The 67,482-nt window shown below is 50.0% G+C and overlaps 4 protein-coding genes across 6 annotated transcripts in view; 1 reads left to right on the top strand and 3 right to left on the bottom strand.

Moving 5' to 3' along the window:
* Nucleotides 1-6,754: 6,754 nt before the first annotated feature.
* On the top strand, nt 6,755-14,019 carry ZNF132 (zinc finger protein 132). Its single transcript, XM_080829370.1, has 3 exons — nt 6,755-7,277; nt 10,017-10,185; nt 11,534-14,019. The coding sequence occupies exons 1-3, from the start codon at nt 7,263-7,265 to the stop codon at nt 13,483-13,485; spliced, it is 2,136 nt and encodes a 711-aa protein (XP_080685496.1). The 5' UTR covers nt 6,755-7,262; the 3' UTR covers nt 13,486-14,019.
* A 3,656-nt stretch (nt 14,020-17,675) lies between these two features.
* On the bottom strand, nt 17,676-36,212 carry ZNF584 (zinc finger protein 584). Of its 2 annotated transcripts, XM_080827824.1 has the most exons (4): nt 35,768-36,212; nt 34,718-34,844; nt 20,466-20,588; nt 17,676-19,637 (listed from the first exon to the last, which is right to left on the bottom strand). In XM_080827824.1, the coding sequence occupies exons 1-4, from the start codon at nt 35,804-35,806 to the stop codon at nt 18,631-18,633; spliced, it is 1,296 nt and encodes a 431-aa protein (XP_080683950.1). In that variant the 5' UTR covers nt 35,807-36,212; the 3' UTR covers nt 17,676-18,630. The 2 variants fall into 2 exon arrangements, with proteins under 2 accessions (XP_080683950.1, XP_080683951.1); XM_080827825.1 differs by lacking the exon at nt 34,718-34,844.
* Nucleotides 36,213-58,973: 22,761 nt separating this feature from the next.
* RNF225 (ring finger protein 225) lies at nt 58,974-59,963 on the bottom strand (the record flags this gene model as incomplete). The annotated part of the gene is made up of 1 exon (XM_080828657.1): nt 58,974-59,963. One exon carries the CDS (start codon nt 59,961-59,963, stop codon nt 58,974-58,976), a length of 990 nt encoding a protein of 329 aa, XP_080684783.1.
* Nucleotides 59,964-61,677: 1,714 nt separating this feature from the next.
* Nucleotides 61,678-67,482, bottom strand: part of RPS5 (ribosomal protein S5) — an 11,395-nt gene continuing 5,590 nt past the window's right edge. Inside the window, exons 1-6 of one of the 2 annotated variants that reach the window (XM_080827650.1) lie at nt 65,980-66,565; nt 65,120-65,228; nt 62,913-63,122; nt 62,626-62,754; nt 61,880-61,978; nt 61,678-61,799 (exon numbers count right to left, since the gene is read on the bottom strand). In XM_080827650.1, the coding sequence (XP_080683776.1) occupies nt 61,731-61,799; nt 61,880-61,978; nt 62,626-62,754; nt 62,913-63,122; nt 65,120-65,227 (615 nt within the window). In that variant the 5' untranslated portion in view covers nt 65,228; nt 65,980-66,565 and the 3' untranslated portion in view covers nt 61,678-61,730. Of the gene's footprint in view, nt 61,800-61,879; nt 61,979-62,625; nt 62,755-62,912; nt 63,123-65,119; nt 65,229-65,979; nt 66,566-67,482 lie in introns of those variants that run through there. The other variant, XM_080827649.1, reaches the window with a different exon arrangement.

Here is a 67,482-nt window from a genome sequence, read left to right as displayed (position 1 = left end):
TAAGAAGACAACCCAAGTAAAAATGCACAGAAGATCTGAATGGACATTTTATCAAAGAAGATAAACAGATAGTTAAAAAGCACATGAAAAGATGCCTGACATCATTATTCGTTAGGAAAACTTAAATTAAAAACCCTTGAGATTACTGTTTGATGGGTAGAGTTTTAGTTTTGGAACACAAAAAAGCTAGAGAGAGGTATTGGGGTGATAGCTGTACAACTGTGTGAATTTACTTAATGTCATTGAACTGTACACTTAAAAATAGAAGTTTTATGTATATTTTACCACAATTTTAAAAAATCCATTGAGGGCGCCTGGGTGGCTCAGTGTGGTTAAGCCACTGCCTTCGGCTCAGGTCATGATCTCAGTGTCCTGGGATCGAGTCCCACATCGGGCTCTCTGCTCAGCAGGGAGCCTGCTTCCCTCTCTCCCTCTCTCTCTGCCTGCCTCTCTGTCTACTGTGATCTCTCTCTGTCAAATAAATAAATAAAATCTTTAAAATAATAAAAAAATAAAAATAAAAATAAATAAAAAATAAAAAATCCACTGGGATACCATTTCACCCTCACCAGGATGCAACACCAAGTGTTGGCAGGAAGGTGGAGAAAACAAACAGTCCTACAGCGCTGGTGGAAATATGTAATGGTAGAGGCACTTCGGAAAACAGTTTGGCAGTAAAGACATAAACATGAACTTAATATACAACTTAGCAGTTCCACTCCTAGGAACTGTCAGGCAGGAAGACCTTACTCCGCCCTATGGTCCTTCTAACTGGACTTAGAATCAAACTGACATGATACAGATTATCAGGAGAAAATCAAATTTAATGGGCATACATACAGGGAATCAACAGACAGGAAATTCCGGACAGTGAGGCAAATGAAGCTTACGTGAGCTGAGGGCAGAGGTCTAAGGATACGAAGCGGAGAAAGCCCTTCAGCAAGAAGTTGAAAGGAGAGATCTGGAAACACAAGGTTGCTCTATTACGCAGATAGATTCCTCCAGTGAAGGGGCGTCTCTGTTCATAGTTCTTCCTATTACAGGCTCTCCTTCCCCATGTAAATTAGGCAGTTGTGGGAAAAGCAGAGAGCTTTTCCTGCATCTGCTGGTTTTGTTTTTTGTTTTTTAAGACTTTATTTATTGAGAGAGAGTAGGAGCAGGGAGGAGAGGGAGAAAGAGGCTCGCTGCTGAGCAGGGAGCCTGATACGGGGCTTGATCCCAGGGTCGGTTGCCATGACCTGAGCGGAAAGCAGATGCTCAACCCAACTGGGCCACCCAGGGTTCTGATTATTCCTTTTTTTCTTTTAAGTGGGTTCAATACCCAGTGCAGAGGCCAACGGCCTCACAATCAGAGATCAAGACCTGAGCTGAGATCAAGAGCCACACGCTGAGCCCCCCACCTGGGTGGTCCCTTGATTACCTTTAAGTCAAAATGATCTTTATGCCAAATTGGCCCATCCTGGGGAAGCCTGTCCTTGACTCCTAAGAATCCACCCAAGCAAAATGAAAACATATGTCTGCACAAAGATTTGTAAGCAAAATGTGCCTACTAGCATTATTTATAATAGCCAAGAACTTGAAACGATTCAAAATCTGTCAGTTAATGATGGATAAATAAACCGTCGTGTATCCATACAAAGGAATATTATTCAGCAATAAAATGGAAGAAAAATCTGATATTTACGAATAACATGCATAACCTCAAGAACATTATGCTCAGTGACAGAAACGAGACACGAAGAACTACATATTACATGATTCCACTGATACGAAATACCCAGAAAAGGCAAAAGTATAGAAACATACGTAGATTAGTGATTGCTAGGGGCTGGGGATGGGGGTGGGTTTTGGCTATAAAAGTGTCCAAAGGAACCTTCCGAGGCAATGGGAATGGGTAAGATAATAATGGCTGTACAACTCTATACATTTACAAAAAGTCATTAATGACGCACTTATAACGGGTGTGTTTTACACTATGTAAACTAACCCTCGATAAAGCCACTTAGCAAACAGGACTGTTCGTTCTCACAGTCCTGGAGTTCCTGACCGCATGGTGAAAACCAGAGTATCCAGCCCACTAGAAGATGACAGGAAAGCATGAAACACTGGCTAGGCGTACAGCTCTGGGAGCTACACAGATGCTTAAGACGCCCTGCAAACCTTCATCTTGCAAGGACCCAGACATGAAAACGGTGTGCCAGTCTCCCCCACGTCCTATCTGTCGCACTCAGTGTTCTTTACCCATTAATGGTACTCATTTCCCTCTCACACAAACACAAGTGGGTGATATATTGCTAGGATATGGCCTCCAGGGGGCTTCCTTTCAACACTGCTGGGACGGGAAGGACAGTCCCTGAAACACAGACCATCATTTTGCCTTCTCCAGACCAACCAGTGCCTTTTCTAGGCAAACTCCAGGTCCAAAGCTTCAGAACACACAGGCTTCATTCTTTGCCGGGGAACACAGGGTACACAGGCCAACTGAGTCACATGTGGACCGAGATGAGCCATGCCTTGCTGTGCCCTCTGTGAGGTGCTACAGGGGCCCTGACGACCATCCTATGAACACCTCCGTCACATTCTCTATGCGCTCCTGCTAAACAGGAGTCTAACATCAGAGGTGAATTAACTGGTGATATATGCACTATCAAAGGGCCCAGAGCAGTGTGAGGTCCTGGTACCAGAGCTGGGTGAAGACAGCAATGCATAAGCACTGTGAGCAGTACCTGAAGCAGCTCGATGAAGGCATCAGGGATGTCAAAGGCAGACTTCGCAAGGTCCATACACAATGGGAAATTTACCCAAAAGTCCTCCAAAAGCTATCCCATCAGGCCCTTTGCTTAGAGCAGGAGTCCACGCCAAATTCAGTCATGGGTGAGCACCCTGATACCACTCCAGTGGACGCCGGGCCACCGCCGTCTCCCCAGGGGAAGGCAAGCAGGGAACAGGGACTGCTTCTGCCGGGCAACAGGAGGGGACCATCGAACACAGAAGGGCTTTTCCCACAGCACCCAGCGGTGCAACAAGTGGTCTCAGAGTCCGGTGTGGCCCCGACAGGCTTCCCCCCACACAGGGCAGTCGCAGAGTGTCTCTTCAGGTAACGTTCTTCTATACAAGGTCCAGCTTGTGGCTGAAGGCTACTAGGTAGGGTCTTTCTCAGGTATTAATTCTTTTTTTTTTTTTTAAAGATTTTATTTATTTATTTGACAGATCACAAGTAGGCAGAGAGGCAGGCAGAGAGAGAGGAGGAAGCAGGCTCCCCGCTGAGCAGAGAGCCCGATGCGGGGCTCGATCCCAGGACCCTGGAATCATGACCTGAGCCGAAGGCAGAGGCTTTAACCCACTGAGCCACCCAGGTGCCCCTCAGGTATTAATTCTTTTGTATTGAACAAAGTTTGTAAAATAGGTTGATTATTTAAAATAAAATGTTTTTTAAAAAAGAAAAGGGCAGCGGAAGACTGCAGTCACTGCTCCCAAATGGCTTTTCTTTACTGAGGTTGCTGGTGTTGACAGGGCAGGAGCCGCGGCCAACAGCTCTCCCGCGCCGGCCGTGCACACAGGAGCTTTCTCCGGTTAGTATTACTGCGCAGAACACGGCAGGGGCTGCAGCTTTTCGTTCTCCCGCTCCCTATACTCACAATGCAGTAATCTGCTGCAAAACTGGATTCAATCTTGCGAGAGGCGGCTTTCCAACACCAGCTGTACTCATTATGCCTTTCTCCAATGAGGATCATGGGAAACAGGTTTAGTATTTTCTTGAAAGTTACTGCATTTGTACAACCGTTCTCTGACATGAATCTCTTGGTGCTAACAAGAACGGAGCTCTGGACGTAGATGCCCACATTCTCTGCACTTGGGTCCTTTAGTGCAAGGGGGAAATGGAAAATTTCGCTCAAGGCTGGGCCATACTCACTGCCTTTATATTTATAAAGGCTTTCTCAAGGAGAACATTCTGGTGGTCAAAAGGAATAGAGCTCTGGCTGGAGGTTTTCTCACGTTACTACGCTCAACATTTGAAGATATGAATGTACTCCTGCTTTCTCAGGATGGAGGCAAAGGTGATAACCTTCCCACCTTCCCGACATACTTGGGATTTGTTTCCCATTTTGAAACATTTTTGGTGATTGAACACCTCTCCAGACACCATATGCTTATGGGGTGTCTCTTCAGTGTTAGTTCTCTGTGGGTCAGCAAAATGTCGACCTGGTAGGGCCTGGCGATACAGCCCCTGCGGTGAGAGCGGTCCGGCCACTGACACTGCATCTACCTTCCTTTGAGGGAACAAGCAGTCTCATGGAGAAACAAATTTTCAAGAACTACTTAAAGATGTATCAGCTCAGGACATGTTAAGGGGAGGCCACTGGTGGGGGACCTGACCAGAAGAGGGGAGAAGGAGAAAAGCTGTAAGGCAAAGGACACAGAGGGATCAGCCAGGGGACAAGAGTCAAGGGAAAGCAGAATGGAGTGTCAGAAAGGGGTCAGAACGATAGAAAAGAGGCATGGCTACTCACTTTGGGACCAGGGGAACAGAGGGCATAGGTGAAGTACCAGATGAGAGACGAGCCCACTGCTACAGTCCCTCCCACAGCAGTTTCGTGCTGACCAGGACTGGTCCTCCATGGGCCTCTCTGGTCAAGAAATGATTCAAGCTGCCCTGTCCAGGTCTCCTTGCCAAGTTCAACTTGGGTGACCACATTTAGGGTAGCGCAGACAGTCATTCTTAGGTGGGATCAAGTGGTTTGTGAGAGGTCAGCCCCACGTCAGGGGATTTACCCGTGACAGAGCAAGAGGGGTGAGGATCACTATGCATCTGGAGAACGGAACCTCATGAAACGAAGAACCAGAAAATATCTCAGCAGAAAAGCTCATTGTCCCCACAATCAACGACCATGTCAATGCTCATGTGCCATCACAGGGACTGACAAGGGACAGCTGGCAGAAAACCTGCTGGAGGGTTTTTTTTTCCCTGACAGAGGGGACAGAAAAGCAACAGGCCCTGATGGGGTCTCTTGGCCAGATAATAACCAAGCTTGATGTGATCTCCTAGGCGGGTTGTGATATTTTTGACCCTTAACCATGATCAAAAGGTCCCAAGACAAAGAGTTCAGGTTGCTTATGCAGCAGTCTGGGAGAAGAGGTATCAAACACGGGCCAGCAGCAGGACCAGCAGCACATCCCATGGGGAACACACTGGCCTAACCTGGTGAGGACAGGACCATGCCATGGTAGTAGCCCCACTGTGCCTTATGAAGGAGCCCCACTTTTTCTAAAAGAGATATGTAGCCTTCTCCTTAAAGGTCAACGGGCTCTGCAATACCAGGCCAGGGAGCAGATGGCTGTGGTCTAAGCCCTGGGCATGGGACCTGGGGCCCCAGTCTGTCCTGCCAGCAACCTCCCCTTACGTCTCCCAAACCTTGTTCCCTGGCATGCCTGCTCACCCTCTGAGGGTGGGCCCTCCTCCTGGATGCGCACTCTCCCCAGACCCACTGGTCTTTGGACAGCGCTTCTCTTTTTCAGCACCCACGTCCTCCACCTAGCCACTGGTCCTTCGTCTGGACACCCACATTCGCCTCAGGGCCATTCATCTGTAACCACAACTCAAGACTCTCCTTCCAAAATGCCATTCTCAGGCCCTTCCCTGGACCACAGCCTGGCATCGGAGGCCAAACCAGAACTCCCTGTGTGTTCACAGTACATAAGTCGCCCCCGCTCAGAGGTCTCCAGACAATTCGGACTCTATGTCTGCAAAATCTGACTGCTAATCTTCCCCAAAACATCCTCCTCCTGCCAATGTCCCATCTCAACGAGCAGTAGTACCTCATTCCTTCTAAACCCTTGGGATGGTCCTCTATCTGCCACTTACACTCACTCCTCACATCCACCACGAAAACCCATCAACTCCATCTTGAAAACCTAACCGAAATATGATCGCTTCTTTCACCTCTCCGACTTCTGCCCTGGACAGGCCACCACCGTAACTGCCCCGACGAACGCTGCGGCAGCATCCTCATGAATCTTCCTGTTTTCAGCCTGGCCACAACCCCTCTCCCACCAGTGCGCTCACTTAGTATGTTTACTGGGTATTCATTGGGATACTCTCAAAATGCTACATCAGATCATGGACATCCCTCTTCTACTAAAAAATTTCGATGACTCCTCGCACTCCTCTCACGCTCTTGGCTCCTTGCAGTGGAAGACGGAGCTTTCCTGAATGTTCTCTGGTCGGTCTTACCTCTGAGTCGTTGCACATGCAGGTCCCTCTGCCCGCGTCCTCTGTATCTCACGACACTAGGTTCTGGGATGAAGACCCGGCCCCTGCGAACGCTCCGTCGTCCTGAACGTCGAGGCCCGCAGGTCGGTCGGGGACTAGGACACTGGGACCGAGTCCAGCCGGGTGGGGGCCAGGGCACGAGTCTTCAGCCGTGACTGCTCGATACGCTCACTCAACACGCCCGCACGACCGGGGACACAGGCCACAACCCGGCAGCAAGGTCCTTCAAGAGGCCAAAGACACGGCCGGATGCCGGAAGTGGCGACCGGAAGACCTCGGCCGTGCCGGAAACGCCCCTAGCCCATCATTGGCCAGAGTCCAGACGGCGCGCTCGGAAACGCCCCTCTCCCGCGCGCTCGCGGGGATACTCGGAGCGAACGCTCGGTGAGGGGCTTTCTGGGTAATGTAGTTCGCGTCGCGGGAGGGGGACGCGGCGGGCGTGGGTCCCGATCACCTAGGCAACGACGCAGCGGCGCGGCGACTGGCTCCGGGACCTAGAGTCGTAGCGGGGGCGCGCCTCGAGCCCCTGCTTGCTCGGAGTCTGGGCGTTTCTGCGTGACCAGCTGAGGATGGGGCGGGACTTCCGTTGTCGCCCCTGCATTCCTCAGTTCGCGGTGGGTGGGGTGCTTGGCAGGTGGTCCCCGGACCAGAGGTGAGCGTAGGGAAGTGCCGGGACGGTCTCCACACCACTGCACGCACTTCTCCCCGCCGCTAACGGCTCCTCCTTCCTGAGCCTTGGTTTCCCCGGACGCAGAACGGAGGTAACGACCCCCACACTTCGCCTTCGTCCCACGGCCCCGGGATGCAGCTCCCAGGTCCCTGGGTGCCTGCTATGCTGGGGAAGGCTAAGGCCCTTAGTGCGACCGTCAGCCTGCGGTCACCCCGGACAGTGGGGGTTTGAGGCTTTGGATGAGCCCTCATTGCTTGTCCCTGTCGCCGCCTCGCACCGTCCCGCCCGAACCACAGACTGACCAGGACAGCAGCGTCGCAAATGGACCCGGGGCAGGTAAGTGGAGGGTGCCCCAGCCCCTCGCCCGTTGGGATCCCAGTCCTGATCCTGTAGCCCCTGTACGGGGAAGAGTGGTGTCCTGGACTCTTCACCTACACTTGAGTCTGGAGGCCAGAGAGTCACTTCTCCTAGCATCCGAAATCCCGGCCGGAAGTTATAGGGAGGGCTTCACTGTTAGTTGGCAACCTCCTGCAGAGCTTCCCTGCTGTAATCTGACGCCGAGCCTGTAGTCGGAGGGCCGGGAGAGAGTGAAGAAAGAGGCAGTCACTCCAGATGGGTAGGTTGCAGGTTAAATAAGCGAGGGCGGGTACACAGCAAGCTTGCCTGGGACAGCCACAAGAGGAGTAGACCTCCACATCAGCCCACTGAATCTTAAGTTTATACAGAGACCTTAACTTGGTTCAGTCACGGATACCACCCAGATGGTTCCAGCACCACATCACAATCTCAAGGCTGGGTCCCTGAGGGAATTTCTGGGAGGAGGGAAAAATACACATTTCCAAGGACTGGAGGTGATGACAAGCCTCGATTGCCCAGGTCCAGCTCATGCGTGAGTCAACTGGCAGTCACATCCTCTTGATGACCTCCCCTGACATTCACATTTCTGGAATCCTATGGGGTAAGGACTGGAAGGGTGTCCCAGGCACAGGGACCAGGATGTGCAAATTTCTTGGAGGTGAGTATAGGATGAAAATGTTCAGAGAACTGCAGGTCTGTATTTTGTCTGGTGGACATAGAGAGCAGGAGGACAGGTATTGGCCTGGAATGGCAAGCTGAGGAGCTAAGTCTCTATTTATAGAGTGTGGTGGAAGTGTGGAAAGTTCAGAGCAGAGAAGGGAGGTGTTCTGACTCAGGCCTTTTTTTTTTTTCTAGATTTTATTTATTTGACACAGAGAGAGACCGTGAGAGAGGGAACACAAGGAGGGAGAGTGGGAAAGGCAGGCTTGCCGCCAAACAGGGAGCCCGGCAAGGGGCCCAATCCCAAGACCCTGGGATCATGACCTGAGCCGAAGGCAGACACTCAACCACTGAGCCACCCAGATCCCCTGATTCAGGTTTTAATAAGCTACCTCTGGGGACGCCTGGGTGGCTCAGTTGGTTGGGCGGCTGCCTTCGGCTCAGGTCATGATCCCAGCGTCCTGGGATCGAGTCCCACATCGGGCTCCTTGCTCCGCAGGGAGCCTGCTTCTCCCTCTGCCACTCTGTCTGCCTGTGCTCGCTCTCGCTCTCTCTCTCTCTCTCTCTGACAAATAAATAAATAAAAAATCTTTAAAAAAAAAATAAGCTACCTCTGGATACTGAATGGAGAACAGATTTGGTCAGGGGGCGGCGGAGGTGCGGTTGGAGGTAGGACGACCACTGAGTCTTCCATTGAGTGACTGCAGTAGTTCAGGTGTATGTGCTTTTAGGCCAAAGGTAGAAGTAGGAGAAATTGTTGGCTCTTGAACTTTTTAAGTAGATGGTGGACTGGTGTACTAGATTTCCTGATGTGACGCAGTGAGATCTGAGGGTTGGCCCAGATAGATAAATGTGGACGTTAGAGTGAGTAGATATCAGAGGGAAGATAAAGAGTTGGGTTTGGGCCATATTTTATTTGAGGTATCTGACAGACTTCCAAATTAAGGTATCAAGTATGCTTTATATCAAGTCCAGGCTGGAGACATCCAATGCATGAAGACTTGTGTGTGGACATGATGTGTGGCTGTGGGTTGACCAGAATGGTGACCAGGCCTCTGATGAGAGACTAGACATGAAGCATGAAAGTAACAGAGGTAGGATGACAGTGGGGCCTGAGGTAGGACTGGTTTACCGCTCTACAGCTCACCAGGTTTTTGTGGCCACCCTCCTTGGGGTCTGAGAGTGGGGGAGAGGGTGTCTGACTGGAGAATAATCAGGGGCAGAAAAGGTCAGTGTAACCTAAGAGTCCCTAAGCCAGGGGTAGGGGACAGTAGGTCTGGGGTTTGTCTACTAGGAAGACTGAGAACAGCTTTGACAGGTGAAGGGACAGCATGAGGGGACGAGGATAGAGGTGGAAGAGAGCAGGGGTGTTTAAGATCTACTCATGGTTCTGGGGAACTGAAGGCTGAAGTGACAGGGCTAGGAGGGGAGGCATTAACTAAAAGTGATGGCTGTTTCTGGAAGTCGTGTTTTTTGGAGATCCAGGCAGGCCAGGCTCAGTGTTGGATCCTGGCTGCCTTTGTTGGGTGTGCTGTGTGCATAGTGAGATATAGGGATTTAGGGAGATGCCTGTGGTGTGGACGGGGAGAGGGGGGCTAGATATGATGATGGTGTAGTCCAAAGAGTGACATATACAAGGTAAGGGAATGTGAACCAGTGTGCCCAGGGCCCTGGTACTAGAGGCTTAAGGGAGAAAAGAGAGTCTGAATTTTTTTATACTTGGGAAGTGTGATCTGGAGAGACAAGAGACACAACACAAGAGAGCTTGTTTACCGTGGGGAGGGGTTCCTGGCCAGTCCAGCACTCAGACAGCATCCGTCTGCCCACCTGGCTTGTGTTCCTCTGGATTGTGTTGGCCTGGATACAGTGACCAGTGGTGTCAGGGCCTCTCATCTCCTCCGAGGTGGGGGACTGAGGAGGAGGAGGAGCTGCAGGTGAGTGAGGGGAAGATGGACCGAGGGGGTCACAAGAAGAGGGCGTGCCAATAGTAGGTGTGGCAGCACTCTGAGTCATAGGTCAAGGGCCTGCATCCATTTAACTATTTTGTTTGTTTTTCAGCCCATCCGTTGGTGCCTCGGCTTAAGTGTCCCGTCATTGCAGAGCCCAGTGACCTTTGAAGATGTGGCCGTGTACTTCTCCAGGGAGGAGTGGGGGATTCTTAATGTAAGCCAAAGGCACCTGTACCACAGTGTGATGCTGGAGAACTTTGAGCTCATGACCTCACTTGGTAAGGCCTTTCTGCCCTGCCCAGCATGGTGACAAGCTTCTGCCCTTTTGCCTTCTCCTCACAGAAAGATTTCTGTTCGCCCCATAGCTGGACCCAAGGCACTGGTTCTTTGCAGGTTTCCTATTACAGATCTTGTGGGTGCTGGGACTGGGCTGTGTGCATTCTCCATGTCTCTCTCAACAGCCTCACGAATAGTCCCAATAGCTCTTGCCCAGGGGTCCTGTGGGAGCAAAGGTTGGGGATCAGGCTGTCGTCTGCCTGATGGATCCAACTAAGCTTGACCAATCCTGGCTCGGTGATCCATTATGGAGGACACCTAGATTCTTTTCCTACCCTCATGAGACTTTAAAAAAAAAAACTTCATTGAGATATACCATACAGTTCATACTTTGAAGTGTTATAGCTCAGTGATTTTTAGTGTATTTGCACAATTGTGTAAATACCACCATAAACGAATTTTAGAACATTTTTATCACCTGAAGAGAAAATGTGCCCATTAACATTCCTTCCGCATCCTCCTTCAGCCCTTCTCTCTCAGCCTTAGGCAACTGCTAACATACTTTATGACTGTGTACGTTTGCTTATTTAGACATTTCATACAAATGGAGTCACACAGTATGTTTTTCCGTGAATGGCGTTCACTTAGCATAATATGTTTGAGGTCATCCATGCTGTAAAACATGTCAGGACTTCATTCCATCTTACGGCCGAATAACATTCTGCTGTGGAGCTGTACCACGGTTTGTTTATTCGCTCATCAGTTGGTTGGGCATTTGTTTTGTTTCCACTTTTCGGGTGTTATGAAAAATGTTGCTATGAACATTCAAGTACAAGGTGTTGTATAAGTGTGTTTTCTTTTCTTTTGGGTAGATGAATAGAAATGGGATTGCCAAACTGTTTGCCAAATTGGCAGCACCGTTGTATAGCTCCACAGCGGTGTATGAGCATTCCAACTTTTCTACTTCCTTATCAATACTTGTCTGTTTTCCCATAGATAGCCTAGGGGGTGTGAAGTGGTTTTGATTTGCATTTCTTTAATGACCCATGGTGTTGAGCAACTTTTCATGTGCTTACTGGCACACACACACATACACACACACACACACACACACACACACACACACGTCATTTGTCCTTCTCTTTGTCCTTGGCTTTAGTAAGGCCTCCTTTATTCTGGGGCGTGGTTAGGTCCTGTCTTGCACAGTAGGCTCTTCACTCTTATTCTGGGCCCTTGGCCTGTCAACATCCCTGGGACCCATTCCTGTATATCTCAGCCACATAGTTCTAATGAAGTTACCCTTTCCACCAAGTGGAACACTCAGTTTGCCAGAAACTTCTCTGCTTTCAGGTTGTTGGCATGGAGTGGAAGATGAAGGGGCCCATTCCAAGCAGAATACTTCTGTAGAAGGGATGTCACAGGTCAGGATCCCCAGTGCAAATCCTTCTACCCAGAAGGCTGACACCTGTGATATGTGTGGCCCATTCTTGAAAGACATTTTGCACCTGGATGAACTTCAAAGAACATATCCTGAGGAGACCCTCTATACATGTGGAACATGTGGAAGAGAATTTTCGTTCAGTGCAAACCTTCACCAGCACCAGAAGGATCTCAGTGGAGAAAAGCCCTTCAGATGGGACAAGGATAAGGACTCACATGTGGAAAATCTTACAGTTCACCTGTCTTCACTTATGGGGAAGCCCTTCACTTGTGGAGAAGGTGGTAAGGATGCCTTGGAGAGCCATGACCTCTTCCAGCACTCAACCACTGAGAGCAGCAGGAAGCCACAAAGGAGCACAGAGTGCAGGGAGACCTTTTCACACAACTCGAATCTTGAGCAGCTCACAGAAGTCCATACCACACAGAAGCTCTTTAAGTGCAGCAACTGTGGAAAAGCCTTTCAGAAGACCTCCACTCTCCTCAACCACCTGAGAACTCACTCTAAAGAGACACCATTTAGATGTCCAACAGTTGGAAATTCCTTAGAGGAATCAACCCTTAGAGGAGAACCAACCCTTGTTAATCACCAAAAATGTCATGATCAGGAAACATGTCATGTGTGTAAAGCATGTGGGAAGACCTTCAGTCACCCTTCTAAACTGAGGAAACACCAGAAATTTCACACTGGAGTAAAATATGAGTGTGGTAATTCTGGGAAAACCTTCGACCACAAACTCACACTTGTTCATCGCCAGAGAATTCACACAGGAGAAAGGCCTTACGAGTGCAGTGAATGTGGGAAAGCCTTTAATAACAGGTCACACCTCACTCGGCATGAGAAGGTTCACACTGGAGAAAGGCCTTTTGAGTGCAGCAAATGTGGAAGAGCCTTCAGCCAAAGCTCCAATTTCCTTCGGCACCAGAAAGTTCACACTCAAGTGAGACCTTATGAGTGCGATCAATGTGGTAAAGCCTTCAGCCGCAGCTCTGCCCTCATTCAGCACTGGAGAGTTCACACTGGAGAAAGGCCTTATGAGTGCAGTGAGTGTGGAAGAGCTTTTAACAACAACTCCAACCTTGCGCAGCACCAGAAGGTTCACACTGGAGAACGGCCTTTTGAGTGCAGTGAATGTGGTAGAGACTTTAGCCAAAGCTCCCACCTCCTTCGACATCAGAAAGTTCACACTGGAGAACGGCCTTTTGAGTGCACCAAATGTGGGAAAACCTTCAGCAATAGTTCCACCCTCATTCAGCACCAGAAAGTACATACTGGGCAAAGGCCTTATGAATGCAGTGAATGTAGAAAAGCCTTCAGCCGCAGCTCCAGCCTGATTCAGCACTGGAGAATTCACACTGGGGAAAGGCCTTATGAGTGCAGTGAATGTGGGAAAGCCTTTGCTCACAGTTCTAGTCTCATTGAGCACTGGAGAGTTCACACAAGAGAAAGGCCTTATGAGTGCAGCGAATGTGGGAAGTTCTTTGGCCAGAACTCCATTCTCATTAAACATCAGAAAGTTCACACTGGAGAAAGGCCTTATGAGTGCAGCGAATGTGGGAAATTCTTTAGCCGAAAGTCCAGCCTCATTTATCACTGGAGAGTTCACACTGGAGAAAGGCCTTATGAGTGCAGTGAATGTGGGAGAGCCTTCAGCAATAACTCTCACCTGGTTCGTCACCAGAGGGTTCACACACAAGAAAGGCCCTATGAGTGCAGCCAATGTGGGAAAGCCTTTAGTGAAAAATCTACACTTGCTCGACACCAGACAGTTCACACCAGAGAAAGGACTTATGAATGTGGCCACTGCGGGAAAATCTTCAGCCGCCTCTGCAATCTTGCTCAGCATAAAAGGGTTCATACCTGAAAGGCACCTTATGGAGATGGTCCTTCTGAGGCGATCTTCAGCCAAGTCAAATTTCATGCAGCAGAATACCCGCAGAGAAGTTACCTGGATGTACCACTAGTGTGGAGAAGGCTTCAGAAGGTACTCTGCCCTTTCTGAGCAGCCCAGGACTGAGCTCTCTCCCCTCTAGAGCATAAACCCCTTTCCAGCCTGCCTGGATCCAAATATTTGCAGCAGTCATCTACACATGCAGGAAGAAAACAGCTCCCTGTGCTTCCCTTCCCCTTTCGGAGGGAAACAGGATTGTCTTGGGCCTACTGGAATGGATTCATTCCCATTGCCTCTGAAATGGTTAGGAAGTGAACTAACCCCATGCTGGTCAAGGGCCTCGAGGGATGTCCAGTTTGGGCTTCTCAGAAAGATGCACATTTCTCATGGATATTGTCATGTCTGCATGTAACCCCAATTATGTGTCCAATGAGCCCACACATCACCCTCCCCTGGAACCACTTATCTTGGTCTTCTCTATTCTGCATGATAATAAAGACCTTAGTAACCGAGTCTTTTTTTTTTTTTTTTAAGAGAGGGATGGAAGGGGCAGAGGGAGAGAGAGAATCCTAAGCAGGCTCCATGCCCAGTGTAGAGCCTGACTCAGGGTCAAAAATCACAACCCTGAGATCATGACCTGAGGTGAAATCAAGAGTGCTTAACTATATGAGCTATCCAGATGCCCTGATCAAGTCACCTTTATTTATTTTAGATTTTATTTATTTATTTGACAGAGCACAAGCAGGGGGTGTGGCAGACAGAGGGAGAGGGAGAAACAGGCTCCCCGATGAACAGAGAGCCTAATGTAGGGCTGGATCCCAGGACCCTAGGAACATGACCTGAGCTGAAGGCAGATGCTTAACCAACTGAGCCGCCCAGGTATGTCTCACATCACCTTTATTCTTGGGGGGTTTGGTGGAGTAGACTGAAAAAAGTGGGTAGAGTGAGGGATGGCTGAGATAGGGCACGCAGCACCATCTGCCTCACAGTGTAGAAGAAACATAGGGAGTTGCTCTACGTTCTCTTCTGGCCTACTATGCAGTGCATGTGAAGGACCAGGAAAACTGAAAGGTTCATAAAGTGAACATAGTGGCCTATGTTTCAGAGTTACCAGAAGGCCCAGAGCTCACCCTGAAAGAGGATGCTAGTCTGCAACATTAAAATAGTCTGTTGGATTAGGAGGCAGGTCCCTAGTTCCTACAGAGATGTCTGGGTTTTCCCATCTGAGGAGAAGCTGTCTTCTGGTTCCATAAAGGAGATATGACCCCGGGAGGCCGGTAGAGGGCCAGTGGATTCTGTATGTGGACAGAGAAACAATGGGTGTGAGGTAATAGGGAGTTGGGGAGACTAGTAAATTACAGCACTGCCACTGGGGACAAAGGAGCACCACAGTTCTCCATCAGCTGTGGCTCTGCAGGGTGAGGCAAGTATAACTTAATCTGAGATCTACAGAGGCCATTTGGGAGCCATTGTTAGTAGGAAACACTGGGTTTGGAGCAGACTGGTAAACTAGAGGGAACTTGGCTGTTCTAAAGGTATATCAAAAACTTCCAGATTGGGGTGCCCGGCTGGCTTAGTTGGTAGAACATGCAACTCTTGATCTTGAGGTTGTGAGTTTGAGCCCCATGTTGGATGTACAGATTACTTAAAAATAAAATATTTTAAAAAGAAAAAAAAACTTTCCAGATGACTATGGCCAAGTGAGATAAGAGTGAAGAAATTCTCAAGGCCTGCAGACCTGTGTATTACCCATAATGGAAATCCAAACAAATGTAAGAATTCCTTATTTTCCTTGAGCTGTTCACCTGTGGCTGTCACCACACAGGAACCTCATATCAAGAGGATACAGCTCATGGTCTGGAGAATGGCTTATGTGAGTAGCCAGTTTTTAGAGAATGGCCTAGCCGTAGCATTCGTTACTCCACCTCTGGTAGCTACCAAGGAAGTTTATCCTTTCTAAAGGCTGGGGAGACATCATGGTGGAGTTAATATCGGTCTCCCACATCTCCTACCTTTCTGGGAAGAGCCAGATATTCAGATTTTTATGTGGCTTTTGATTTTATGTTAGAAGCCATTTCAAAAAACTTTTTGGGGGCGCCTGGGTGGCTCAGTGGGTTAAAGCCTCTGCCTTCGGCTCAGGTCATGATCCCACGGTCTTGGGACCGAGCCCCGCATCAGGCTCTCTGCTCAGCGGGGAGCCTGCTTCCTCCTCTCTTTCTCTCTCTGCCTGCCTCTCTGCCTACTTGTGATCTCTGTCAAATAAATAAATAAAATCTTAAAAAAAAAACAAAAACATTTTGTACAATACAAAAGCAGTTTACCAAAACCTGTGGGTGGGCTATATACGTTCCCCTAGGCAGACTTTGGGTAAGAAAGACAGAGTTTTCTGACATGAGAGGCTTCGGGGTGCACTGTCTATCCTTACTGCATGGTAGGTGGGAAGGCAGTGCTACTGCCACCTCTTCTCAGGGTGACTTTCCCAAAAGCCCAGAGGGGATGAGGAGTGATAGCCACATTAGAGGCGGAACCCAAGACAGGCTTGCAGTCATCAAAGATTACAGCAGGGTTGCTCAAGTACTCCCTAGCACAATGAGATGTTTGAGGGATCCCCCACCCTGCTCAGGCCTGCCTTTCTGGATATAGTAATTGTCTTTTACCAACATGGAGGACTCATGTGGGATCAGAGTTAAAGGCCAACTGAGCCATGTGAGGATCAAGCCTTCTAAGCAAATGGGGTAGGACAGACACTGGTCACCACAGCTCAATCCTTTGGACATTGTGTGGATGGCTGGTTAGATCACATTAAATGGCCCCCAGCTCATGGGTAAAGAATTTTCTGTGTTTTCCTGGAACAGGCCTGGTCTCCCACTGGGGCTCAATACACAGCAACCAGTCTGTTGAGGAAGGAAGATGTTTGCCAGAGATGCTGGGATACTCCAGGCAAAGGTCTCAGGATTCTGACCTTTGAGCTGGTCCGGATATCAGCCTTGGCGGGGCTCAGTAGTTCCAACACTTTCAGCTCACTCAATCCAGCAGGGATGCAGTCTGTATAGAGACACTGCGCATTCTGCCCTCACTCACCATGGTTCTCTGAGCTCCATCCAACAGTAGTTCCCTGCACTTGGACCTTTGCCTGTGACCTTCCCCGTGAGGGACACTCTCCACTGTCTTCTCAGCCTTTCCCCACTTTGCCACTCCTCCAATTTTGCTACATTTTCTCTCCAAGTTGGTGTCAGTTTTTCTCTTCTCTTTGATGCCTGAACCTTTGGCCTGATGCCAGGCCTCTGCTATACACACACACACACACACACACACACACACATATAAACTGCCAGTAAACACATGAAAAGTTGCTCAACACCACTGGTCATTAAAGAAATGCAAATCAAAACCACTTCACACCCCCTAGGCTATCTACGGGAAAACAGACAACAAGTATTGATAAGGAAGTAGAAAAGTTGGAATGCTCATACACCGCTGTGGAGCTATACAACGGTGCTGCCAATTTGGCAAACAGTTTGGCAATCCCATTTCTATTTATCTACCCAAAAGAAATGAAAACATACTTATACAACACCTTGTACTTGAATGTTCATAGCAACATTTTTCATAACACCCGAAAAGTGGAAACAAAACAACACAAACAAGACCCAATCAACTGACGAACGAATAAACAAACCATGGTAAATATTATTTGGCCATAAGATGGAATGAAGTCCTGACATGTTTTACAGCATGGATGAACCTCATATATATTATGCTAAGTGAACGCCATTCACAGAAAAACATACTGTGTGACTCCATTTGTATGAAATGTCTAAATAAGCAAACGTACACAGTCAGACACTTAACCGGCCGAGCCACCCAGGTGCCCCAAGTTCCCGGACTTTTCAAGCCTGACTGCGTTTCTACCCTGCGTGGTCATCACCTCTCATCAGTGGCGAGAGTGGGGGATCAGGGAGAAGAATCACCCAATTTACAGAAAGCAGCAGTGGTTTCCAACCCCAACACATGGTACTGGCTGAGCACTGTGGCTCAAAGCCCGTCAAGTGTAGGGCCACAGTTCTCTCTCTAAACATGTCTCCAAGTTAACATTCTCTTCTTCACAGGAAGCGTACTTTTTGGACCAGGGACACATCTAGAAATCTACAACACACAAGTTTTGTTGAACTGACATTTTATTGACCTTTTGGGAAATTAGTTTCCCAAAATTTTGAAATCAAAAGACCCCACAAAACAGAGGATATCACTTCTCTCCCTTGGCAGCAAAAACAACGAAGGCCGCGGTACGCACGGACGCCAGGAGCACTGGCCACATCCCAGGACTGCATGGTCTTCATTTTAGGACCAGGGTATGGCCATGAGGTGAACATCCTGCCGTCCCCAGTAAGGCAACAAAAGTCAGGGACCTGTCCCCACAGAAGCCAGTCCCTCTCTTCATGAGCCCAGTTCAGTTCTCAGTCCCTCCATACACAGTGACTAGAACCCCCAATATTAAATATGTTTTGTTGTGTTTTGTTTTTCAGAACCCCCAATATTAAACATGGTGTAAACAGTAAAGCTTTCATTACCTAACACATTCCAGGGAGCGTGAGACAGGTCCAGGGGTGGATGAATCCACGACAGGAACCATGTAGTGTGTCCACTGTGTCCATGGAAATGATTAATCTTCTCTGGAAGTCCCCAGTGGACACAGCTCAGCTACTCTTGACCAGCTACTGGTCACAGACATACCCAGTTGGGGGGGCAATGAGGCCCATTGTGGGGTCCACCACTCATGATTCTTTCCTCGACAGAGTGGGGACTAAGGAGGTCTGCCGTTCGGAGCACGTTGACATGACTGATGCACACCTTGGCTCCTGCCAGGTGGTGGAGGTGGGACGGCTTCTGTCACAGAAACCAGCGGTGACTTCGCACTGCCAACAGCCTCGGCAGGTTGGAGTGCAACCTAGCTTCTGGAAGCTTCCTACACACCTGCCACGCCGCAGCACATGCTGGGGTATGCCAGGTTTAGCTTTCAAATGGCTACTCTCCTCAATCTGCTTTCCGGAGGGAGCCCTTTCATGTTGAACAAGGTGCCCAGCCCCGGCTACAGGCTTTCCAATATGCTCCGTCTCCTTATGGCCTTTCTCCAGTGTGGACTTTCTTGTGCTGAAGGAGGGTAGAACTATGTTTGAAGGCTTTCCCACATTCTGTACATTCATAGGATCTCTCTTCAGTGTGGAACTGCTGGTGCCGATTGCGGTAGGACCTCGTGGTGAAGGTCTTCCCGCACAGGCTGCACTCGTAGGGCCGTTCTCCAGTGTGAACTTTCCAGTGCTGATACAGGCCAGAGCGGGTCACGTAAGTTTTCCCACATTCGCTGCACTCATAGGGCCTTTCTCCAGTGTGGACTCTCTGGTGAAGAATGAAGCTATGGTTGTATTTAAAGAACTTCCCACATTCCCTGCACTCGTAGGGCCTTTCTCCAATGTGAACTTTCCGGTGCCGAATGCGGGTAGACAGAACGCTGAAGGTTTTCCCACATTCGCTACACTCATAAGGCCTTTCTCCAGTGTGAATTCTCTGGTGCAGAACGAGCGCATCTTTGCGGTTGAAAGTTTTGCCACACTCACCACACTTGAAAGGTTTTATGCCTGTGTGAACCTTCTGGTGCTTCCTCAGTTTAGATGGATAACTGAAAACCTTTCCGCACTCATTACACACATGGGATGTTTCTGCAGTGTGAATTTTTGGGTAACTAACATGGGTGGATTTCTCTTTGGGGGCATTTCCACCTTTCAGGCATCTAAAGGGTCTCTCTTTGGGGCGAGTTATCAGATGGTCGAGGAGTGCAAATGCCTTCAGGAAGGCTTTCCCACAGACGCTGCACTTGAAGGCCTTCTGTGTGGAGTGGAGTCCCTGCTGCTCCTGGCAACTGAAGCTGACGGGGAAGGCCTCCCCAGGCTTGGGGCTCTTGTGTAGCTTCTCCTGGCTGTGGGCGGCCTGGTGCTGGAGGAGGCCCGTGGTGGCTGGGACATCGTTCCCAGACTCCTCACACAGAAAGGGCCTTTCTGATAGGCGGACTCCGTAGCTCTTCATCTGCTCTGGGGAGACTTCCTCATCCTCCAGTCTACACGGACGACCTAAAACAGAGAAAAGCCAGTTACTGAGCATTGGATCAGAAGGAGGAGGCACCTTCATCAGAAACGCATGTCAGGGGGCGCCTTGGTGGCTCAGTGGGTTAAGCCTCTGCTTTCGGCTCAGGTCATGATCCCAGGCTCCTGGGATCGAGCCCCGCATCGGGCTCCCTGCTCGGCAGGGAGCCTGCTTCCCTTCCCCCTCTCTGCCTGCCTCTCTGCCTACTTGTGATCTCTGTCAAATAAATAAAATCTTTAAAAACAAAACAAAACAAAACACGCATGTCAGACACATCGAAAAGGAGTCCAGAGAGTTGCCAGGAGGTTGCTAGGAAGAGTCTGGGTGAGAAAGGGCTGCCCCAGCAGAAAAGGGCTCCGCCAGATCACAGAATAGGAAAGAGCTCAGCAGGGACAAGGACACAAGATGGGAGCAGTGCAGGGAGAAGAGGTGAGATCTCCAAGTCACTCCTTTCAATGGCTTCGAGCAGGGCCTCAGCCGCTGGTGACAGGGAGCACTGTGAAGGGGACGTGATTGCTCCAATGAAAAGGCAATGCTAACAGAGGAGCTGGTATTCAAGTATTATTTAAGGGTATGTACACATCTCAAGTCACCAGTGGACAGCTCTAAACTGACACAGAGGCCAGGGAGGTGGGTCATCTAGGTCCTGAAAGTCATGGTAGGGACAGCAAGATCACACAGTGTGTCCAGAAGGGAGAGGAAAGGTGGAAATAGTATGTGGTCACTGGCCTTAGCACCAAAACGCAGGTGCACACTGATACCCAGCATGCTGTGAGCCCATCACTGAAACCAAGGCATCACCCAGCCCTACTCACCAGGAACAGGGCCCCTCCTGGACTCTGCTCTGCTTCCTAGAGTCAAGTCCACCATGTTGGGCACACAGAGCTCTTCTTCACTTTCCAGTTGGGCAACCACATGGGACCTTGAAGGTGCAAATCCTACGAGGGAGAAAGGTAGTAAGAGGCCAGCCCAAGCCAAGGAACATCACCCCAACCCCATAGGAAGCTCATGTCATCATGCCAACCATGAAGAAAATGGAGTATTAGAAAACAAACCTCCTCGGCACATTGGAAAATTTGCTAAGCAGGAAGACTCCATGTTGTGTTTTACCACAATTTATTTTGAAAGAACCTTACACTGAAGGTAAACTGACATAACTGAAGTAAAACAATAGACAAATAATAATAGTTGAAGATTTCAACTTCTAACTTTCAATAATGAACAGAACCACTAGGCAGAAAACAAGCAAATAGCACTTGAATAACACCAGAAATCAGCTAAACTTAACAGACATCTATAGAGCCTACCACATAACAAAAGCAGAATATGTATTCTCATGTTCTCACACAAACATGGAACATTCTCCAGAACACACCATTTGCTAGGACATAAAACAGGTCTCAACAGATTTCAGAGGACTGAAATCACACAAAGTATGTTTTCTGACCACAAAGGAATTAAAATAGAAATCAACAGAAAGAATTTGGGAAACTCACAAATTTATGGAATTTAAATAAAACACACCTAAAAAAACAAAAAGAAAGCTACAAAGCACTTTGAGATGAATGAAAATGAAAACACAACATATCAAAAGTAATGGAACATAGCAGTTCAGAGCTATAAACACCTCCATGGTGTTTTACTCATAGCACTTCTTCTTCTTCTTCTTCTTCTTCTTTTTAAAGATTTTTTTTTTTTTAATTTGAAAGAGAGAGAAGCAGGGGGAGAGGAAGAGGGAGAAGCAGACTCCATGCTGATCAGAGAGCCTGATGTGGGGCTCAATCCCAGGACCCCAGGATCATGACCTGAGCCAAAGGCAGACGCTTAAGTGACTAAGCCATCCAGCCACCCCTACTCATAACACCTATGACACCAAATGTGGGTAAGATGTAGGGCGGTTGTTCCATGCCACATCTCTAACAATCAGACACCAACGTTGTGTCCAAGGATTCAATTAAATTCTGATACTAACTACCTGGAATCAGTGTCAGATCCCACAGGTTACAGGTTCAGCCTCCCCAGACCGCCCACACTTTAGACAACAGTTGGAAGTCCAAGACTCCCATTTTTCTGACTAACTGGCTATAAATCAGGGATTCCCACAAATATATGAATCCCTTCTCAAGTTCAATAATTTGCTATAATGGCTCATAGAACTCAAGAAAAGAGTTTACTTAGTATCACCAGATTATTACTATAAAGTACACAACTCAGGAACCGCCCAATGGAAGAAATTCAAAGGGCAAAGTATGCCGGGGGTGGAGATGGGAGTGGCGGGTGAGGAAGCAGAGGGTAAGGGGCATCCATGCCCTCCAGTGGCACCATTTTCCCAGCAACCCAGAAGCTCTCTGAACTCTGTTATTTAGCAGTTTCTATAGAGATTTCATAATGATGTATAATTAGTTAAATCATTGACCACTGGTGATTGGGTCAGTCTCCAGCCCCTCTACTCTCCACAGAGGCCAGAGGTAGAGGACTAGAAGGATGGGGATGGAGGGTAGCTCAAAATCCAACCTTACTATCATGCCCTGGTCTTTCGGATGGCCACCTCCTATCCTGAAGCTATCTAAGAGCTCCCAGCCACCAGTCATTCCATAAGCACACAAAAGACATTCTCATCACTTCAGGGATTCCAAGTTTTTTAGGAGCTATGCTAGAAATTGGAGACAAAGACAAAATATGTATTTCTTACTATGTCACAGCACCCATATTTAAAAAGATCTCAAACCAACAGCCTAACTTTAGGCCTCAAGAAACAGGAAAAAGAGAAATGACTAAACTCAAAGCTACCAGAAGGAAGGAAATGATAATGAGCAGAGATAAATTAAAAAGAGATTAGAAATAGAGAATCAATAAGACCAAAACTAGGATCTTTGAAAAGAGCAATGAAATTGAAAAACTGCTACCTAGACTGACAAGAAAACACAGAAGACTCAATTTATTAAAGACAGAAATGGAAAAGGAGACATCACTAACAACATTACAAAATAGAAACAACTGTAAGGAAATACTATAACAACTGTATTATATGACCACAAATTACGTAACTTAGATAAAATGGACAAATTCCTAAAAAAGACACAAACTACCAAGACTGACTCAAGAAAAAATAGAAAGTCTAGTTATAGTTAAACAAACAAACAAAAAACTTCCCCCACAGGGGTGAAAAAATAAAGGTTAGGCCCAGGGGGCTTCACTGATGAATATTTACACTGAAATAAGAATTAGTACAGGGGCACCTGGGTGGCTCAATGGGTTAAGCCTCTGCCTTTGGCCCAGGTCATGATCTCAGGGTCCTGGGTTTCAAGCCCCACGTCGGGCTCTCTGCTCAGCGGGGAGGCTGCTTCCCCCTCTTTCTCTGCCTGCCTCTCTGCCTACTAAATAAAATCTTAAAAAAGAAAAAAAAAAGGAATTAGCACAAATATTTCACACACACTTTCAGAAAACAGAAGAAAAGGTAACATTTCCCAACTCAATCATTGAGGCCAAAATTACCCTCATGCTCAATCCAAACAAAGACATTATGAGAAAACTATGCACTGATAACTCTTACAAATATAGATGCAGAACTCAACAAAATACTAGTAAACAAAATCCAGAAATACATAAAAGGGTTATAAGCTATAAAAGAGTCGAATTTATCCTTCTAATGTAAGGTTGAACATATGAAAACCAATTACTGTAATATACCACGCTAACAAAATAGAGGAGGAAAAATCACATGACCATTTCAAAAGATATGGGAAAGCACTAGACAAAAATCTAATGATCTTTCATGATTAATGCATTCAACAAACTAAGAAAAGAAGGCAACTTCCTCACCTGTCAAGGGCAGCTGCAAAAACAACAGCTAACATCATACTTACTAGTGAAAGACTAAATGCTCTTCTCGTTGGGTTGGGAAAAAGACAAGGATGTCGACTCTCACCAGTTCTATTCAGTAAGTACTGGAGATTCTAACCAGGTCAGTTAAGGAAAGGAAGAAGTAAAAATATCTACATTTGCAGATGACATAATGTCATATATATGGAAAATATCAAGGAATCCACAAAGCAAAACTATTAGAACTATCCATACCAAAGCTACAGAATACACATTCTAGTCTACTGCACATGGAACATTCTTTAAAAAAAAATTTTTTTTTAATGTATTTGACAGAGAGAGATCAAAAATAGGCAGAGAGGCAGGCAGAGAGAAAGAGAGGGAAGCAGGCCCCCTGCTGAGCATAGAGCACGATGTGGGGCTCAATCCCAGGACCTGAGATCATGACCTGAGCTGAAGGCAAGCCTTAACCCACTAAGCCACCCAGGCACCCCCACATGGAACATTCTTGAGAATAGATCACACCCTGGGTCACAAACCAGGTCTCAACTGGTACCAAAAGACTGGGATCATTCACTGCATATTTTTGGACTACAGTGCTTTGAAACTCAAGCTCAATCACAAGAGGAAAATTGAAAAGAACTCAAATACATGGAGGCTAGAAAGCATCCTATTAAGGAATGAATGGGTCAGTCAATTCAGGAAGAATTTTTTTTTTCAAGATTTTATTTATTTATTTGATAGAAATCACAAGTAAGCAGAGCGGCAGGCAGAGAGACAGAGAGAGAGACAGAGAGAGAGAGAGGAGGAAGCAGTCTCCCTGCTGAGCAGAGGGCCCGATGTGGGGCTCAATCCCAGGACCCTAGGATCATGACCCGAGCCAAAGGCAGAGGCTTTAACCCACTGAGCCACCCAGGCGCCCCAATTCAGGAAGAATTTTAAAAATTCATAGAAACAAATGAAAATGAAAACACGACTGTTCAAAATCTTTGGGATGCAGCAAAGGCGGTCCTACGAGGGAAGTATATAGCGATAGAAACCTTTCTCTAGAAACAAGAAAAGGTCTCAAATACACAACCTAACCCTACACCTAAAGGAGCTAGAGAAAGAACAGCAAATAAAGCCTAAACACAGCAGGAGAAGAGAAATAATAGAGATCAGAGCAGAAACCAGAGGAATAGAAACCAAAAGAACAAGAGAACAGATCAATGAAACTAGGAGCTGATTCTTTGAAAGAATTAATAAGACTGATAACCCCCTGGCCAAATTTATCTAAAAGAAAAGAGAAAGGACCCAAATAACCAAAATCATGAATGAAAGAGGAAAGATCACAACCAACACCAAAGAAATATAAACAACTATAGGAAGATATTATGAGCAACTATATGCCAACAAATTAGATAATCTGGAAGAAATGGATGCATTCCTAGAGACACATGAACTACCAAAACTGAACCAGGAAGAAATAGAAAACCTGAACAGACCCACAAGCAACAAGGAAACTGAAGTAATAATCAAAAACCTCCCAAGAAACAAGAGCCCAGGGAAAACGGGCTTCCCAGGGGAATTCTACCAAACATTTAAAGAAGAATTAGGGGCACCTGGGTGGCTCAGTGGGTTAAGCCTCTGCCTTCAGCTCAGGTCATGATCTCAGTGTCCGGGGATCGAGTCCCACATCAGGCTCTCTGCTCGGTGGGGAGCCTGCTTCCCCCTCTCTCTCTGCCTGTCTCTCTGCCTACCTGTGATCTCTCTCTCTCTCTGTCAAAAAATAAAATAAAATAAAATGTTTTTTAAAAATATGATAAAGAAGAATTAATGCCTATTCTTCTATACCTATTCTTCTGAAACAGTTCCAAAAAATAGGAATGGAAGGAAAATTTCCAAACTCATTTTATGAGGCCAGCATTACTTTGGCCCCAAAACCAGACAATGACCCCACCAAAAAAGATAAGTATACACCAATATATCCCTCATTAAAATGGATACAAAAATTCTCACCAAAATACTAGCCAATAGGATCCAACAGTACATTCAAAGGATTATTCACCACGACCAAGTGGGACTTATTCCTGGGCTGCAAGGTTGGTTCAACATCCGCAAATCAATGTGATACAATACATTAATAAAAGAAAGCACAAGGACCATGTGATACTCTCAACAGGTGCAGAAAAAACATTTAACAAAGTACATGACCTGGGGCGCCTGGGTGGCTCAGTGGGTTAAAGCCTCTGCCTTTGGCTCAGGTCATGATCCCAGGGTCCTGGGATCGAGCCCCACATCAGGCTCTCTGCTCAGCGGAGAACCTGCTTCCCCCACTCTCTGCCTACTTGTGATCTCTGTCTGTCAAATAAATAAATAAAATCTTAAAAAGAAAAACAAAGTACATCATCCTTTCTGGATTAAAAAACTCTTCACAGGAGCACCTGGGTGGCTCAGTGGGTTAAAGCCTCTGCCTTCGGCTCAGGTCATGATCCCAGGGTCCTGGGATCGAGCCCCGCATTGGGCTCTCTGCTCAGCAGGGAGCCTGCTTCCTCCTCTCTCTCTGCCTGCCTCTCTGCCTGCTTGTGATCTCTGTCTGTCAAATAAATAAATAAATAAAATCTTTAAAAAAAAAAAACTCTTCACAGTGGGGGGTGCCTGGATGGCTCAGTGGGTGAAAGCCTCTGCCTTCAGCTCAGGTCATGATCCCAGGATGCTGGGATCGAGCCCCGCATCGGGCTCTCTGCTCAACGGGGAGCCTGCTTCCGCTTCTCTCTCTCTGCCTGCCTCTCAGTCTACTTGTGATCTCTGTCTGTCAAATAAATAAATAAAATCTTAAAAAAAAAAAAAAAACTTCACAGTGTAGGGATAGAATGTAAATACCTCATCATAAAAGCCATCTATGGAAAACCCACAGCAAATTTCATTATCAATAGGGAGAAACAGAGCTTTCCCCCTAAGGTCAAGTATATGGCAGGGATGTCTACTCTCACCACTGCTGTTCAACATAGTACTAGAAGTCCTAGCCTCAGCAGCCAGACAACAAAAAGAAAAGGCATCTGAATTGGCAAAGAAGAAGTCAAATTCTCACTCTTTGCAGATGATATAATTTATGTAGAAAACCCAAGAGACTCCACCCCAAAACTGATAGATTCATACAGAAATTCAATAAAGTGGCAGGATATAAAATCAATGCACAGGGGCGCCTGGGTGGCTCAAGTGGGTGAAAGCCTCTGCCTTCAGCTCAGGTCATGCTCCCAGGGTCCTGGGATTGAGCCCTGAATTGGGCTCTCTGCTCAGCGGGGAGCCTGCTTCCCAGTCTCTCTCTCTGCCTGCCTCTCTGCCTACTTGTGATCTCTGTCAAATAAATAAATAAAATCTTAAAAAAAAATAAAATAAAATCAATGCACAGAAATCAGTTGCATTTCTATACATCAACAATGAGACAGAAGAAAGAGAAATGAAGGAGTCAATCCCATTGACAACTGCACCAAAATCCCTAAGAGATCTAGGAATAAATCTTACCAAAGACACCAAGAGGGGAGGAGTCAAGATGGCAGAGAAGTAGCAGGCTGAGACGACATCGGGTAGCAGGAGATCAGCTAGACAGCTTATCTAACCATTGTGAACACCTACAAATCCAACGGGAAATCGAAGAGAAGAAGAGCAACAATTCTAGAAACAGAAAATTGATCACTTTCTGAAAGGTAGGACCTGCAGAGAAGTGAATCCAAAGCGACGGGAAGACAGACCACGGGGGGAGGGGCCGGCTCCCGGCAAGCGGCGGAGCAACGGAGCACAAAATCGGGACTTTTAAAAGTCTGCTCCACTGGGAGACATGGCTCCAGAGGCTAAACCGGGGGGGAAGCCCAGGCGGGGTCAGCGTAACCCCAGGTCCCACGGGGTCACAGAAGGACAGGGGGTGTCTGAGTGCCGCAGAGCTCGCAGGTATTAGAGCGGGGAAGCCGGCTCCAGCGACAGAGCCGAGGAGTGAGCTCTCAGAGCGGGGTTACCTTGTGCCGGTCGCAGGCTGGGTGGGCTCGGAGCGCAGCCAAAGGCCATAGAGATGGAAGCGACCGGGCGCTTTTCTCCAAGTGCCAGCAATTGGCTGCTTTCCTCCAGGCGTGACCGCAGGCCAGGGAGGCTAGGCGGTTGGGTGCTTTTCTCTGAGGGCGCACTGAGGAGTGGGACCCCAAGCTCTCGGCTCCTCCGGGCCGGAGATTGGGAGGCCGCCATCTTCATTCCCGTCCTCTGTACTCTACGGAAAGCGCTCAGGGAACAAAAGCTCCCGAAAGCAAACCCGAGCAGATTACTTAGCCCAGCCCCTGGCAAGGGCGGTGCAATTCCGCCTGCAGCAAAGACACTTGAGAATGACGACAACAGGCCCCTCCCCCAGAAGATCAATAAGAAACCCAGGCAAGACCAACTTCACTCACCAAGAACAGCGGAATTCTAGAGGAGGAGAAAGCAAATCTTATCTTATCTTATCTGGACAAAATGACAAGGCAGAAAAACTCACCACAAAGTGAGTACCGAAGGCTGGGGACCTAATCAGTACGGACATTGGTAATATAACAGATCTAGAGTTCAGAATGACGATTCTCAAGGTTCTAGCCGGACTCTAAAAAGGCATAGAAGATATTTTATCTCTCCGGAGAGATAAAAGCCCTTTCTGGAGAAATAAAAGAACTAAAATCTAACCAAGTTGAAATCAAAAAAGCTATTAATGAGGTGCAATAAAAAATGGAAGCTCTTACTGCTAGGATAAATGAGGCAGAAGAAAGAATTAATGACATAGAAGATCAAATGACAGAGAACAAAGAAGCTGAGCAAAAGAGAGACAAACAAATACTGGACCACGAGGAGAGAATTCGAGAGAGAAGGGACACCATAAGACGACACAACATTAGAATAATTGGGATTCCAGAAGAAGAAGAAAGAGAGAGGGGAGCAGAAGGTATATTGGAGAGAATTATTGGAGAGAATTTCCCTAATATGGCAAAGGGAACAAACATCAAAATCCAGGACATGCTAAGAACACCCCTCAAAATCAATAAAAATAGGTCTACACCTCGTCACCTGATAGTAAAATTTACAAGTCTTAGTGACAAAGAGAAAATCCTGAAAGCAGCCCGGGAAAAGAAGTCTGTAACATACAAGGGTAAAAACATTAGATTGGCAGCGGACCTGTCCACAGAGATCTGGCAGGCCAGAAAGAACTGGCATGATATATTCAGAGCACTAAACAAGAAAAACATGCAGCCAAGAATACTATATCCAGCTAGGCTATCATTGAAAATAGAAGGAGATATAAAGAGCTTCCAGGACAAACAAAAGCTGAAAGAATTTGCAAACACCAAACCAGCTCTACAGGAAATATTGAAAGGGGTCCTCTAAGCAAAGAGAGACCCTAAAAGTGGTAGATCAGAAAGAAACAGAGACAATATACAGTAACAGTCACCTTACAGGCAATACAATGGCAATAAATTCATATCTCTCAATAGTTACCCTGAATGTTAATGGGCTAAATGCCCCAATCAAAAGACACGGGGTATCAGAATGGATAAAAAAAACAAAACCCATCAATATGCTGCCTACAAGAAACTCATTTTAGACCCGAAGACACCTCCAGATTTAAAGTGAGGGGGTGGAAAACAATGTACCATGCTAATGGACATCAGAAGAAAGCTGGGGTGGCAATCCTTATATCATATCAATTAGATTTTAAGCCAAAGACTATAATAAGAGATGAGGAAGGACACTATATCATACTCAAAGGGTCTGTCCAACAAGAAGACCTAACAATCTTAAATATCTATGCCCCCTAACATGGGAGTAGCCAACTATATAAACCAATTAATAACAAAATCAAAGAAATACATCGACAGTAATACAATAATAGCAGGGGACTTTAACACTCCCCTCACTGAAATGGACAGATCATCTAAGCAAAAGATCAACAAGGAAATAAAGGCCTTAAATGACACACTGGACCAGATGGACATCACAGATATATTCAGAACATTCCATCCCAAAGCAACAGAATATACATTCTTCTCTAGTGCACATGGAACATTCTCCAGAATAGACCACATCCTGGGTCATAAATCAGGTCTCAACCGGTATCAAAAGATTGGGATCATTCCCTGCATATTTACAGACCACAATGCTCTGAAGCTAGAACTCAATCACAAGAGGAAATTTGGAAAGAACGCAAATACATGGAGACTAAACAGCATCCTTCTAAAAAATGAATGGGTCAACCAGGAAATTAAAGAAGAATTGAAAAAATTCATGGAAACAAATGATAATGAAAACACAACGGTTCAAAATCTGTGGGACACAACAAAGGCAGTCCTGAAAGGAAAATATATAGCGGTACAAGCCTTTCTCAAGAAACAAGAAAGGTCTCAAGTACACAACCTAACCCTACACCTAAAGGAGCTGCAGAAAGAACAACAAAGAAAGCCTAAACCCAGCAGGAGAAGAGAAATCATAAAGATCAGAGCAGAAATCAATGAAATAGAAACTAAAAAAACAATAGAACAAATCAACGAAACTAGGAGCTGGTTCTTTGAAAGAATTAATAAGATTGACAAATCCCTGGCCAGACTTATCAAAAAGAAAAGAGAAAGGACGCAAATAAATAAAATCATGAATGAAAGAGGAGAGATCACAACCAACACCAAAGAAATACAAACAATAATAAGAACATACTATGAGCAACTCTACGCCAACAAATTCGACACTCTCGAAGACATGGATACATTTCTAGAGACATATAAACTACCACAACTGAACCAGGAAGAAATAGAAAACCTGAACAGACCCATAACCAGTAAGGAGATTGAAACAGTCATCAAAAATCTCCAAACAAACAAAAGTCCAGGGCCAGACGGCTTCCCAGGGGAATTCTACCAAACATTTAAAGAAGAATTAATTCCTATTCTCCTGAAACTGTTCCGAAAAATAGAAATGGAAGGAAAACTTCCAAACTCATTTTATGAGGCCAGCATCACCTTGATCCCAAAACCAGACAAGGATCCCATCAAAAAAGAGAATTACAGACCAATATCCTTGATGAACACAGATGCGAAAATTCTCACCAAAATACTGGCCAATAGGATCCAACAGTACATTAAAAGGATTATTCACCACGACCAAGTGGGATTTATTCCAGGGCTGCAAGGTTGGTTCAACATCCGCAAATCCATCAATGTGATACAATACATTAATAAAAGAAAGAGTAAGAACCATATGATACTCTCAATAGATGCTGAAAAAGCATTTGACAAAGTACAACATCCCTTCCTGATTAAAACTCTTCAAAGTGTAGGGATAGAGGGACATACCTCAATATTATCAAAGCCATCTATGAAAAACCCACCGCAAATATCATTCTCAATGGAGAAAAACTGAAAGCTTTTCCGCTAAGGTCAGGAACATAGCAAGGATGTCCGTTATTACCACTGCTGTTCAACATAGTACTAGAAGTCCTAGCCTCAGCAATCAGACAGCAAAAAGAAATTAAAGGCATCCAAATTGGCAAAGAAGAAGTCAAACTATCACTCTTTGCAGATGATATGATACTATATGTGGAAAACCCAAAAGGCTCCACTCCAAAACTGCTAGAACTTGTACAGGAATTCAGTAAAGTGTCAGGATATAAAGTCAATGCACAGAAATCAGTCGCATTTCTTTACACTAACAACAGGACAGAAGAAAGAGAAATTGAGGAGTCAGTCCCATTTACAATTGCACCCAAAACCATAAGATACCTGGGAATAAATCTAACCAAAGAGGCAAAAAATCTATACTCAGAAAACTATAAAGTACTCATGAAAGAAATTGAGGAAGACACAAAGAAATGGAAAAATGTTTGATGCTCATGGATTGGAAGAACAAATGTTGTGAAAATGTCTATTCTACCTAAAGCAATCTACACATTTAATGCAATCCCTATCAAAATCCCATCCATTTTTTTAAAGAAATAGAACAAATAAAACTTATACGGAACCAGAAAAGACCTCGAATAGCGAAAGGAATATTGAAAAAGAAAGCCAAAAGAAGAAAAAGAAAAAGAAAAAGAAAGCCAAAGTCGGTGGCATCACAATTCCAGACTTCAAGCTCTATTACAAAGCTGTCATCATCAAGACAGTATGGTACTGGCACAAAAACAGACATATAGATCAATGGAACAGAATAGAGAGCCCAGAAATAGACCCTCAACTCTACGGTCAACTAATCTTCGACAAAGCAGGAAGGAATGTCCAATGGAAAAAAGACAGCCTCTTCAACAAATGATGCTGGGAAAATTGGACAGCCACATGCAGAAAAATGAAATTGGACTATTTCCTTACACCACACACAAAAATAGACTCAAAATGGATGAAGGACCTCAATGTGAGAAAGGAATCCATCAAAATCCTTGAGGAGAACGCAGGCAGCAACCTCTTTGACCTCAACCACAGCATCTTCTTCCTAGGAACATCGCCAAAGGCAACAGAAGCAAGGGCAAAGATGAACTATTGGGATTTCATCAAGATCAGAAGCTTTTGCACAGCAAAGGAAACAGTTAACAAAACCAAAAGACAACTGACAGAATGGGAGAAGATATTTGCAAACGACATATCAGATAAAGGGCTAGTATCCAAAATCTATAAAGAGCTTAGCAAACTCAACACCCAAAGAACAAATAATCCAATCAAGAAATGGGCAGAGGACATGAACAGACATTTCTGCAAAGAAGACATCCAGACGGCCAACAGACACGTGAAAAAATGCTCCACATCACTCGGCATCAGGGAAGTACAAATCAAAACCACAATGAGATACCACCTCACACCAGTCAGAATGGCTAAAATTAACAAGTCAAGAAATGACAGATGCTGGCGAGGATGCGGAGAGAGGGGAACCCTCCTATACTGTTGGTGGGAATGCAAGCTGGAGCAACCACTCTGGAAAACAGTGTGGAGGTTTCTCAAAAAGTTGAAAATAGAGCTACCCATACCCAGCAATTGCACTACTGGGTATATATCCTAAAGATACAAACGTGGTGCTCCGAAGGGGCACGTGCACCCGAATGTTTATAGCGGCAATGTCCACAATAGCCAAACTGTGGAAAGAGCCTAGATGTCCATCAACAGATGAATGGATAAAGAAGAGGTGGTATATATACACAATGGAATACTATGCAGCTATCAAAAGAAATGAAATCTTGCCATTTGCAACGATGTGGATGGAACTAGAGGGTATTATGCTTAGCGAAATAAGTCAATCGGAGAAAGACAACTATCATATGATCTCTTTGATATGAGGAAGTGGAGATGCAATGTGGGGGGGTTGGGGGGAGGTAGGAAAAGAAAAAATGAAAAGATGGGATTGGGAGGGAGACAAATCATAAAAGACTCAATCTCAAAAAACAGACTGAGGGTTGCTGGGGGGAGGGGGGATGGGAGAGGGTGGTGGGGATATGGACATTGGGGAGGGTATGTGCTATGATGAGTGCTGTGAAATGTGTAAACCTGGCAATTCACAGACCTGTACCCCTGGGGATAAAAATACATTATATGTTTATTAAAATAAATAAATTAATTTTTTAAAAAAAGACACAAAGAATCTGTACTCAGAAAACTATAGAATACTCAGGAAAGAAATTAAGGAAGACACAAAGAAATGGAAAAAACATTCTATCCTCATGGATTGGAAGAACAAATATTGTTAAATGTCTATGCTACCTAGAATGATCTGTACTTTCAATGCAATCCCTATCAAATTACCATCAACTTTTTTCAAAGAAATGGAATAAATAATGCTAAAATATGTTATTTCTGTACAGAACCAGAAAAGACCCCAAATAGCCACAGGAATGTTGAAAAAGAAAACCAAAGCTGGTGGTATCACAATTCCGGACTTCAAGCTCTATTACAAAGCTACAATCATCAAGACGGTATGGTACTGGCACAAAAACAGACACATAGATCAATGGAACAGAACAGAGAACCCAGAAATGGACCCTCAACTCTCTGGTCAACCAATCTTCAACAAAGCAGGAAAGAAAGTCCAATGGAAAAAAGACAGTCTCTTCAACAAATGGTGTTGGGAAAACTGGAGAGCCACATGCAGAAGAATGAAACTGGACCATATCCTTATACCATAACAAAAACAGACTCGAAATGGGTGAAAGACCTAAATGTGAGACAGGAATCCATTAAAATCCTTGAGGAAAACATAGGCAGCAACCTCTTTGACCTCGGCCTCAGAAACTTCTTTCTAGATACATCACCAAAGGCAAGGGAAGCAAGGCTAAAAAGGAACTATTGGGACTTAGGGGAAGAGAGGAAAAAATGAAACAAGAAGAGACCAGAGAGGGAGAGAAACCATAAGAAACTCTTAATCTCAGGAAACAAACTGTGGGTTGCTGGAGTGGAGGTGGGTGGGAGGAATGGAGTGGCTGGGTGATGGACACTGGGGAGGGTTTGTATTGCAGTGAGCACTGTGTATTGTGTAAGAATGATGAATCACAGACCTGTACCCCTGAACAAACAATACATTATATGTAAGTAATAATTTAAAAAATGAAATATGATTTTAAAAACTATTAGAACTAGTTAAGTGAGCTTAGCAAGGCTACAGGACACAAAATCAGTATATAAAAATCTGTATTTCTATATTCTAGCACTGAACAACCTAAAATGAAATTAAGAAAACAGTTCCACTTAAAATTACATCAAAAGGAACAAAATACCTAGGAATAAAGTTAGGCTTATATGCCGAAAACTACAAAACACTGTTGAAAAAAGTTAAAGACTGAATAAATAGAAAGATATGTCATGTTCATGAATTGAAAGATATTAAGATGGTAATACTCCCCATATTGATCTACTCATTCGAATTCATGGCTGAAGTTTGGCCCAGGGAGGGCCCTATAAAAAAATCTCCTCTGAAGGAAATCAACACCCAGAGCACAGAGGGGCCATGACTTCAGCACAGCCAGAGAGAGAGGCAGGGTTGAGTGGAGCTGGTTGGGCAAACTAAATACCTGCACCCAAGCCCTACTCCAGGAGACCAACAGCCGTTGAGGCTGCTAACGAGGTGCTAAGGAGGCGGAGGAAGAACACACAGCCCAATGCCAGTACTGCCAGCACCAACCACAGGGAACCTGGGAAGCAAACCGCCTCTGTGGTGGGCTTTAGGATGAACACACCTTCCTATGGGTAAAAGGCAGAGGTGGTCAGTCTGCCAGGGGAGAGTGTGAGAGACTTACCCAGCGAGCCAATAAGTGCAAAGTTCTCTAGCATCACATCACGGTACAGGCTCCTCTGGGTCAGATTAAGGAGACCCCACTCCTCCCGGGAGAAATAGACAGCCACATCCTCAAAGGTCACCAAGCCCTGTAATGATTGATTCAGCTGAGCCTTAGGAGTCAACAGTGGGCAGAAAAACCAAGCAAAACATGGACAGAGGAACACATCCAGGCCCTCGCTCAGTGTCTCAGGGCCCTGCCACATGTCTCATTGACATACATCATCTTTCTCTTTGAGCCCTAAACCCCCGCTCCCACGCAAGGCATACCCTCTACCTCCCTCCTCCTAAGACCCTGACCTCACAGGCTTGCCAGGGCCCCCAGTTCCATTGTTGCCTCTCCTCAGTTACGCTGGATTCTGCATCCTGCCCTCAGCAACAACAGGCTGGTGACCAGACAGATGCCATCTGTGTAACAGCCAGACACACAGGTCCCACCCTACCTCCTGTCAGCCAATTCCCTCTATGTCCCGCAGATCACCTCCCAGAGGCAACTAAACCTACGCTCCCCCTTCCCTCTCAGGTCTAAGTACGTGCTCCCAGACCTTCCAGTTTGCCCTCCTGCCTGACAGGCACGTAAGTCTTTGTACCACTGCATGTTACAGTTCCACACCCCCAGCACAATCTCACCCGTTCACCCCACTGGCAACTCAATGGAATCCGCCACATGCTCGTTCTGCACACGGCATCTCCAGAGTGACCCCATGAGAACAACCACAATCCCATCCTGCCCCAGTCGAACCCCACTCCTTCAAGGTTCATTGCTAAGGGCATCCCCCCTCCCCCCGCTCTGCGCTGAAGACCTCCCCACGCAGACCTGCTCTTAGCTTCAACCCTCCCCCGACCAGGCCGCACACGGACCTCCGAGACCCCGGCCCTCTTCCACCTGTGCCTTTGCCTAGGCTGTCCCTTCACCTGCCACAGCCTTCCCCGCTCCTCCTGAGCTCATTCGGAACCCGGACCCACTGGGTGGGGATCGGGGGTGTCAAGGCCTGGGGCACCTTCCACTCACCCGCGCCGCCTCGGCCGTCGGAAGCTGTGGGCGGAGCATGGCCGCGGCGGACGCCGAATTTCGGCCTATTCAGGTCGTACCTGCCACCCCGCCTTGGGCGCAGGAACCTCCCGCCGGCCGTGGGACCTCCGAAGCGGGGTCTAAAACGTGCCCAGGGACCGGGCAGCCGCCTGTGGGAGGCCCAGACCCCGCGCGCCCGCTCCGCAGGGGGCAACAGCGAGTCTCAGGAAGAGGGGGTCATTCCCGGGAGTCACGGCGCGAGCAGGGGCGCAACGGGGGTCCCCGCCGCTGTCCTCCGCGGTGCGGCCTCTCAGGGAAGTCGGCCCGCCGCGCAGCTCTCGGGATACTCGTCCCGACCCGCAGCGGCAAGAGGAGAAGCTCGAGGGCAACGCCGGAAGTCCCGCCGCCTCAGCGGGCGCCATGAGCTTAGCCCCCCCGTCACTCCAAGACCTCACTTCCCAGCTCCCCTCGCGGGGCCGCTTGCTCGTTGCCAAGGCGACAGGGGAGGCCGCTGCGGGGAGCTCGCGCGGATGTACACCAGGACCGCCCGGGACGGAAGCGTTCCGGCGAGCCGCGCCGGGGGAGGCGGGACTTCCGGCGCCGGTCTCCTTCCTCGGAGCCACGCCCGCGGGACGGGGAGCGCCGCTGCGGAGAGGTCGGAGTGTGAGAGGCTCTTCCGGGCGGAGGAGAGGGGCGCAGGGACGCGGTGAGAGTGAGCGCCGCAGGGGTCCCGAGCCCTGGCGTCCCGGGCCGCAGGGAAGTGACACCTTTGGGCCTCCCTCCGTCAAAGCCCGTGGTGCCCGGGCCCGCCGGGGAGTCCTCGCGCTTGCCGCTGTGTCTGCTTCACGGAGCAGGAGACAGAGCTCAGAAAAGACTCCAGGGGCGCCTGGGGGGCTCTGTCGGCGCAGCGTCTGCCTTCGGTGGGGTCGTGATCGCGAGGTCCTGGGACGGAGCCCCACACGGGGCTTCCTGCTCGTTGGGGAACCTGCTTCTCCCTCTCCCTGTGCCATCCACCACCATCACCCCCGGCCCCGGCCCCCGCTTGTGCTCTCTGGCTCTGTCTCTCTGTCAAATAAATAAAATCTTAAAAACAAAAAGAAAGAAAAGAGAAAGGGGAAGGTGGAAGGGAGGAAAGACTCTCCAGCCAGAGTTCAGTGAGCACCTGGGGACCAGCAGCTGGGGGGACCTTGGTGGGGAGCGGGCGTCGCGGAAGATCAGCAGTTGGATTTTACAAGTTTTGAATCTATGGTGCCAGGGCCACTGGACTCAGGCAGGTCTGGGGTGCTGGGAATGGGTCTGGCATATGTTCAGAGGACAGTAGGCTGGTAGTCTGCCCCGTGTCAAGCCGTGGTGCCAACTCGTAGGGGGCCTTGTGGAGGAGGGTGTTGGGGGAGAGATCCTGGCCACATGGGGACAGGAGGCTGGCAGGAGGAGAACCCAGCTCCTGGATGTCTTGCACTTAATTCAGATGCACTTACCCTGGAGGATGTGTTACTGAGTCTCCTAGGAAGAACAGAGCACTTAGACGAGTACCAGAGAAGCCTACCCCAGGGTGGTTTTTTTGTAGGCTCCATGCCCAGGGTGGGACCTAAACTCACAACACTGCGATCAAGACCTGAGCTGAGATCAAGTCAGATGCCCAAGCAACCGAACCCCCAAGCACTCCTGAAGTTGCCTCTTGTAACTACACACCTTTCTTGGGCTTGCAGTCACAGCTCGTGTCTTTTATTTGTGTTACTTCCTGAGGTTGCCTTCTTGAACCTCAGTAGTTTTACTTTTCAGATTTTAGGTTTGGTGCTTCTTTAGGACTATAAGAACAAGTAATGAGACAATGGAGTCTTACTGGGGAGGTGGCAGGGTGACCCTAAACTGCAGGACATGTACCTATGGCTGGCTGCCTGAAAGATGGCAAGAGGGGGCCATTTGGGTGGCCACAGCAGGCGGACGCCTGAAACTGCCCAGGTCACAGTGCAGCATGGGGGGCTGTTAGTGGGTGGGAGACACTTCCTGCCAACCAGTTGTGAAGGGCTGTGGAGTGTGACTGGAGGTGGGGGTGTCCACCCAGCCATATAGGGCCTGAGTGGGGATTCTGAGCTTTCACTGCCGTCAGATGTTGATATTCCCACTCACCACAGCATTTTATGGAGAAGGAAATGGACATACAGAGGTGAGGCATTGTACCCACAGTCTCATGGGAGCCCAGGAAGAAACTCAGCTCAGTCTGACTACCTAAACTCTGACACCCCCCCACCCCGCCTCTGTGTACAATTTTGCTTCAAGCAGGACATAGTGGTTAAATTTGATGCAAGTTTGAAGTGTGTGGATTTGAAAGTATGAGATGCAGAATTACTAGCATCACATTTCATGCAGTGAATTTGAAACAGTATAGGCCCTTCTCTGTGTAGTCCAGATGAAATTATTCTTGCCTCTCTCCAGTTGTGAATGGTGTGGCCTGTAAGAATACATCGCTTGGGGGCGCCTGGGTGGCTCAGTGGGTTAAAGCCTCTGCCTTCGGCTCAGGTCATGATCCCAGGGTCCTGGGATCGAGCCCCACATCGGGCTCTTTGCTCCGCGGGGAGCCTGCTTCGTCCTCTCTCCCTCTCTGCCTGCCTCTCTGCCTACTTGTGATCTCTCTCTGTGTGTCAAGTAAATAAATAAAATCTTAAAATTAAAAAAAAAAAAGAATAAATCCCTTGGGCAAGAGTCCTGCCTGTATTTTACAACTTGCTCCCTTATCAAAGTACACTTTCTAGGGTGGCAGAGACGAGTGACCCTGCAGAGAGGTGGCTGTGACCTCCTACCCCACCCTTCCCACATAAGCCCAGAAGTGTCTGTGAGGGTCTTATGGAAGTAGTGATGCTAGTGAGGGTCCTTGTGTACCCTGCAGGAACCGTGTGCCTATCCCTTTTGTAGCAGGGTAGTATGTAATTGTCTGTTTACCTTACGCGAGCCATTCTAATAGATCTGCCCTCTACTTCACAGTGCCTTGATTTGTGTTTCCCCTTTCAATTGGGCATATACACTCAAGAAATTTACAAAATACTTTTATTTGGCTTTAAATATTTTATCCATTTATTTGAGAGAGAGCATGAGCAAGAGGCTGTGGGGGGAGAGGAAGAGGGAAAAGCAGGCTCCCCACTGAGCATGGGGCTTGATCCTAGGACCCCGGGATCATGACCTGAGCCAAAGGCAGACACTTAACCAACTGAGCCACCCAGGAACCCCTAAAGTATTTTTTTATTTTGAAGTAGTTTGAAAGAATTTACAAAAGAGTTCCTATGTATCCTTCATCCAGCTTCTGTCAGTGATAATATTCTACATAAGCACAGTACCTTGTCAAAACCAGGAAAATAGTACTAACACAATACTTCTAACTCAACTACAGGCCTTAGTCAGATCACACCAGTTTTCACATATACTCGTCACAGAGATCTGTGAAATTTTATCACATGTGTGGCTTCATGTCACCACCACCACCCCAGTCCAATACAGAACTGTTTCATTTCACAAAGGAACTTCTAACTAACCCTTAGGTCATACCCTCTCCTAATCCTGACCATCACTGATCTGTCCTCCCTCGCCGTAATTGGGCCACTTCACAAATGTCACGTACAGGGAATCCTAGAGCATGGATGCGCTGTACTGCGGGCTTTTCTCACTCAGCATAACGCATTTGAGATCCATGAAAGGTGTGTCTATCAGTAGCTCTTTCCTCTTTACTGCTGAGCAGTATCGCATTATCTGAATATACCACAGATTGTTTATCTGTTCACCTGCTGAAGGATATTTGGGGTGTCCACATTATCATCGTTAGCTGTGACAAACAACCCTGCCATGAACATTTGTATTCAGTTTTCCATGAACATGTTTTCTATGAACATTTTAGTGTTGACATGTGTTTTCATTGCTGTGTGTGTCAGGGAAGTGAGAAATGCCCAAGAACGCAACTGTAGAGTGCTACAGTAATTGTGTGCTGAACTGCCAAATTGTTCCCAGAGTCGACGCACCGTTTTACATTCCCACCAGCAACAGCTGTTGAACAGCCTTCCTTTCATATATTTGCTATCCATGTATCTGCTTTAGTGAAGTATCTGCTCAAGTTTTTGCACATTTTCTTTCTTTTTTCTTTTTTCTTAAGACTTATTTATTTTAGGGGCACCTGGGTGGCCATTCACTTAGGCGTCTGCCTTCGGCTCAGGCCATGATCGAGCCCCTCATCAGGCTTCCTGCTCAGCACAGCGTGTGCTTCTCCTCTGCTTCAGTCGGTTAAGCATCTGCCTCCAGCTCAGGTCATGATCCCAGAGTTCTGGGATCGAGCCCTGCATCCGGCTCCCTGCTCAGTGGGGAGTCTGCTTCTCCCTCTCCCGCTCCCCCTGCCTGTGCTCTCTCTCTCTCTGTATCAACTAAATAAAATCTTTAAAATAAGATTTATTTGTTTTAGAGGGAGAGCAGGGGGTGGGGCAAGATGGGGTGGGAGAGAGAATCCCAAGCAGGCTCTGCCCTGGGCATAGAGCCCAATGCGGGGCTCCATCCCACCACCCTGAGATCAGGACCCAAGCCAAAACCAAGAGTCCAATGTTCAACTGACTGAGCCACCCAGTTAGCCCTTTTTCTAACTGGAATTTTTTTAGTCAACTTTATTAATGTATAACTTATATGTAACAAAATGTATGTATGTATACATACAAAATGTATGTATAACAAAAAACACTGATTTCAAGTGCAAAATTAGATGAGGTTGGACAAACAGATATACCCATGTATGGAACGAGATACTCTCTGTAGTCATTTCCTTAAGCCAGTATAGCTATGTCCACCCACCTCCACTGTGCTGCTAATGGCAAATACATTTCTATTTGTTATAGATCAAGCAGTACAATTATGTATATGTTTTATATAGTTGCTTTTACAACAAGTTAAAAAAAGAAATAGCATTTATACTTTATTACACATAATTACTGGTGCTCTTTGTTTTCTCGTGTGCATTCACATCATTGTCTGGGATCACATACTTACAGCGTTTGGTTCTTCTTGGGTTGGGTGACATTGGGCAAGGAGACAATGCAAGTTCCTGCTCATGGGGAACAAGGAAGAGAGAATGGGAGCATCCAGGTCACTGAGATGCAAGCCTCAGCTGGGACACTGGCCATTCATTAACAAGCACATGATGTTTTCTGCTTATCAGAGAAGGTTTATTAGTATATTTGTTGATTATAAATGTAATCATTTTCAGTGCCAACATCTTTTAATGGAGATACGCTAATTATTTCCAGTAGTGCCCTATTGTTAGATACTTCTCCCTCTAAACAGTTCAGCTCTTAAATTCACTGTATAACTCTCCTTGAGCCTGTCATGTTTTAAATTTGTGTAGACACTGCCTAAAACCGCCCAGCTGTACTCCAAGTAGCCCAGTATTAACTACATGTGAAAATCACATGATTTTCCCAATGACTGTCTCTAGTCTGGCTCATTTTTAAAATTTCTGACATTTAGGATGCCTGGGTGACTCAGTCAGTTGAGTGGCTGCCTTTGGCTCAGGTCATGATCCCAGGGTCCAAGGATCGAGTCCTGCTCTGGGCTCCCTGCTCAGCAGAGAGCCTGCTTCTCCCTCTCCCTCAGCCTGCTTCTCTGCCTACTTGTGCTCTCTCTGTCTAATAAATAAAATCTTTAAAAAATTTTTGACATTTATTTATCAATACTACTCTAGTTTTATTAATATACATTATTTTTAGAGCACTAAGTTTTAGGTTTATGGAAAATTGAGCTGATAGTACAGAATTCCCATATTCCTGGTCTCACCTTACATTTTCCCCGACTGTTATCTTTAGCGTGGTATATTTGTTATAACTGATGAACCCATATTGATACATTATTATTAACTAAAGTCTATGGTTTACATTAGAGTTGTACATAATATGTACAATATGGGTTTTGACAAATATATAATATCACATATGTCAGTCATTACAGTATCATACAGAATAGTTTTGTGGCATGAAAAACCCCTGTGCCTCACCTGTTCCTCCCTCCCTCCCTTCCCCAAGTCCTCACCAACCAACATTTTACTGTCTCTAAGCTTTGCCCTTCTCAGAAAGTGGTAAGTTTGGAATTAAGCAACGGGTGCTTTTTCAGACTGACTTTGGCACGTAGCAGCATGCATTTAAGATTCCTCCATGCCCTTTTGTGGCTTGACAACTCAGTTCTTTTTACAGCTGAATAATATCCTATTGTGTGTATGTGCCACAGTGTCTTTAACCACTTACCTATTGAAGAACATCTGAGTTGATTCCCGTTCTGAGCAATTACAACCACTGGTGTGCCTTGCTGGCTGATACGGCAGGACTGTATTTAACTTTGCGAGAGACTCTCAGATTCTTCTGAAGTGGCTGTACCACTTTGTATTCTCCTCAGCAGTGAATGAGAATCCTGGTTCCTCCTATTGGATTTTAGATTTTAGCCATTCTAATACCTATGTAATCATATTCTTTTAACCTGTAATTCCCTAATAGCACACAATCTTGAGCATATTTTCTTATGCTTATTTGCTACCTGTGTATCTTGTTCCTGAGGTGTCCAAATTTTTTGCCCTTTTAAAAGCATGGTAGGCAGGGGCACCTGGGTGGCTCAAACACTTAAACATCTGCCTTCAGCTTGGATCATGATCTCTGGGTCCTGGGACTGAGCCCCACATCGGGCTCCAGATCAACGGGGAGTATGCTTCTCCCTCTGCATCTTTCCCTGCTCATGCTCACACTCTCTGTCTCTCTCTCAAATGAATAAATAAAATCTTTAAAAACAAAAAAAAACATAGTAGGCAGAATTCTAAGATGACCTCAAGATTTTTCCATCATAGGACAACCCTTTGGGGTCCCCTCCCATCAAAAAAAAAAAGAATTTGGGGCGCCTAGGTGGCTCAGTGGATTAAAACCTCTGCCTTCAGCTCAGGTCATAATCCCAGGGTCCTGGGATCGAGTCCCGCATCGGGCTCTCTGCTCAGCGGGGAGACTGCCTCCTCCTCTCTCTCTGCCTGCCTCTCTGCCTACTTGTGATCTCTGTCTGTCAAATAAATAAATAAAATCTTTAAAAAAAAAAAAAAAGTGGGGGGAGGGGGCACCTGGGTGGCTCACTGGGTTAAAGCCTCTGCCTTCAGCTCCAGTCCTGGGATAGAGCCCCGCATCAGGCTCTCTGCTCAGTGGGGAGCCTGCTTCCCCCTGCCTCTCTGCCTGCCTCTCTGCCTGCCTCTCTGCCTACTTGTGATCTCTCTCTCTGTCAAATAAATAAGTCAATCTTTAAAAAAAAATAAAAAATAAACTTAAAGAAAAAAAGAATTTTCCATTGTAATCCATGAGATTAAATTTTTTTCCCCAGAACCTCCAGATAAGAACTAAGTCTAGGAACAGAAAACTTAGCCATGTTGTGCTAGAATTCTGATCTCAGTACTACAAACTAATAAATGGATATTTTGGTAATTGCAGTTTGTTACACAGAAACAGAAAACTAGTACGAGGCTGGATTTTTGGCAGCGGCTCCCTCACAAAGTCTTCTCTCTGATGTGAGGCTGAACAAGGTGATAGCCATTGCTTAAGGCTTTCGAACTTTCATTGTACTCTAAGGCCTTTGGTGTGAACGTTCTGGAGTGAAATAAGGTCGGAGCTACAGCTAAAGACTTCCTCACAGCAGCTGAACCGAAGAGGACGTTCTGCGGTATGGAAATTTGCGTGTAGAACAAGTCTGGTATTTTGGGGTAAAGATTTCCCATACTGACTGCATTTAAAGTCCTTTTGGGGTCATGAACTTTCGGGTACTGAATGAGGTTAATGCTGTAGCTAACGGCTTTCCTATAATTTCTGGTGTTAAACAAGTTAAGAGATATAAAAGGTGAACATGTGCCTCACATAGGAGGTCTTTTTGTGTTGAAAACTTTCTGGTACTAAACACCTGTGGCTATTTCAGTGAAGACTTTCCCACCCTGGCAGCACCCTTGTGGCCTTTCTCTCACGTGAACCTTCTGGCGCCGACTGAGACGAGAGACTGTGCCGTCGACCCCCCACATTCAGTGCGTTCGTGAAGTCTTGCTCCAGGGTGAGCTCTCTGGTGCCAACTGAGGTTGGAGTTTTGACTAAAGAACTTCCTACACTCAGGGGCGCCTGGGTGGCTCATTCATTAAGTGTCTGCCTTCGGCCCAGGTCATGATCCCAGGGCCCTGGGATCAAGCCCCGCGTCGGGCTCTCTGCTTGGCGAGAAGCCAGCTTCTCCCTCTCCCACTCCCCCTGCTTGTGTTCCCTCTCTTGCTATGTCTCTCTCTGTCAAATAAATAAATAAAATCTTAAAAAAAAAAAAAAAAGAATTTCCTACATTCAGTGCATTTATAGGGCCTTTCCCCTGTATGAATTCTCTGGTGCTGAACAAGTGTGGATTTGCGGTTGAATGTTTTCCCACACTCACTGCACTTATAACATTTTATTTCAGAATGAACTTTATGATGTATGCTCAGTTTAGATGGGTGGCTAAAGGACTTCCCATACTCTTTACACATATAGAGCATTCTTCCGGTATGAATTTTTCTCTGAGTAATAAGAACTGATTTCTCCCTGAAGGCATTTTTACCTGTTGAACCTCTGTAGGATCTCCATTCAGTGTAAGTTCTTGGGTAGTTGAAGAGGGCATAACCCTCCATTTCCCACAGTTGCTGCACTTGAAGGGTTTCTGTCCAGGGTGGACTCCCGGGTGCTGCCTGAGTCTGGAGCTGTGAGGGAAGGTCCCCCTGTGCTGCTCAGTAGCTTCCCCAAACTGCGAGTGACTTGGTGCTGGCTGAGGCCAAAGCTGGCCAGGAGGTCCATGCTACAGCCCCACGCGTGAAGGGGGTTCTGATGAGTGGGCGCCACAGCTCTTCCACGGCTCAAGAGGGTCCTCCGATCTTCCCCGGGACGGAGACAACCTGAAAGCAGAGAAATGGCAGTTAACTGAGTGCTAGGATGGAGGAGGAGGCACTTTCCTCATCAGTGCATGTCAACATACTCAGGAAGGAGTCCATGGGATTGCTGGAAGGTTCGATGAAAGGGACAGGGGAGTTTCTGGATGGAAGGGCTGACCCTGCAGGCTAGGGTCCAGGCAGATGACAGAATGTGAAAGATCTCAACAGAGATGAGCACACAAAGAGGGAGAAGAGGGAGGAGAGCTATGGTCTCCAAGTCAGTTCTCTGCAAAGGGTTTTGGCAGGGCCTTGGCTACTGGTGACAGCATTGTGAAGAGGCATGTGTCCAGTCCCATGAAAAGGTCACTGCAGCCCAAAACCATAATATACCTAGGAATAAACCTAACCAAAGAGGCAAAGAACCTGTACTCAGAAAACTATAAAGTACTCATGAAAAAATGTGAAGACGACACAAAGAAATGGAAAAATGTTCCATGTTCATAGATTGGAAAAATAAATATTGTGAAAATGTCTATGCTACCTAAAGCAATCTACGCATTTAATTCAATCCATATCAAAATACCATCAACTTTTTTTAAAGAAATGGAACAAATTTATATGGAACTAAAATTTATATGGAACCAGAAAAGACCCCAAATAACCAGAGGAATGTTGAAAAAGAAAACCAAAGTTGGCGGCAACACAATTCCAGACTTCAAGCTCCATTATAAAGCTACAATCATCAAGATAGTACAGTACCGGCACAAAAACAGACAAATAGATCAATGGAACAGAATAGAGAACCCAGAAATGGACCCTCAACTCTCTGGTCAACCAATCTTCAACAAAGCAGGAAAGAAAGTCCAATGGAAAAAAGACAGTCTCTTCAACAAATGGTGTTGGGAAAACTGGAGAGCCACATGCAGAAGAATGAAACTGGACTATATCCTTATACCATAACAAAAACAGGCTCAAAATAGATGAAAGACCTAAATGTGAGACAGGATTCCATCACAATCCTTGAGGAAAACATGGGCAACAACCTCTTCAACCTCAGCCACAGAAACTTCTTCCTGGAAACATCACCAAAGGCAAGGGAAACAAAGGCAAAATGAACTATTGGGACTTCATCAAGATCAAAAGCTTTTGTACAGCAAAGGAAACAGCCAACAAAACCAAAAGACAACAGATAGAGTAGGAGAGGATATTTGCAAACGACATATCAGATAAAGGACTAGTATCCAATATCTATAAAGAGCTTATCAAACTCAACACCCAAAGAACAAATAATCCAATCAAGAAATGGGCAGAGGACATGAACAGACATTTCTGCAAAGAAGACGTCCAAAATGGCCAACAGACACATGAAAAAGTGCTCCACATCACTCGGCATCAGGGAAATACAAATCAAAACCACAATGAGATACCACCTCACCCCAGTCAGAATGGCTAAAATTAACAAGTCAGGAAATGACAGATGCTGGTGAGGATGCGGAGAAAGGGGAACCCTCCTACACTGTTGGTGGGAACGCAAGCTGGTACAGCCACTCTGGAAAACAGCATGGAGGTTCCTCAAAAAGTTGAAAATAGAGCTACCCTATGACCCAGGAATTGCACTACTGGGTATTTACCCTGAAGATACAAACGTAGTGATCCGAAGGGGCACGTGCACCCAAATGTTTATAGCAGTGATGTCCACAAGAGCCAAACTACGGACAGAGCCTAGATGTCCATCAACAGATGAATGGATAAAGAAGATGTGGTATAGGGGCACCTGGGTGGCTCAGTTGTTAAGCATCTGCCTTTGGCTCAGGTCATGATCCCAGGGTCCTGGGATCGAGCCCCACATTGGGCTCCCTGCTCCGTGGGAGGCCTGCTTCTCCCTCTCCCATTCCCCATTATTGTATTCCCTCTCTTGCTGTCTTTCTTGCTGTCAAATTAATAAGATCTTTGGGGAAAAAAAAGAGATGTGATATATATATATATTTGTGTGTGTGTGTGTGTGTGTATAGATATATAGATATATATCACATACACACAGACAGTGGAATACTATGCAGCCATCAGAAAAACCTGAAATCTTGCCATTTGCAACGACATATGCTAAGTGAAATAAGTCAATCAGAGAAAGACAATTATCATATGATCTCTCTGATATGAGAAATTTGAGAGGCAGGGCGGGGGGGTCATGGGGGCGAGTGAGGGGAAAAAATGGAACAAGATGGGATTGGCGGGAGACAAAACATAAGAGACTCTTAATCTCAGGAAACAAACTGAGGGTTGGTAGGGGGGAGGGGGAGGGATATGGTGGTTGGGTTATGGACATTAGGGAGGGTATGTGCTATGGTGAGTGCTGTGAATTGTGTAAGACTCATGATTCACAGACCTGTATCCCTGAAGCAAATAATATATTTTATGTTAATAATAATAAAAAAAAAAAGGTCATTGCAGCACAGTAGCTAGTTCAAGTGTGACACAGAAAGATATTTGCATGACTCACGTTGTGTGTAGAATAGGCCAGCGTGGGACAGCTCTGCATAGGTTACCATCCTGGTTTTCACCTGTCTCTCAGCTCCAAATTCACCTATTTGCCTGCTCTTTGCAAACCAATTTTTTTTAAAGATTTTATTTATTTATTTGACAGACAGAGATCACAAGTTGGCAGAGAGGCAGAGCAGAGCCCTGTGCGGGGCTCAATCCCAGAACCCCGGGATCATGACCTGAGCTGAAGGCAGAGGCTTTAACCCACTGAGCCACCCAGGTGCCCCACAAATGGATTTTTAAAATATTTTTCTTTGGAAGCCTGCATATAAAAATAAAATGCAAATAAAAAATATTTTATTTATTTATTTGTCAAAGAGAGAGACAGTGAAAGAGGGAACACAACAAGCTGGAGGAGTGGGAGAAGCAGGCTCCCCGCTGAGCAGGGAGCCGGAGGCAGGGCTTGATCCCAGGACCCGGGGATCATGACAGCCGAAGGCAGACGCTCAACAACTAAGCCACCCAGGCACCCCTGATGTTAACCTTTTTTTTAAAAAAAGATTTTATTTATTTGATAGAGAGAACACAAGCAGGGGGAGCAGCATCGGGAGAGGGAAAAGCGAGCTCCCTGCTTGTGCTGTAACTTTGTAGTAATCTTTTATAGCAGCAATAAAAATTACACACCAGGGGCCCCTGGGTGGCTCAGTGGGTTAAAGCCTCTGCCTTTGGCTCAGGTCATGAGCCCAGGGTCCTGGGATCCAGCCCCGCATCAGGCTCTCTGCTCCGCGGAGAGCCTGCTTCCTCCCCTCTCTCTGCCTGCCCCTCTGCCTACTTGTGACCTCTGTCAAACAAATAAATAAAATCTTTAAAAAAAAAATTACACACCATCTCCAAACTATGTTCCACAAAAAGACACAGAAGACATTCCCTTCACTAAAATAATTGAGAAATATATTAGTGAGAGGACTGAAAATATCCGTGGTTACTATCTTTCGTAAGCCAGTTATGACTGTAGGGGATGCTGTCACTGAGATGGGCTCTGTTTTCTGTGGGACGATCCCATGAGCAGCAGAGACCCAGGGGCAGCACTTAATTACCAAACACAAGGTGGGCCCACCCGCCACAACAGGCAGCGGTGTCGTCCAGGCAACCAGAATGCCTGGACCCAAAGAGGTTCTTTGGCAGTGAGGAACTGGGTACAGCGTTCCTCCGAAGGAAGTACTTGGGGTATCAGTCGTTATGCTAAGAAGGGCTAAACGAAAGCCCCGGAAGCTTCCACTCCCTGCCAAGACAGACCGCCGAAAGCGGGACTGCCCTCTGGAGGAGCTGCAGGGACTCATGCCACCACCAACCACACAAAGGAAGCAGAGCCATCGGTACCCATCACATCCCATGCAACTCACAAGTCTGGCCTGAGCACAATCCAAATGGCTCTTGGAGGATGACCGCGGACCACCCATCCTAAATTTAATGCGGTCGCTCCGACTGCGGCTGCTCTTCCAGAGGCAGACCTGGGCACCAGGCTTGCAGCCAGGGAACTGGCCGGTGCCTTCTCGTCCATACAACTTTCAAGCAGCCCCACGAACCATTTCCTTTCACCTGCTCATACCAAACCACAGTGCATGTTCTGCTCCGTCTTGGTCTTGCATAAACATCACGTGGGTTCCCTCGATTATGACATGCTGTGCGGATCTGATGAGCAAGAAGCAGCAACTACTTCAGATGCCTCCGTAAGAAATATGCAGACAAAAGGGTGAGAAACAAAACCTCCCAAAATTCAGGGGCCTGTGACCTCAGCGAAGCTCTCAGGGGTTCAGTCGCCCGAGTAGGTTGAGAAATTCCATCTCATTGTTGCACCTCACACCATCAACCACCAAAAAATATTCGGGAGGCCTTTCTGGATTCTGGAGGTAACGCACACAACATCTGAATCTACTGCTTGGAACCATCCACCAGGTCAGCCGTCGGGCTTCCTGTTTTAAGTGGAACCAGAAAGAGAGAAGCCTCTGAAGCAGGCTCGGGCTGCTCGACCCCCCAGGCCTTATGATATGGCAGATTCAGTGATACCGGAACTGTCTGTGGCCAACTGGGACACTGTGCGGAGCCTGTGGCAAGCGGCAGTAGGAGAGTCACAGCACAGACCTCCAGGACTTGGAAGCAAGTCTACATCTTACGCAGATAACGACTCTACTTTAGAGAAATAGTTTCTAGTTTGCTAATCAAAGACTGAATGCCTAACCAGGGGATGCCAGGTCACCATGTGACGTGAGCGTCCCCTCATGAACTGGTATCGTCTGACCCACACAGCCAGAAATCTAACATTAAATGGAAATAGTATAGGAGATCAAGCTTGGCCCAGGACTTGGGCAGTCCTGCACAAAGACTTGCAGAGGAAGAGGGCACACTTGTAGCACAAAGGGGCCATGACTCCAGTGGAGTCACCAAGCTGGGGAGAGGCTGAGATTGGTGGGATCGGCTGGATAACTATGAAAGACCTGGCCCCCAAACTCTACCCTGTGAAGTCTGGAGGTAATACCTATTGGAGGCTACTCACAAGGCTGCTCGAAGAGTGCCGGGAGAGTATGCCCACCCCAGTCACAGCGTCCACCATAGGGAAACCTGGGAAGGAAGCAGCCCTTGTGGTCCAGCTTTGGGATAGACAGAACTTCCCATGGGAAACGGCAGAAGGTAGCCTATACTGTGGGAGGGTGTAGGGACTCACCCAGAGAGCCGATGAGCTCAAAGTTCTCCAACATCACATCATGGTATAGATGCCTCCAGGTTACATTAAGGAGCCTCCACTCCTGGGAGAAATACACAGCCACATCCTCAAATGTCACTTGACCCTGCAGTGATGGGTTCCACTGATCCTAGCAGTTGGCGATTGGGTAGAAAAACCAACCAACTGGACACATCCAAGCCTTTGACAGGGAAGGGCACCATCCTCTCTCTCACTGACAGGCTCAACAACCACCGCCCCCACCACCACCACATCCCGACGCATCCTTTTCCCTCCAGAACTCGACCTCAGAAGGAAAACCAAGTCACAATGCCACTGGTGCCTTTCTCCTCACGTTACTAGTAGATTCTGTATCCGTCCCACAGCCACGACAGGACGGATGCCATCTATGTTCAGGTCCAGGCACACAGGCCTCACCTTTTCTCCTTCCACCCCATTCTGTCTATGTCCCTCACATCACACCTCTCAGATGCAACCACACCTACACTCACCATTCTTCCTTAGGGCCAGACACCGGCTCCCAAGGCCCTTCAGTCGGCACTCCAGCCCAGCAGGCACATGACATACTCGGAATCCTCCAAGTTCTGCACCCACACCATTCCAGCACAACCTCACCAGTGCATCCCATTGGCAACTCCCTGGCGTCCCCGCATACCACACTCCATGTGGTGTCCTGAGGATGCACGGGCCCAGCAACCGCAATCCTACCCTGCTCCAGCCTGCCTGCACTTCCTGTGGCCACCGCCACAGGCACCCTCCTGCCCGGCACTGAAGACTCCCTACCCGGCCCTGCTCCTGGCTTCAGTGTTCAGCCACTCAGAACTGCAGCTGGATCTCTGAGATGCCGCACTTCCTTCAGCTCTGCCTTTGCACGGGCTGTCCTCTCACTTGCCAGGATCCTCCTCTCCTATCCTGAGGCACACTCAGAGTCCAGCCCACTGGGCCTGGGACGTTGCCTGTCGACCAGGTGACACCCATCTGCCACTGAATGCCTCTGCAACCCTGAATGAAAACCCTCAGGCCCCAAAGAGGGCAAATATAAAACCCTGGTGAGCCTGCAGACAGGGAGTCAGCCCAACCCCGGGCCCACTTAGCCCCTCCCTCCATCACTGCCAGGCCACAGGCTGCATCCTAGGTCCAGTTGCCAATTAGGAGCCTTGGCCCCCTGCCACTCCCCCTCCATTCCCTGCTAACATAGGCCCAGACTTCACAGTGCCTTAGTTGCACCTACCACCACCTTCCGACTGCACAGTCAGAACATCTGGTCCTCCTTGGTCCCCAGCCTCCCTTCCCACAACTCGCCGGGCATTCACCACCATCCTTCATCCCACATTGTTCCTAGTCCCACTCTCCAGCCCCATCCTTTGGATCTTGCCAGCCCGGATCCTGGAGAATTCCAGAGCCGCACATCCAGGTACCGACATGGGGCCTCCATTCCTGGACGGATTGCTCTTAAAGTCTCCAAAACCAGACTCCAGCTCTTGTCCCGGAACCTGCTCTAGCCACCGACATCCACATCTGTTGATAGATCGTCCACCCATAAAACCAGAGTTCAAACGCCCAGGCCACTCCTTGATAGGTCAGTGTCTCTCGCTGCCTCACATCCAGCAACTGGGCTGGTGGCACTGAGATAACAGACAGAGTGCAAGCACCTCTGCCATCTCCAATGCCAGCACCCTGGTGCAGCCACCCGTCACCAGCAGCCTCTCATGGGCCTTCTTCCCTCTGTAGCCAGAGGGAGCCTCCCAACACCGCGTCAGATCACTTCCCCCTCTGCTCTAAATCTCCAGTGGCTCCCAGCGCCCTCGGAACAGAGGTCTAGATCCATTCCAGGCCTGACTCCTGTCCCTGCTCTCTGTTCTCGGAAGACCTCGGTGGGACCTGGGTTCCCACTCAGCCTCACTACCATGCATTTGCTGGTTTCTGTGTCCTTAACGCTTTCCCTATCACAACCCACCGACTGGCACAACCGCCGGACTGCGGACTGCACTGTGGGTGACCCCCAAAGCCCGGGTGATACGGGCGAGGAGGAGGAAAAGCCTCAGGCTACCAACATCCCCGATACGGGGGTCTGAGTGAGTGGGGCCGAGGGAGCGCCCTGGACTCACCCGCGACCCACCTGCGCCGGGTCTGTGGTCCCCGCGGCCGCCGGCGGCCGTGGCGGCGGAGCTGCGCGCTGAGAGGCGGCTCCGGGTCGTCCCACGGGAACGCAGACCCGACCCCAGCCCAGCCAGCGGAGGGATGACCTCGGGCTGACCGTCGCAGTCGGGGCCTCGGTCCCCACCCACTCCTGCGCGAGAAGCCTACCGGGCGCCGGGTGCCCCTTGCCGGGGCGGCGGGCACCGAGGACCGGTGGAGGCTCGGGAGAGCGCGCGGCGCGGACCGATACGTCTGTGAGAGGCGGCCCGCCCCATGCTGGGGACGAGTCTCAGAGAGACGGAGCCAGGACTGGGCGCTCCCGGCTCGGCGAAGATGCGACGACGGACCCCGCCCTCACGGAGCGTGGGCAGTAGCACCGGGAGGACTCGGCGCCGCGGGCGCCCGGGGCCCCGCGCGCGCACGAGGCCCCGCGGCGGAACTACACTACCCAGAAGACACTGCGACGATGCCTCGGCGCTGACCAATGAGAGCCCAGGACGGGGCGTCTCCGGGACGGCTGCTGGGGCGGGACTTCCGCCGTCCGCCTCTGAGGGTTGTCCGTCTAGTCCCGTTTCTATCGGCCCTTCGCTTGGGTACGGCGTCGCGGGCCCGGAGGGCGCCCGTAAGGGTCCCCGCGTCGGCGGAATCGGGAGTGGCGGACGGCACGAGAGTCGAAGGGGGCGGGGTCCCGCCACGCCCTGTATGCGCCTTTAGCGCGGAGAATGACCCGCCTCCCGGGCCCCTGGCGTCCCCAGCCTTAGTGGGACGGACCCGGGCTGTGCGGCGGGGTCGCGCGGGGGCGGCCTCCGCGGAAGCCGGCTCGTGCCCGCGGCCGCCGCGACTCGTCCCCCTGGCGTTGAGCGGCTGCGGACTCAGGGCCTGGGGGCGTGGGCGGGAGGAAGACGGGGTGCGGGGAGGAAAACCGGCGGTCGGTGTGGGCAGAGGCGGGGGTGGCTGGGCCCGGGCCCTTCCCGCTGCTCGGTGTGTGCGGTCCCTGGCCGCTGAGGCCGGGACCACCGCTCTGCGGAGCGTCCCGAGAGCGGACAGCCTGAGAACATCCGCGGTGTCGCAGACGGCAGGACCGTTCTTTCGTGCCTGCGGCCGAGCCGTGGTCCGTCATCTACGGGTGGGCACGTGGGCTGCGTCCGCCGCTTGGCTGGTGGAAGTAGCGCTGCGGTGAGCAGAGGGGTGCTTGCGTGTCCTCGTAGTGTCGTTTTCCTCAGCGAATTACGGCACTGCGTGGGGTTTCTGTCTTTAAGGTTGTGGGGAGCCTCCCTACTGTCGTGCACGGCGGTTGTACAGTTCACGTTCCCGCCGGCGGGGCCCGGCTGTTCCTTTGCTCCACGTCCTGGCCAGCACGTTGTTGTAGTGGCCCTTATTTGCAGTTTATTATAGTGAAAAGGTAATTTAAAATCTGGGACAGGAGGGGCACGCGAGTGGCGCATTCGTTAAGCGTCTGCCTTCAGCTGGGGTCATGATCCTGGGGTCCTGGGATCGAGTCCCACGTGGGGCTCCTTGCTCGGTGGGAAGTCAGTTTCTCCCTCTCCCTCTGCCTGCTGCTCCCCCTGCTTGTACTCTCTCTGGGTCAAATAAAAAGAAAATATTTTAAAAATAAATAAAACAAAATCTCGCAAAAGAAAGAGGTATATAAGCAGGAATTAAGAAAGCTCAGGCACAAGGGCGCCTGGGGGCTCAGTGGGTTGGAGCCTCTGCCTTCAGCTCAGGTCATGATCTCAGGGTCCTGGGATCGAGTCCCGCATCGGGCTCTCTGCTCAGCGGGGAGCCTGCTTCCTCCTCTCTCTCTCTGCCTGCCTTTCTGCCTACTTGTGATCTCTCTATCAAATAAATAAATAAAATCTTAAAAAAAAAAAGAAAGAAAGAAAGATCAGGCACAAGCTTCTCACTGTCCTCTCCCAGTGGGGTCACATGCAGCACTCACTTCTCCCAAAAACAATATACATGACAACACATACGGAGTGTTGCCACCAAGTGTCCTCACCTAAGTCTTGGTGTCCAGGGTTTTCATTGGGAAACAGTGACAAAGGTGTGCAGCACCCATGTAACTGACCTTAGTTACCCAGTCTCTGTCCCCACCCCCCGAGGACAAACTGATGCAGCGTGGCCCACAGCCCCTACCGCAAATCACACCGCTGGCATAGACGATCTGGTGTGCATTAGGGCTCCAGGTACACAAGGACACTAATATCAGGAGGGCTATTTCCGCCCAGTGGTACAGTGGACAGGGCTGACTGCAGTGGCTCAGCAAGGCTGTGGCACAGAGTAGATCCTGGGATGAGTCATGCTTCCTCTCTGAAACGATGAAGCTGCCTTGGCGTCTCACTAGCCTCTGGATCCGTGCCAGCTGGCTCTTCCAGACAGCACAGAATAAGGGCAGCAGAGCCAGCTTCCTGCAGAGAGCTCCAACCTCAGACACACTCTGCAACAGGCCAACTGGTCCCTAGCACCCGTGCCACCTGCTGCCCCGCTGTGCGCCCTCCCCCAGCGGTGATGTGGAAACACTACAGACGGCTGCCGGAAGGTGCCTAGCCCAGGTCTGAACCACCACAATGCTCCTTCACTCCTGTTCCTCCAACACTGGAGGGTAAGGGGGCTAGAAAAGAGTCAGCTGTTTTAATGCCACCCCCCTCGACCCTCCAACTCCCGTCAACACCCACAGCTCCATGTCTCCTCCCTCCCTTAAGATCTGGGGGCCTGCAGCCAGGTGAGAACAAAGCCAGTCACTCTGCCCTTTCTGTCCTTGGTTCTGACCCAGTCCCTACTTGGTGCTACTGTGGCCGGCACTGGCTTCTCCCTGGCCTCCCCCACACTCACAGAAAGGGTGACAGGATCATCACCCTGGGGATTCAGCCTGAACCAAAGGCCTGGGACTCTCTCGGGGAGAGAGGGCCAAGAGGATGGCACAGGCCCACTCGGGTAAAGAAGACAAAGGACTGTGCTGGTGACTCCACTTTAGGCAGAGGGCTGACCTCCCGAATGGCCACCACGAGTCCCCTTGTCCATGTTCACACACTCACTTAGGTCCCTTCCATAGTGAATAGTGTGCCCGCTAGCACATGGGGGAGGTGACAGGATGACTTCTGTGGCCGGGTCGTAAAAGGCGTTGTGGCTCCTTTGGCTTTGCTCCCTCTTGGCTCACTTGCTCAGAGAGAAGCCACTTGCCATGTTGTGACGACACTCAAGCAGCCCCCAGCCAGAATTGCTAGAAGTTCCCCCAAGCCCCACCCTGGTTGGCGTGTGGGTGTCCGTGAGGAGGGGAAGCCTCCCAAGTGTGGAGAGAGAACTCTGATTGCAGGACCGGGGGAGGAGGGGGAAAAACCAAGTCTACCCTACCAGGGTGTGGAGTTGAGGGGAGAAGGTGTTTTGCAGGAAGCTCTCTGGTCCTGGTGTGAATGCACACCCTGCCCAGCCCAACAGCCTCTGTTTCCCCATCAGTCTGGACTCTGCGCCTCTCAGGGTCCACTGAGGGCCCTCTGTGGCCCTTGTTCCCTTGGCCTCAACACAAGAAGATGCTCCGACGGCCAGGGACGGGTGCGGTGCGGGCAGAGGCATCTTTGATTTTCTTGAGGAGAGGCTGGCCAGATCCCTATAGAACAGAGCACCTTGCGTCCCTCCAGGGGCAAAGAAGGCAAAGCTGGGGGAGAACATGGGGAAGCTTTGGGGACCTGGGGACTCCACGAACTTGACGGGGAAGGCAGTGTGGCCAAGATGATAGTTGCTCTGCTCAGCGTTCTGGACGTCATCTACCATGTGAGGGCCTTCCTTGTTCCTGTGATGTCCCCAGTGCACACCCGTGGTATACAGCAAGTGCACAATAAATACTTGTAGATTAACTAATTTTCCCTGCAAGTAAAGTGTTTATTGTCACCCATTTTACAGAAGAGAGAACCAAAGTCTGGCATCTCCGGCACCATGCCAGGCAATGAGACTGACTTCCCTCTCTGGGTATTCGCAAGCAAGATGAGGGGTGGTTATGCAGCAGGACTGAAGTGGGTCGAGGGAGGGCGGGGAGGGCATGGCTCTAGGTGGCCACAGACGCTGGTAGGAAAGGTTGGGGCAGAGGCCCCCATCATACTGGCCCCAGGGTGGTTTTGGACGGCCCCTTTGTTCATGGGCAGTGGATGGGCAGTCATCGAGGTAGTAATTAGCAGACAGGAATGTTCAGGACCCCTGGGATCTGTCATCAGGCTCATTGTAAGGAAGGAGAGACTGAAGTTTTAGTCTCCCAGTTGGGGAGTGGAGAAGCTGAACTTTCCCTAACCCCTAGGAGGAAGCTAGCTAGGACGGGGGTGGGGGACGGTCAGCCCTGCCCAGTGCCCTCAGCCACCTGCTTACTGCCCCAGCTCCTTCTGCCTTAATACCAGGTGTTTCGAAGATGCAGGTCTCCTTCCAGGCAGCCTTTCTTGAACACCCTCAGGCAGAGAGCATTTTCTCTCCCCTCTCTGGGCACCACCAGCTAAGGGCCCCTTTCTCACTCTCCTGGCTGGGCCCAACTTTTGCCCCCCTCCCACTCTCCCAGCCTTGGGTGGAGGAGGGAAGGGACGAGAAGAAGGAGACCTGAGGCACTATGGTGAGGTGAATAATGGCCCCCAAAGATAGCCAGGTCCTAACCCCCAGCATCTGCTACTTAGATGGCAAAATGGACTTTGCAGATGTGATTAAATTAAGATGCTGATCTGGGGAAATCATCCCGGATTATCAGGGCGGGCTCAAGTTCTCACAATATCCTTACAAGTGAAAGCAGGAGGCAGGACAGTCAGAGCTTTGTAGCCACGATGCCGCTGCCTTTGAAGACAGGGGAAGGCAGGGCACCTGGTCGGCTCGGTCAGTAGAGCATGGGACTCCTGGTCTTGGGGTTGTGAGTTTGAGTCCCACATGGGGTGTAGAGATTACTTTAAAAAATAAAAATAAAATATGAAGATAGAGGAAGAAGCCAAGGAACGTAGGCCTTGAAGATGAAAAGCTAAGGAAATTCTCTCCTGGAGCCTCCAGAGACGCTAGCCCCAAGGACACTTGACTTTAGCCGCGTAACCATGATTTCAAGACTCCTGGCCTGCAGAACTGTGACAGAATTAGTCTGCGTTCTCTGTTGCAGCAGTCGGCAGACACTAACCTAGACCAACACTGCTCCGGCCTGACCGAGTCCCCTCCCTGTGTGGGCGGGGCGAGGGCCGCCCGGTGACCCAGCACCCTGCTCTCAGTCACTGTGGGTGACACTGGCACCTGGGTGTGGGTCAAGAACTGGTCTGGAAAGACACTCCCTTGGACGTCCCGATGTCCCCCTCTGGCTTTCCAACTGGAAGCAGCAGCTCCCGTCGAAAGGGACCCCGCTGACGTGCCTAGACCAGGGTGGCTCCGAGCTAGTCGAGCCTAGGGTGCCCACAGGCATTCCCAGCCTGCCTCTTGGTCACCCGCAGTGCCGTCACTCCCCAGAAAACTATTTGGCACCCCCCGTGTGCCAGGCACTGAGGGCACACATGTAAACAGATCAAATGAGAGCCCCCAGCCCCATAGAAGTTACATTTCTCTCTGGAAAATGCCAGATTCCCAGCCACAGGACACGGAACGCCGAACCTGGGCCAAGTGAGCAGGATGTGGGCTCCAGAGCCTTGGGGGAAACAGAAGACGTGCATTCAGTCTGCGTAGAGGGTGGCAGCCATCCACCCTGTGATGACTGACCCAGGAAGGCTTCTGAGAGGAGGAGGACAGGAACCCAAGAGCCGCCCTCCCTGTAGGCTGCTGCCCAAGGCTGAGGCTTCACCTCGGGGTACAACAGGGATGCCAAAAAAAGTTGATGGAGCTCTGGAGGAGACGTGCAATAACTGGTCTCGAGAAATTAATGAGTGGAAATAGGGGTGATGGGGGTTCTAGCACCCAGGGAGAGAGGCCAGGATGTCTCCGAGCAGGCCAGCGAGATCCAGGAGCACCCACCCCCCAAATCATGTGGCCCTGACCTAGAGGGCAACCTTGTATGAGCCTTGGTGACCACAGCTGCCCCACAGCATATCAGGACCCCAGAAGCCACGACCCAAACAGTAGTCGAGGCTCCTACTTGCAGATTGGTGCTCAGAACCAAGTGGGAGCTAATCTTAGAGGCTCAGGCCCTATGTGTCCCTCCTCAGCCCTGGCCTGGCCACCCCTGCCCCTTCAAGCCCAAGCCCCAGCCATGCGTGCAGACAGACAACCCAGGACCAGCTTGGAAATAGCCGGATCCCACCCACACCCAACCTGCAGGCGGCAGAGTGGAAAATAAACTCCACAGCCCCGGTGGGGGTGGGGAGGATTGCGATGGGCCACGCAGGGGGCATGGCCAGAGGCCAACAGCAGTAGCAGCTTCACCACCAGAGACTGGGGGCTCCAGCCACCTGCAGTGAGCCCACAGGCTGACTAAATCAGAGGCTTCACCCCCAGCTGCTAGCTGAGGGTTCTCCCGGGGTCTGATGATGACTGGGGGTGCACTCGGTGGGACCCTCCGGAGGGGCTGATGGGGTCCCAAGCAGGGTACCTACCCGATGTTGATCCGAGGGGCTCCCCAGCTGGACCCGGGGGGGGGTGAGGATCAAGGGTCCTTCCAACCGGCCCTCATGGAGAGGTTTAGGAGCACCTCCCAGAAGGACCTTTGCAAAGAGGGGTTCAGGACAGCCTCAGCTGGATGCCCACAGTTGCTCGGGGTCATGGGTGCTCCCAGAGTGCCCTTGTGGGAATGAAGGCAGAGGCTGCTCCTTGAGAGGGTCCCTGCTCCGTGGTGATGACGCCTGGAACGATCTCACCAGGCCTCCCTCGGAGAAATGGGTGCTTTCCATGCACCTTGGTACGGCCTCCCCCAGGACCAGGGCAAGCGATCCTGGCAGGGCCCCACCAGGAGGACACGGAGGACCCCAGCCCTGGAGACAGGACCTGCAGCACGGATGCGTTTACCATGGCGCCCACACCCTCCTCCCGCCCCGTCCCCGCGGGGCCCAGCCCGGGCCGGCTTCTGCTGCCCACACGCGGGCCGGGGGCCGGTCCAGCGTCCCCTCGGCCTCCGCCTTGTCCTCGGAGCCCCCCTCGGGCTCCAGCACGTCCTCCGTAGCCCCTGGCAGGGCGGTGTCCAGGGCAGGACCCACGGGGCGCGGCGTCCAGGGTGTCCCCGGCGGGGGCCGCGGCGGGAACCAGGAGAACCCGGGCGCCGGGGCGAGCGCCACGAGCTGGGGCCGCACGGGGCCGGAGGAGGCGGCGTGCGGGATGAGGAAGAAGATGTAGACGCCCGAGACGACGAGGCCGGCGGCCACCAGCACCGCCAGCGCCACCGCGGCGTTGAAGGCCCAGGCCGGGCTGGCCAGCGAGAGGCGGCGAGACAGCGGGCGGCCGAGGCGCAGCGGCGGCGGCGGCGGCGGCGGGCGCGCGGCGCGGGACTTGCGCGGCCCGGGCGGCGGCGGCGGCGGCCGCAGGTACAGCAGGCCGCGGCGGCGGTCGAAGCGCACCGAGCCCTGGCGCGGCAGGGGCGCGCGCGCGTCGCGGGGCAGCAGGCCCGGCTGCGTGGGCAGCGCGGGCAGCCCTCGGCGCGGGGCCAGGCGCGTGGGCGCGCGGCACACCGGACAGGCCACCGCGTCGCCGCCCCCCGCCGTGGCCAGGGACAGGCGAGCCAGGCACTCGAGGCAGAAGACGTGGCCGCAGTCCAGGCGCTTGGGCAGCTTGAAGACGCCGTCGAAGGGTGACACGCAAATGAGACACTCCACGGGGGACGCGGGGGTCAGGATGGGGCCCGAGCCGGGGCTGCCGTCCCCTTCCTCCTCCTCGCCGTCGTCGTCTTGGCCCTCCTCGCTGCCGGGTGAGCGGGGCGCAGAGAGTGAGCTCGGGGAGCCGGGGCCTGAGCCCTGAGGGGCCCGGGGGCGGCGGAGCCAGGGCGGCCGAGGGCAGGGCATCCGGACGGGACCTGAAGGGAGAGGCCCGTCAGCCAGGGAAGCGGGCGGTGGAAGAGCGGAGGGGGGTCTGCGGAGGGTCCGCGGCTGCACGCTGGAGGCTGCGGCCCAACAGAGCGGAAGCAAAGGGGGTCTAGAGCCAAGGAGCAGAGAGGCTAGAATGGTAGGCGACTCGCAGGGTAGAAGCAAAGGAAAAGGGTGTCCAGGTAGGGAGTTGAGGAAGCATCAGGACTGGAGAAGGGAGCAGGAGAGATGGGAGGACAGGACTGGGGAACAGGGACAGACCCAGGGGGCATGGCAGGTCCTAAGCTAGACGGGTGGGGAAGGGGCAGAGATGACAGCTGAGAACTCATCACCAGGCAGGACCCCAGGCAATGGGGAGGATCCAACATGGAGAGGAACAAAAGATGGGGGCCTCTAGGAACTAGTTCGATTCAGGGCGGGGGGGCATACCAGATCCCAGGAGGGGCAGATGAGGAAAAGAGGACATGCAAGCCTCAGGATTGCAGCCCAGCAGCACACAGAAATGACAGAAGCCCAGAGCAGGTGCCGGAGTCCCCACGACAACAGACCCCAGTGGGCCTTTGGGCTCTTCCTACCTGCTGGTGCCACCTCCCTCTGGCTGGCACGTCCCTGCCAGTTCTGACCCCAGTACTCTGCCTACCAGCAGCTGCATACTAGGTGCCCCTCCCTGCAGGAAGGTGCTGCCTTGGTACCACTCCCTCCAGATCCCAGGTTCCCAAGGTACCTGTCAGACTTGTCTGACTGCCTGGCCCACCCCCGAGACAGGTCCCTCCAGGATGAACACCAAGCCTGACGTTGGCCGGATGTCGGGGGCGGCAGGAAGGTGATAGATGGCACAGGGGGACAGGCCAGTGACAGTCTGGCCCCATGGGTGGGCAGTAACAACCCACCACCCGTCTTCCATCACCTCATGAATCCACTTTCAAGCCACTAGTAGAATCAGATGAATCTGATGTAGCAGCGACTCTGTGGGTACCCAGGGTTAGGCTGCACTCCTGACTAGTACACAAAATGCAGAGGCAGGGCCTGGGTGGCTCAGTGGGTTAAGCCTCTGCCTTCGGCTCAGGTCATGATCTCAGGGTCCTGGGATTGAGCCCCGCACCGGGCTCTCTGCTAAGCGGGGAGCCTGCTTCCCCCTCTCTCTGCCTGCCTCTCTGAGTACTTGTGATCAGTCAAATAAATAAATAATCTTAAAAAAAAAAAAAGAAAAAAAAAGTGTACAGGCAGCCTGGAGCTCCAGGGGGAAGCTGGCCAGAGCAAAGAGGAGCCTCTGGGGTGGAAGGTGGGCAGACCCCACAGTGTACTGGATAGGGCTGGCCCCTGCCAAACCAGCAGGCAGGAGGCTGGAAACAGTGACCCAGACCATTGGCCTTAGATACCTCTCCCTGGCGCTGCTCGCAGGAAACACACCTCTCAGGGTGGTGGGCTACCGCCCAGATCTCCTGGATAAACACCAAGCCCTTCCCCAGATTAGAGTGACATCTGTGCCAAGACAACCCACCCCTCTCATTTCCAACACATTGGAACCCTCCGGGCGGCCAGGCCTGCTCTCCGGGGCGCCACAGTTCTGAGTCAGTGGCGCTTCCTGAGCAGAGTATTTCAGCGGTGAACCCGGGTCAGAAATGGGGCCAACAACTCGGGACCCTGGGGCCATCCCACTCCAGCGCCCCCCAAGGACACACACTGGCACAGGTGGGTGAAGCTGCCCCAAGGACAGACAAGTTTATTGAAGGCACAGCCAGGTGATCAACGGTTGGACTTGGCCACACGTTCCAGCTCGTCCTTCTTCTTGATAGCATACGAATTGGAAGAGCCCTGCAAGGAGACAGATGGTCAGTTCTGAAGGCTGGAGCAGCTTCCCCCTGAACTGGCCCCACCCCTGTGTCCTCACTCACCTTGGCTGCATTGATGAGCTCATCTGCTAGGCACTCAGCAATGGTCTTGATGTTCCGGAAGGCAGCCTCACGCGCACCTGTGCACAGCAGCCAGATGGCCTAGGGAGCACAGGGGTCAGCTGAGCAGATGCTCCCAGAGCAGATAGGGCCACCGTCTTCCGTAGCCTAGGTCCCCCCCCAACAAATGCTGGCTACCATACTGCCTGGCATCCACTGGCCCCCCGCAACAGAGACGAGACACAGCAGGAGCCCAAAGGCAGCACCAGGTGAAATGGAGATCCGACTGGGGGCCACAGAAACAAGTGTGGACACAAAGGCTGACGTTGGGTGCTTGGTTACAGGAGATCTGAAACCTGGGCTGCAGGGAAGCGCGATGCGGTGTGCGCTCCTGACCCGGACCCTGACTAACAACGGACAGCGACGGACGGTACACTGGGGACAGCTGCAGGCATGGAACGTGAGACAATTCTATCTCTGTTAAGGGGGCCGTGGTGACAATGCCCCCAGCTGATGATCAAATGGTCTGTGGAAAAAAAACACACACCCACACACAGTATGTAACAACACACACTCAAATGAAACCGTGCCTCAGGGAAATGTTGCTCAGGACGGGGCCAGAACCAGAACTAGTATCTGCCCTGAATGTGATGGTAATGCAGGAAGGCTTCCTGGAGCCAAGGACACTCCCGGTAAAGCACACAGGCAGAAGAAACCTTCCTACTTGTCCATTTCTGCCCCAAGCCCACCTGATTCACACGGCGCAGGGGGGACACATCGACAGCCTGACGCCTCACTGTTCCGGCTCGCCCGATGCGGGTTGAGTCCTCCCGGGGACCGCTGTTAATAATTGCGTTCACCAGGACCTGCAGCGGGTTCTAGGAGAAGGCAGCCACGAACGTGACATCAGTCCACATCCCTCCCCCTCTCCTCACCTCTAAACCCTAATGGACCCTGACACGCACGCCACGGGGCAGCTGTTGACTTCAGGCTGTACTAGGGGCACTCTCTGCCTCATCAGGCCTCGCAGTCCTACCTCCCCAGTGAGCAGATGGATGATCTCGAAGGCATGCTTGACAATGCGCACGGTCATGAGCTTCTTGCCATTGTTGCGGCCATGCATCATCATCGAGTTGGTGAGACGCTCCACGATGGGGCACTGAGCCTTGCGGAAGCGCTTGGCGGCATAGCGCCCTGCGCTGTGGGGCAGGTACTTGGCATACTTCTCCTTCACCGCAATGTAGTCCTGGGGCAGCAGGGAGAGGGGATGGAAGGACCATCGTTAGGAGTAAGATGGCCAAGAACCAGAGGGACTGACCACCCACGGGGGGTAGCCCCCACCCATCTGTGGTGGCTTGACTGTGAGGGCCCTGCCTGCCACAAAACAAGTAACCTTAACAAGTGTCTTCATCAAGTCACTAAGAGCACTTCCTCGAGGCACCTGGGCGACCCAGTCGGTTAAGCATCTGCCTTCCACTCAGGTCACGATCTCAGGGTCCTGGGAGGGAGCCCCGCATTAGGCTGCCTGGCCAGTGGGGTGGGGAGTCTGCTTCTCCCTCTGTCTGTGCTTTCTCTCTCTCAAATAAATAAAGTCTTAAAACAAACCAAAAAAGCACACCTCCTTTGTAATGAGAGGAAGGGAGGGGATTAGAGAACCAAGAAGATCACAACTTATGACCTGTTTTGTTTTTTTTTTTTTTTAAGATTTATTTGAGAGAGAGAACATGAAGAGGGGAGAGGGAGCAGCAGACTTGCTGCTGCACAGCAGGGAGCCTGATAGGAGACTCCTTCCCAGGATCCTGGGATCACCACCTGAGCTGAAGACAGACACCTAACTAACTAGGCCACCCAGGCTTAGTTAGCCACCCCATGATCTATTTTATTTATTTATTTGACAGAGAGATAGAGAAAAAACACAAGTAGGCAGAGTGGCATACAGAAGGAGAGGGAGAAGCAGATTGTCTGTCGAGCAGGGAGCCCGATGCAGGGCTCGATCCCAGGACCCTGGAATCATGACCTGAGCCAAAGGGAGACGCCTACCAACTGAGCCACCAGGCACCCCCCACGATTTCAGTTTTAAGCGTTCCTCAAACTCTGTGCCATGGACATTTTCAATGAAGGAACTCCCGTTGTGGGGGCCGTCCTGTGCACCGCAGAACGCTTAGCAGCATCCAGTGCGGTGGTAGCACCCCTCTGGGTTTTAGCAACCCAAAATGTATCCAGACATTGCCAAGTGTCACCTAAAAGGGGTGGGGGAAGATCACACCGGAGAACCACTGTTTTAGCAGAATTATCCAGCAAACCTTCCTATATATACAGGCATCATTTCCCAAGTAAATGTCCATAAAACACCAAAACGTTAGGGGGCATTCAAATCAGAGGAACTACACGTATGTGAAGAGAACTACTGTCAACTGTTCCACCATGAAATACACCCAAACGTCACTCTATCACTTATACACGAGAGGCCCCACACACGTCCTATTTCTATAAACACCAGGAATAACTGAAGAAGAGAGAATTCTGATGCCAGAATGACAGTCTGCACAGAACCACCTGCACAAACAGGCAAGCAGCTAGGTCTCCATGCAGGGCTCCACACTGGGCAGGATAAATCACCAACACCAAATGCCCTGGCAGGGATTGGATATAACGTCCAGCTCGATGGCAGAGCCTTGCACATCTTTCAAAACCAAATTCTGGCATGACACTGACTTCGACTTCCCCAGCCCCTAAGAGAGCACTAGGGAAAACTGAAAAATTGTCTTTTAAGAAAGTATTTACTTGTCAGAGCGAGCACACGTAGGGAGAGCGGCGGGCAGAGGGAAAACCAGGCTCTCCCCTGAGCAAGGAGCCAGAGGAGAGGCTCCATCCCAGGACCCCGAGATCATGACCTGAGCCAAAGGCAGACACAACAATGGAGCCACGCAGGTGCCCCTCAAATCAATAAATAAATCTTAACAAAAACAACAACAAAAAAAAACCAGAACCAAAACATGGACACAAAACCCCTGTGGGACGTGATGCTACCCCTGAGAAAGGAACCGTCGTGTGTAGCAACCGGGTTACCAAAATACGAGGAAAAAACAGACACGGTGGGTGTAGTGGTCCAGGAAGCCCTCCTCTACCTGTCATGTCTTCAAGTCTACAGCAACGAGTTTCAAGTCACCCCTTCTGGAAGATTCCACGTGTGCCCCCAACCCCCTAGCTGGGGACAGCGCGACCATCACACGCCCCCCTCACCTGCAAGGAGATGTCATTGATCTGAACGTCATCGGTGCTCCACTTCCCAAAGAGCTTGATGTCAGGGGTCTCTGCCACCGCAGGTGCAGCCGTCTCCCACTCGGTCATCCTAGGAACACAAACTGTCAGAGCCCAGACACACCCACCACTGCGAGGCTGGGAAGTTGTGTGGAACCCAGGAAGGCGGTGAACGTCTGGGCCCACCTTTCTGGGTCCTAGAAAAACCACTTAGCTGCAATGTGAGCAAGAAGCATCTCTCTCTCACCAAGGACCCCGGGAACCAAGCGCTGGCAGGCCCCGGCCAACAGCGGCTGCGCGGACCGTGTCTGCAAGGGAGACACCCGGCACCCCGACACCGCATCCGCTGGAATTCGAATCCCAGCCAGGTCATTAACGAGTTCTGCCACGGGGGAGAGTGAGGCCGCTTCCGCTCTGCTTCTCTGGAGTCAAATGGAAACCCGAGTCTGCCACCGAGGGCCACCACACGAATTCCGCACAAAATCAGGCAAATGCCACAGCGCGTGTCCGACACCAAGGACATACTAGGAGCTACGACTTGAGGAAATACCGTGCACTGGCCGCAGAGTGCACCGTGTGCTAAGAACAACGGAAACCTCCGATCTCAACTCACGACTGCAGGGCCCAACCCGCACCCCGAACCCCGCTCCCGGGCAAAGGTACGGAGGCAGCGGGACACCGAGAAATTCTAACTTTCCTGTGCCTCTACGTTCCTCAGCACGTTTTCCGGAGAAAGACGGGAAACTCCCCCGGGGGAAGCCCCGAGCTTCGGGGATCGCTCATCGCGGCGCGGAAAATCCTGAATCGTTCCTCGTATCCCCCCGACGCCGCGGCGGCCTCACCTGAGGGCGCAGCCGGGGCGTCACAATCGATCAGCGTGCACCACGCGCCGCCCTGGCACAGACAGGAAGAGACCGCGAATCGCGGGCCGAAGCTTTTAAAGGGGGTGAAAACTTCCGGGTCAGCGGGGACAACGCGTATGCAAAAAAGCCACGTTACATCCAAAGACCAATCCGGAACAAGAATGTGAAGGCGCTCTGTGCCAAACGAAATACGTAAATACCCTGCGCACGCGCGCTTGCAAAAGTGGCCCCACGAGCGCGCCTGGCGGATGTTCTAATAGCCAGTACTTGCCGGGTCTTGGCGGCCCTTGCACAAGCGCAGAGATCTCTCTGAGGCCAAGGCCGCCATGTCTAATGAGGGCAGAAGTCAGGCTCGCGCTCTTCGCGCTCCTGGGCCGCTAACTTCACGCTGCACCTGCCGCGGGTTTCGAGTGCGGTAGCGGGTTCATTCTTCGTCCAGGTCACGGCCGCCTCACAGACAAGCGCAGCTGCAGGCTCGGAGAGGAGGAGTGGGCCTGGTGGTCACGACTGCCCTCCACTGGCCCTGGCCCCCACGTGCATGCGCTAGCCTCTCGCGGGTCGGCCTACCGCGCACTGGCACGCTTGGGTTGCTGAGCCTCTTAGAGGGCGGGACCCTTTCCGGCTTGAGCTTTCTTCAACCCATGCCAGGGTACCCCTGTCGCCTCTCTACGAATCCTGCACTTCCTGCCGCCTCTTATCGCGTGCGGGCGGAGGTTGGGGAGGAGCCCTGGATATGGGGCCAGGGGCTGTGCCCAGCAGGTGGACTGGAGGCGGGGGCAGCCTCTACTCTGTTTGATGCACCTGGGTCCTGTGTTGATGCTGACGTTACTGGACGGGTGCAGGGGGTTGGCCCTGGTGGCCGTTCCGCGGCCACGCTGTAGCCTCACCCACTGGCCCGGTGGCTCTCCTGAAGAGCTTGTGCCCGCAACTTCACACACCCCGATTGTTTGGGACTCCTAAACCTACTCCCTGGAGTCGAGCTGGGACGTGGACTAAGTCTTGGTGGGCTCCCCAGAGGCAGTGACAGTGCGGTTGCTCACCCACGCTGGCTGGCAGGATAATGCGGCAGCCTCTAGTGGAGTTTCTCTCCAGGACTGCATGGGGCTCCTCACCCCCCGGTGCCTATCTCTGCCTCCAAGGGGATGCTCCCCCTAGCCAGACCCCAAGGGCCCCAGTCACTTGACTTAAGTGGTCCTCTGTAGATCCCCAGTGACCCCATTTGTCCACTCTCTGAGCGTGCTCATAGCAGGTCCTCAGCCTCCGCCTTACCTGCGTACTGCTTGACTGATTGTAAGGGCTAGCCCCTGTTCCTACCCCATTTCAGGAGTGTTTCAGACCAGAGACTCTGTGCCCCCTTGGACTGTTTTTTTGTTTGTTTTTTAGTTGGGTTTTGGATTTTTTTGTTTTTTGTTTTGATTTGGTCCAAAATGGTTGTTTTTGTTAAGCACGGGGACAGGAACCTTGGGCAGAAAGAGCTGCTGC

The sequence above is a fragment of the Martes martes genome, assembly GCF_963455335.1.
Source record: "Martes martes genome assembly, chromosome: 17".
Lineage (NCBI taxonomy): Eukaryota > Metazoa > Chordata > Mammalia > Carnivora > Mustelidae > Martes > Martes martes.
The sequence above is the reverse complement of the archived record's forward strand: the minus strand, read 5'-3'. Positions and strand labels throughout refer to the sequence as shown.

Excerpts from the sequence above, each read along its gene's own strand:
- ZNF584 (XM_080827824.1), bottom strand. The coding sequence starts at position 35,806 with ATGCTCCGCCCACAGCTTCCGACGGCCGAGGCGGCGCGG. Across the intron at positions 20,589-34,717 it reads TGCACTTATTGGCTCGCTGG|GATTTGCACCTTCAAGGTCC; the intron begins GTAAGTCTCTCA and ends TCTCCCTCGTAG. Across the intron at positions 19,638-20,465 it reads CAGGAGGGGCCCTGTTCCTG|GTCGTCCGTGTAGACTGGAG; the intron begins GTGAGTAGGGCT and ends TCTCTGTTTTAG.
- ZNF132 (XM_080829370.1), top strand. Across the intron at positions 10,186-11,533 it reads TGAGCTCATGACCTCACTTG|GTTGTTGGCATGGAGTGGAA; the intron begins GTAAGGCCTTTC and ends CTCTGCTTTCAG.